The sequence below is a fragment of the Salmo salar genome, chromosome ssa20 (genome assembly GCF_905237065.1).
Source record: "Salmo salar chromosome ssa20, Ssal_v3.1, whole genome shotgun sequence".
NCBI classification, from domain to species: Eukaryota; Metazoa; Chordata; class Actinopteri; order Salmoniformes; family Salmonidae; genus Salmo; species Salmo salar.
Window position 1 is genome coordinate 55,219,448 of NC_059461.1, and position 71,079 is coordinate 55,290,526.

Sequence of the window (71,079 nt, forward strand, 5' to 3'; positions counted from 1 at the left end):
TGATGTTTCTCTTAAGGGGTATGAGGTATTGGGGGGATCCCTTGTTGTTACATACCATAATCCAACATTCACTCCCCAACACAGACACATTTGCACTCTTCACACAGCTCTATGGTGCAAAGGGGCGTGCTCAACTAAAATCCAAAATAAACATGTCCGTCTAAAAACCAAAAAGATGTCAGGTATTCTGGTGGATCTGCCTGCTCTTGGTCTTGTGGTAAGTAAGTAACCCATGCATCTGGAAATTAAATCGAATTATGTGGTCTGTAATCTGAACCAAAATAAAACTGAATTTTCAGAAATGAATTGTTTTGAGACCTTATTCTTTAAAATTCTAGCATGGATTACAGTTGTTTGAGTGTGAAGACTTGGGTGCAATAGTGATTACGAAACCACGCTATCCCGTCTGATGATAACACGATCTGATTGGAGGAGTGTTAGGGTGAATAGCGATGAAGAGAAACTGACCAAAAATAACAAGAGACTAAAATCTAGGTCATGTTTATTAGAGAAAAAAAAAAACGTTACAAAACATGTTGCAACGCAAACCAAAAATGAATGTATAGGTTATTGGACAAGTCCAGGTAGGTGGTCCTTCCCTGTTTCAGTTAATTTTCTTCTGTTTGGTGCCTAATGAACATGGCCCTGGAATCACTGGATAGTGAAAGATTAAAGTTACATAAAAGTGGGATCCTTTGGTGAATTTCATAAAGTTTGGGATAGAAAAGGCATAAATAAAAAATGAAAACACCTCATCAAATTTCAATAAAGAAAATGTAAACCCTGCCAAACATTCACAGCCAGTCATTCACAACATAGGAATTTAACGGCTGCATAGGCCTATAAATTGGCAAAGGCTGAGGATGTGTGTTCAACAGGCAGACAAGTTTCAAACCATTTTAATGCATTCAAATCATGTTTGAGAAGGACTTGAGCGTTTTTGTGGCATACGGTGGTTACATTCAGATGTGAGTCCCTTTCCCCCCCACTGTCTCAAGTGTTAAAAGTTAATAACATTACATTTCATTACTGAAACCCCATGAATGCTGGTCTTAGCCACAGCTCATTAGTCCTGCTGTGGCTAGTCATCATCAGGATTGCGGTCCTCCCGAGCCAGTCTCAGTCGGGACAGGATGTGTTTCTTAGGGAACTTGAGGGTGGTACAGCCGAACTGGCTGACTCCCCCCGTGTCTCCGGGTAGTTTCTCCCGTCTCTGGACCCAGCTGCGCCAGCCAGGCTTCCAACAGTACACACTGTCATAGAAACGGGAGCCGTTCTCTCCGCCCAGCACGTATATCCTGCGTTTCCACCTGGCCACGCCCCCGGCAGCGATCCGCCTCGGCAGCCCCGGGAAAACCACCGGACTAGGGGCCCGGTCGCTCCCCCCACTCCTCTCTGCCACCACCGCCCCCGTCACCTCCCGCTCCACCCCTGAGCCCCGGCCCTCCCTGAAGAACAGCACTCGCCCCGTGGCGTCCAGAGGTTCCAGGTGGGTGTAGTTCCCATCTATAAACTTTGTGGCGTCCCTCATGTAGCCTCCGATGGCACAGACCCCTCCCCGCACCGCCACCCCTCCGGCCAGGCAGGTGGCGCCAGAGTCCAGTCCCACACGGGTCCATGAGTCAGTCAGGGTGTGGTAGATTAGCACGCCAGCGTGCACCACCGCCCGGTTCTGCTCCAGCGTGGTGCCGCCCAGAAGGTAAATGCGGCCGCGCAGGGCGGCACAGGCAAAGGAGCGCAGCGGCAGGGGCAGACGGGGCCCGGGGCCCCACTGGAGAGAGGCCAGGTCCAGGATCTCACAGGAGTCCAGCATGGCTCCTCTGTTGCAGCCCCCCCAGGGCGTAGAGTGACTCCCCACAGCCCAGCAGACCCAGCATGGCCCGGGGCTGCACCATGGGCGACCGCTCCTGCCAGCGATCCAACACAGAGTCATACTCATGGACCTCTGTGGACACCGTGCCCCCCCGCAGGATGCCCCCCGCTACGAACAGCCGCCCCCCCGATGGCTGTGCAACCTGGGCACAGCAGAGAGCCCAGGGCAGCCAGCTTCTCCCATTTCCCTGTACGCGGGTCGAAGCAGTCCACAGTGAAGTCCCTCTCGTTCAGCGACTCGTCCTCCCGCGGCTTCAGGTCCACACACACGATCTTCTTCTCGAACATGCCTTCCCGGGGCCTCAGCGGGCCCCCCAGGCCCTCCCCGGCCGCCGCAGGGCCCAGCTCCTGGCTCAGCCGCCGGCTCTCCTCCAGGGACAGCAGGCCAGGGCGGAGGTGGTGGAGCAGGGCCGGCATGTGGCTGTAACGGTCCAGGGGCTGGTGCTCGGCCCAGCGGCGTGCCGCGTCGTACACCTCTGCCTCAGAGTCTACGCCCAGGCGGTCGGAGCCCAGCAGGCTGCCCAGGGTGCCTGGGTCCAGCAGGAGAAAGTCCTTCTGGCGGGCCACGCGTGGGAAGTGCTGTGCCACCAGCCTCAGAGAGGCCCTCAGGAGCAGCTGGTCGTGGTGGGAGCGGGCCAGAGAGTACATTCCCAGGCAGTTGTCCACAGACAGGTGTTCAAACAGGAACCTACGGACACACACAGATGTTTGAGGATGGAAACCCAGACAATAAAAGATGGCTTTTAAAAATGCTATAAAAACTCTGTGGCAGTTACTGAACTGCACAGGCTTAAGAGTATCAGCAGCATTCTGGACCGGGGAAAAGACAACGTATCTGTGTCAGGCAGCACTGACTATATAGTTACCTGGAGCACAGGTCCTGCAGGGGCATCACTTGAAGCCGATTGGCCGCCACAAACAGGTCCTCGGCCGTGTCCAAGCAGAGCCCCGCCTCCCCAGTGTAGACGAACTGGATGACAGTCTCCATGACTGACGGCGTCACCTCCTCCAATCGGATCTCAGTGAGACGGGACTCCACCAACGGGCTAGTGAACATGGCACGGAAATACGGACTGACCGCTGCCAAGAGGACTCTGAAGAGAGGCAGAAGCACGACGTCATTCACATAAGGGTGAGATAGGGTGTGACTACAATGAACTGCAGGACACTGGAGCACTGAAACGGCAGTAGGCATCGGAGTATGTGTCACATAGTGCATGTTGCTACACACAAAGGAATGTCTGGATGTCTGTAGTACACTAGAATTAAGAGAAGATCATTGACCCTACCTGTGACACATAAACCTCTTCCCCTCCACTAACAGAGTGACGTCACACAGCTGCTGAGCATCCAGTAGCTGCTTCAACCCTGACGGAGAGAAGAAGTAAAGAGTGAGGAGATAGAAAGAGACTTATATGATATAGGCAGCACATGAGTGATGCATTCATTTGGATGTTCCCATTCCACCGGACCATGTGTGACGTAGTCTCCTAAAGGAGTGGTGCTGTCGTCGGGAAAGTCCTCTTCTTCGGAGTCGCTGTCCGAGAGGGGCTCCCCGCCCCCACCATCCCCGTCCTGCCAGGGCTGTGGCCGCCAGGTGATCGTTCCTCCACGGACTGCACTCATCTGAAGATAGTCAAGTGTTGACATAATATACCACAGGAATATCAGGAACCTTTAACAACAAAAAACATTATTTCTCTCTCAAGGAGCCAGATACACAAGATGATGGCCAGTTATAATTATGATTTGTTTGATGTAGATAGATCTTAGTAATCTATTTAATCTATTTAAGAGTAATTAGAGGGTCATGGTCAAGCTCAACTTCAAAGCCCTTTATGAATCGTATCCAACACTAAGCTACAGGCTGAATGAATGAATGTCTTGCAAAGCTCTCAAAGGCAGCATTCCCTAGTCCTCTCTCTTATTGAGAAAATGAACAGGGTACATTCAGGAATAATGACAACAATGTTGTTGACTTTACCTTGATCAAAGGGAGACTACCCTACTTGGTGGTCCTGTCCTGGGCTCTGATTGTGTGGATGTCACCAGGGGCCAGACAGTTAGTAGTTTCACCTTTAAGCCCGATTGTCTGTAGTCAGTCAAGAAGGGAAGCTGACAGTTGCCATCCGTGTGTCCCACCCTCCGATCAGCCTGTCCTGGTCTGAGTGAGTACGGCCTCCAGTGTGGGGTGCAGCACGACTCATGGTTCTCAGAACCACCATGCAGGCTATAACAACAGACCGCCCGGCGGCGGCTAGCTAACGTTAGTTAGCAACTGCTGAATGCAGCTCTCTAAAATAACATCCGCCAAAGCACCCTTTTCTGTCTTATCCGGGGAATCAGTAAATCATGACAAGAAATACAAACATCTCAAACGCATTACAGTTGTTAAAAATATGAAACACTGGTTGTATTGCCCCAAGACCTGCCTGACTATTGTCGGCCGCACGATTCACTTTTCCCCCTGTCCCAACTGTATTATCGCAATGCAATAGTTCCGCTAGTCTCATTGGCTAGCCTTTGAACCCGTGCACGGATGTGACGTTTGTTTTGGACTCGTTCGTGCGCCTTATTTTATAACTAAAGCAAATTTAAGCGATATTTTGTTTTATACTTTCTAAACATTACATTTGTTACAGATTTTGCTCATATAATTTTCAGGTCCCATCATTTCATTGGTTGTCTTATTTGGTTCCGCCTCTATTTACCAACCTACTTCCGCATTGAAACATGGCGACTTGCATTGGCATGGTTACCGGCTTTGCACATTGAACGTCTTAAAACCGGTTTCAAGACGCTTTACAAGGCAGGGAACGAAAGTATTTACCCCCAGCCGCTCCACCCATGAGATGCGAAGTAGTCTGTACGAACATGTCCGCGAGGAGACTGACAAAGTCATTGCCTATGTGAAGACTCGGAAGGAGATCTACGGGGAGCAGATGTCAGGGAGATTGTAAGCGTTTCTGTATATCCCATCTCACTATGTTGAATATTGTAGATGTAGCCTAGTTACATGCGCTTTGCATGCTCTCTTGACCATCAAGTCATTGAAGTGTCTTTGATGTCCTTTCATATGCTCTGTCTGTCATTTGCCTTGAAGTACATTCATATGAATACAGCCTCCCTGAATGTGGCAGTGTAGGCTACTGCATTTGTATCAAGCACATTGCCTGGTCTCTATAGGCCTACGTCAGTGGTGTGTTTCTGATGTAAGTGTGTGTTTGGCAGCAACTTAAGGTGGTGAGTGAGGAAATCTCACAGCTGGAGGAGCAGAAGAAAGTGATAAGAGAGTTCAGGGACAGAGTTCAGTAACAGAGTTCAGGTTCTTGTGGTCAGTTGATCTATTGACAATGATACCAATAACTGTGCTTCGAAACATTGTTTTCGTGTTATGATGAGATATTATTTTGTGGGATTATTGTGATAAACATTTTCCTTCTCTTCACAGGATCAGAATGACAAGAAAGCCCTAGCTAATGTACTGTATGTTCTGTCTTGCCTGCTGTGACCTTATGGTATTATCACTTAACATCAAGGCTGACTAGAAAGAATACCCTTGTGGTAAGTAAACCCTAATCTTCTTCAGATTCCTTAGTTCAAGGAGGCTACGAAGGACGGTCAGGAGATCCGCCACCGGCTGAGCCATCTTTACCCCCGAGAGCACTATGGATGAGCCCTGAGGCTGCCCAACACCACACACCCCAATGTGGTGAGAATACACACACACACACGCGTGTGAGGAAATATATATGATTAGAGAATCATTCTGAGAGAGACCTATGCGTATAGACCTTTAACTATAGGGAGACAAACACACACACACAACATACCCCCTCTCTCTGTTTATTCTGATCAGATGGCGTAGCAGGTGAGGCCATGAGTTAGGCTGTGATGGGGAGGTTGTGGGGTAAGGTCACCTGTGTGGGTGGGAATGGACAGGCCATGGAGAAACCAGAATGACTAGTAGTGATATACTAGTGTGCAGTTGTCGCTGTATCAACAAAGTTTCCTTTTCTCTTCTAGGTTATTTTATGGACCATGCTGTTAACTGGAAGGACCTTCCTGTCAGGTGAGGCACTTTCTATGTAATAGGTTTGATTTGCTGACAACCCAGTGTAACATACAAGTGTATATGTGTTTTTATTAGAGATGAATGGTCCGATTTTTCCATTGTAGGTCTGTGTGCAGTAGCACATGTTACAGGGCTGAGACGGACACAGGCAGAGAGACTTGGGGCCTTTACAGAGTACATCACTTCAACAAGGTAATGGGAAACAAAGCCAAATCTTTTAGAATCAACCAAGGACCAAGTCGTCTGCCATATTTGATGCGTGGTGTTAAAGTATCCTTGTGTTCTCATCCTCTGCTTGTGTGCCTGTCCAGGTGGAGATGTTTGGTGTGACTGCGGATGAGACTGGGGAGGAGAGCTCTCAGATGCTGGAGGAGTTCCTGTCCCTGCAGAAGGAGATCTCCTCCCTGGAGCTCCACTATAGGTCAGTGCTCCTCTCTGGCTCTCTGCATACACTCAATGTTGCTGGATAGATGCATAGCTAATGCTTTGAGTTGCACTGTACAGTGTATTTTGACATTTGTACACACCATAGCCATATATTTACATATACACTACTGTTCAAAAGTTTGGAGCTAGGTCGCCCAGCACACAGGAAGTACGACATTGAGGCGTGGATGCCAGGGAGGGACAGCTATGGCGAGGTGGGCATGATGGTACTACTATGATTGGTTAATCATATCCTGGATGGATGTTGTTTTTGTTTGAAAATCATTTCCCATTTTTGCTCTCAAAGCACTCGTGTCAGTTTTGTTGTCCATTCTTGACATTTTTGTTTCTTCATTGGCTTGCCTTTGATTTCCAGCAGGTCTAACTGTACAGACTACCAAAGCAGATGCCTAAATATCCTATATAAGGGGAAGGATGGTAGCCTACACTGCGCTCATACAGTGAGACCAGGAAGGGGCCAGTACATTCTTTATGTTATGAGATTCAGTGTTTCTGTAATAGATTGCACAAGAAGAGATGAACCATTTTCTAAGCGTTTGAAGGTTATAATAACCACCATTATTTGCGTCCTACTCCAGGTGAATGCCACAGCGTGTGCTATTCCTCGTACTATCATTGCTATACTGGAGACTCATCAGACCAAGGTAAGAGAGAACACCTACTGTATTCCCAATACTTTTGTGAATACATTCACCCATCATGAAAAGAAGTGTCTCTGATAACATGGAATGTATCTTTGTTACTCTCTATATCTCACTCACATGTCCATTTTCAGGAAGGGACAGTGTGTGTGCCTCGTGCCTCGCAGCCCTACCTGGGGATGGAGGTGAATGAAAAGCCAAAATGCACTCCTTTTGAAATACATCGGACCGAACCAGCCCAATCGCATGCCCCACCCTGTCCCAAAGCCCAGATGACATCATGCACCAACACAGTTACATCAAGAGAACAACTGAAGCCTTTCCATCTACAGTTGAAGTTGGAAGTTTACATACACCATAGCCAAATACATTTAAACTCAGTTTTTCACAATTCCTGACATTTAATCCTAGTAAAGATTCCCTGTTTTAGGTCAGTTAGGACCACCACTTTATTTTAAGAATGTGAAATGTCAGAATAATAGCAGAGAGTGATTTATTTCAGCTTTTATTTCTTTCATCACATTCCCAGTGGGTCAGAGGTTTACATACACTTAATTAGTATTTGGTAGCATTGCCTTTAAATTGTTTAACTTGGGTCAAATTTTTCGGATTGCCTTCCATAAGCTTCCTACAATAAGTTGGGTGAATTTTGGCCCATTTCCTCCTGACAGAGCTGGCGTAACTGAGTCAGGTTTGTAGGCCTCCTTGTTCGCACATGCTTTTTCAGTTCTGCCCACAGATTTTCTATAGCATTGAGGTCAGGGTTTTGTGATGGCCACTCCAATACCTTGACTTTGTTGTCCTTAAGCCATTTTGCCACAACTTTGGAAGTGTGCTTGGGGTCATTGTCCATTTGGAAGACCCATTTGCGACCAAGCTTTAACTTCCTGACTGATGTCTTGAGATGATGCTTCAATATATCCACATAAATTTCTTTCCTCATGATGCCATCTATTTCGTGAAGGGCACCAGTCCCTCCTGCACCCCCACAACATGATGCTGCCACCCCCATGCTTCACGGTTGGGATGGTGTTCTTCGGCTTGCAAGCCTCCCCCTTTTTCCTCCAAACATAACGATGGTCATTATGGCCAAACAGTTCTATTTTCGTTTCATCAGACCAGAGGACATTTCTCCAAAAAGTACGATCTTTGGCCCCATGTGCAGTTGCAAACTGTAGTCTGGCTTTTTTTATGGCGGTTTTGGAGCAGTGGCTTCTTCCTTGCTGAGCGGCCTTTCAGGTTATGTCGATATAGGACTCGTTTTACTGTGGATATAGATACTTTTGTACCGGTTTCCTCCAGCATCTTCACAAGGTTCTTTGCTCTTGTTTTGGAATTGATTTGCACTTTTCGCACCAAAGTACGTTCATCTCTAGGAGACAGAACATGTCTCCTTCCTGAGCGGTATGACGGCTCCACGGGCTCCACGGCTCCACGGGTCCCATGGTGTTTATACTTGCGTACTATTGTTTGTACAGATGAACGTGGTAACTTCAGGCGTTTGGAAATTGCTCCCAAGGATGAACCAGATTTGTGCAGGTCTACAATTTTTTTTCTGAGGTCTTGGCTGATATCTTTTGATTTTCCCATGGTGTCAAGCAAAGAGGCACTGAGTTTGAAGGTAGGCCTTGAAATACATCCACAGGTCCACCTCCAATTGACTCAGGCTAATTGAAATCATTTATCAGAAGCTTCTAAAGCCATGAAATTATTTTCCAAGCTGTTTAAAGGCACAGTCAACTTAGTGTATGTAAACTTCTGACCCACTGGAATTGTGATTAAGTGAAATAATCTGTCTGTAAACAATTGTTGGAAAAATTACTTGTCCTAACTGACTTACCAAAACTATAGTTTGCTAACAAGACATTTGTGGAGTGGTTGAAAAACGAGTTTTAATGACTCCAACTTAAGTGTATGTAAACTTCCGACTTCAACTGTACATCAAGAGAACAACTGAAGCATTTGCATCTACAAGTTTACTTATTCTGTGTAGCTCTGCCTCTGCCATGTAAATATATTAATGTCATTCTGTTTGTGAATGTGTGTCACGATGACACTATCATAAACTGTCCTGTTTTGGTCTGCAAAAGATTAAAACTGCATTATAATAAAGAATTCCAGATCTGCAACCACACAGTAGGCTACCTTCAGAGAACTCAGTTCCGCTCTAACAAATCTAGACATATTATATACTCAGAAACAACATATTACGGCAAATAAGTATTTCAGATGTAGTGGTTTTATTCATTGGGCCCCTGTTTATGCCCCACATAGGTGCAGTGCTGAGCCTGTGGCTGAACAGATTGCTCTGTCAGAGGCTCATCACTCAGGAGTGAGATCACAGGGTCCTTCACGCCCGCTGCCTCGAAGTACTAGCACACTGGAATTACTGGGTGAAGAGGCACCAAACAGCTGGAATGACTGTGTTCCTATCCTTAATGCTGGGAAATGGATTAGAATAGAATTGGTAATGAAGCCCAGATGTATAATGTGCCCCATCCAATAGCCAGAAAACACAGGCAAAGATGTGGACAAAATGCTGTGCCATTAGACTGGGCATTAATTGTCATCAACTCTAAATGTGTAATTAATTGTGCTAGACACTACTATAATATAATGGAAATGTACACTACTTGTCAAATAAAAAACATGTAATCTCCCTTCCCCCTCTTTACATAAAGCATGCATGCCTGCAGCATGGCGGGTTATGTGTTGTAATACAAACCTGCTGCTGAGACATGAGATTGAACAGCAGGGAATTGGCGTTACCTCCGGTCAGATGTGGTCAACTCAGCTTGGAGCGAGCAATCCTCTCGTTATCACTGCGTTAGTTGTTACGCGTTGACGGGGCATCATTCTCCCGACCTGTTCTCCTGCATTACCTGGCCCTTTGAGCCAAGCATACGCGCCTATCAGCTCTTTAGCGGGTCCTTGCACGCTCGACTTGAGAATAAGGTCGCGGCATTATTATTTCAAGGTTATTTCCTTCTCTTTAAGGCCTTTATATTCAGATCCTATGGGAGTTTTTATTTTCACGGCGTTGTTTTGGACCTTAAGTGGAGGTAAGGAAAATCAGGGTTTCATTTGTGAGGCTGCTGATCAGTCAATGTATGAGCGTATCCAGTGTTAGATAACCCTTACGTTAGCCGAATCCATAGCCTGCCTGTTCTAACAGCCTTTTTAGTTATAGCTTTGCTTGGGACATTAGCCAAAACGTGTGATTGCAGGCTATTGATTGCAGTTAAGCGGAATGTTTATGTTATTTAGAGAATGTTTCAATTTTTTATAATATAGCCTATAAATAAAACGGAGGGGATAATGGATTGTGCGACAATTAAACCAAGAGGAGAAAAGTATAAAAAGGTCAATTGGTAGAATATATCTTAGCTTTTAAGATTTAGGATAAAGATGGACTTGTTACATAATTTGTTTAGAGCGCACCTTATCCAGTCCGTCACAAAATCGGTCCGTTAGCTATACATTTTCAACCGGTATTGTGACTACATATTGATTGTTATTGAATACATGTGTATTGGAAATAGCCTTATGTAAGAATTACATCATAAATTAAGGGTATTTCTACATCACCCAACCTAAAAGGAAATGATGTTGTCGTGCAAGACGTGATGAAAGCAGGGCACGTACGCTCCTGTAACTGTTAAACCTATTAATAATGCGCGTTGTGTTACCACCATGTCCTGTTTGAATATGCAAACATTGACCCCATCACCATGGTTTGATGTGAGCAGTTTTGTATCGGTGTCAGGGCCTTTCAGGGAGTGTTTTGGGAGTAAAGATGTACCGATGTAATGTTGTGAGAAAGGGAGGGTAGGCTATACATGTATTATATAACAGTGTTGTATAAAAATATAACTGAGCTTAAGGGTAATGGTCTGTGTATAGTGAAATGGTTAGAGGCGTTACAATCACCAACGTGCATGTGTGTGTGTGTGAACATACAGACCCCAGTCTCCTTGCCAATTGCCTTGTGAATAAAGAGGGTGAAGGGAGGTCTGCCAAGCCAATCAACATGGGATTGCAGCTTTAAAGGACCTGTGTCCCAGTTTAGGAGGAAGCATAACACACTCTCTCCCACGCAACCTACAGCCCCTGTTGTTCGCACGTGCCTTTGAATTAAGGCCTACCATTCTCCATTATCAATAACCTTAATGTGATATGTCAGGGGATATGACTCAAAGTCGTTTAGCACTTGTGTAAAATTCATTGGATGCCATGTGAGGCTGTAAACTAATAACATGGACATTTCCACTTCCTTGTTGAGGGAAGATTATAAGATCCTGTCCTGCTAGCTGCTTGGCATGTGACTGTCTTGGCCTTAAAAATACACCCTGCTACTTTTAGGCCAAACAATTCAATTACTTTCCTTTTCTTTCCTGGCAGAGTTCAATCACCTCACTATGTATGTGTTTGTAATTTGATTTATTAGGATCCCCATTAGCCAACGCCAATGGCGACAGTTCGTCTTACTGGGGTCCGACACATAACGAAAAAGACATTACAGACATTACAATACTTTACAATTGACATACATTTAAAAACATGAACATGTAGTGTGTGTGTGCATCTATTAGTTCCACATACATGTCAGTACATACACACAACAAGTAGGTGACATGGGGGAGAGGCGTTGTGCGGGGAGGTGTTGCTTTAATAGTTTGTTGAAACCAGGTTTGCTGTCCACTTGCGCTTTGAGATGGAAGGGAGCTCCATGCACTCATGGCTCTGTATAATAAAAATCTAATCAAATCAAAGGTTTTTTGTCACATGCGCTGAATACAACAGGTGAACCTTACCGTGAAACGCTTACTTAACCAACAATGCAGTTTTAAGAAAAATAAGAGTTAAGAAAAATATTTACAAAATAAACTAAAGTAAAAAATAAAAGAGCAACAATAAATAACTATAAAGAGTCTATATACAGGGGGTACCGGTACCAAGTCAATGTGCGGGGGTACAGGTTAGTCAAGGTAATTTAGGTAATATGTACATGTAGGTAGGGGTAAAGTGACTATGCATAGATAATAGATAATACTGTTTTCTTGAATTTGTTCTGAAACCTGGGTACAGTGAAAAGACCCCTGGTGGCATGTCTGGTGGGGTACGTGTGTGTGTCAGTGCTGTGTGTAAGTTGACTATGCAAACAATATGGAATTTCCAACACATGAATGTTTCTTATAAAAAAAAGAAGCGATGCAGTCAGTCTCTCCTGAACTCTTAACCAAGAGAGACTGTCATGCATAGTATTAATATCAGCCCTCTGATTACAATGACGAGCAAGAAGTGCCGCTCTGTTCTGGACCAGCTGCTGCACATGACCATATGACTGGACAATAATAAAGATAAGATAAAACTAGAGCCTGCAGGACTTGCTTTGTGGGTGTGGTGTCCAAAGAAATCAGCACATTTCTTTATTACGGACAGATCTCTCCTCATCTTTACAACCATTTAATCTATATGTTTTGACCATGACAGTTTACAATCTAAGGTAATGCCAAGTAATTTAGTCTCCTCAACTTGTTCAAAAGCCACACCATTCATTACCAGATTCAGCTGAGGTCTAGAATTTAGGGAATGATTTGTACCAAATACAATGCTCTTTGTTTTAGAGATGTTCAGGACCAATTTATTACGGGCCACCAGGGGTCAAAGAAGATTACATTTCTTACGGTACGGGACACCCAAGTGCGCGCATGCCTTTTTTTAAATTCTACAAAAATGACAGGGCAGCCTACTCTGCTGACACTGACAAACAGATGTTGTCTGATCCATATAATCGTCCTACGAAAAGGGGAGACATAAATACAATATGACATCCATCTAACCTGGAGGAGGAAATTCTTCTCCAAAAACAAACAAAAGTGGCACTAAAACACAGATTGGAGTCTTTTCATTCTCATCTCTTTACAGCGGAAGCCATTTGCTTTCCAAACAGTTTTTCCGCGATTGTATTTTTCAATATTGCGATATGCCTGGCTGGGTCTCTCTGCTTTTCACTGACAGTCGCAACTCAACAATCATCTATTTGATATTTGCTGGGCGCGCTGCCCAAATTGCAGGACCTTCAGACTGTAGGCTATGCAATTTAAAACAATCCACAGCTTTCATTTAAGAATCTAATGATCCTCTGTGGCCAAATCATGTTTTCTGGTGTAGTAGCCTATTTTGAATGATTTTTAATTCTGCATTGCTGATTGGGATATATCATTTTGGCTATTTAATTCAATTTACTTCAGGGAAAGCTTCCCCTAGCCTTATGGACACGCCGCCTATGCGCTTTAATGTGGCATAAAATCAACCAGTCATGATTTTTTCATATGATTGTCAAACAATCACTTAACAAAGGCACTCCTGTAGGCTACCCGCGCACATTCAGCATCCAAACCCCAACAGTGCACTGTGTACCTGCAATTTGATGATGGAAAGAGACTGTTACAAAACACCTACATATAGTGTAATGAAATTCTGCGATTGTCATTAGGCCTATACTTGTAGCCTGAACTGATGCATCCACTGTCGTCCACATGCATCTCTGTCTCGGCTACTCATCTCCGCCTTGAAAAATGTGTGTTCTCCTTAAACCCCAACCCAATTTGGAGCGAATACCACCCGGTTTCCAGTCAATTCACAAATTTTCTCATGCGGCTGACATGCAGTAATGTTAAATAATGGTGTAATAGCCTATCTTTTTTGGGGGCATGTTGTATTAATTGTGATAGGCTCACGTTTTACCAGTAGGCATACCCCCACTACCATGCCGGACCGCACCGCCTTACTTTTACCCCTGCTGGCCACCCATTCCAAATCTGACTTCAAGCCTTTAATGGTTTCAGTGACTTCATTAGCTGTGGTTGCTGACATGTATATGGTTGAATCATCAGCCTACATGGACACACATGCTTTGTTTAATGCCATTGGCAGGTCATTGGTAAAAATAGAAAAGAGTTGAGGGCCTACAGTGCTGCCCTGCGGTACACCATACATTACATGTTTGACATTAGAGAAGTGTCCATTAAAGAAAACCCTTTGAGTTCTATTAGATAGATAGCTGAATCCACAGTATGGCAGAGGTGGAATAGCCATAACACATACATGTTTTCAACAACAGGTTATCGTCAATAATACAATATATATACAAAGTATGTGGACACCCCTTCAAATGAGTGGATTCAGCTATTTCAGCCACGCCTGTTGCTGACAGGTGTTTAAAATCGAGCACACAGCCATGCAATATCCATAGACAAATATTGTCAGTAGAATGGCCTTACTGAAGAATTCAGTGACGTTCGACGTGGCACCGTCATAGGATGCCACCTTTCCAACAATTCAGTTAGTCAGATTTATGCCGTGCTAGAGCTGCCCCGGTCAACTGTAAGTGCTGTTATTGTGAAGTGGGAATGTCTAGGAGCCACAACGGCACAAGCGTGAAGTGGTAAGCCACACAAGCTCACAGAATGGGACCGCCGAGTGCAGAAGCGCGCAGCCCGTAAAATTGTCTGTCCTCGATTGCAACACTCACTACTGAGTTCCAAACTGCCCCAATGCATAGTGCCAACTGTAAAGTTTGGTGGAGGAGGAATAATGGAATATTTCATGGTTCAGGCTAGGCCCCTTAGTTCCAGTGAAGGGAAATCTTAACACTACAGCATACAATGACATTCTAGACGATTCTGTGATTCCAACCTTGTGGCAACAGTTTGGGGAAAGCCCTTTCCTGTTTCAGCATGACAATGCCCCAGTGCACAAAGCGAGGTCCAACAGAAATGCTTTGTCGAGATCGGTATGGAAGAACTTGATTGGCCTGCACAGAGCCCTGATCTCAACGCCATCGAACAACTTTGGGATGAATTGGAACACCGACTGCTAGCCAGGCCTAATTGCCCAACATCAGTGCCCAACCTCACTAATGCTCTTGTGGCTGAATGGAAGCAAGTGCTCGCAGCAATGTTCCAACATCTAGTGGAAAGCCTTCCCAGAAGAGTGGAGGCGGTTATAGCAACAAAGGGGGTACCAACTCCATATTAATGCCCATGATTTTGTAATGTGCTGTTCGACGAGCAGGTGTCCACATACTCAAAGGCTTCACTGAAATCTAACATTACGCCTCCCACAAGCTTGTTATTATCAGTTTCTTTCAACCAATCATCAGTCATTTGTGTTAGTGCAGTACATGTTTGGTGCCCTTTCTAAGAATTCTGAAAGTCTGTTGTTAATTTCTTTACAGAGAAATAGCATTGTGTTTGGCCAAGCACAATTTCTTCCAACAGTTTGCTAAGAGCTGGCAGCACAACCTGGTCTCAGAGCATTTCGTATTATTCTGTATGTAAATCAGTGACACTCCATTTAGTATGATATGTTACATTTCGTATGCTATGTATTAACTTGTGTATGTCCATCTCCCATTTCGTATGATATGTTATGAATTACAATTTGTATTATATGTTACGAATTCACAAAACGTACAATATGTTATGAATTATCAAAACTAACAATATGTTACAACTTTGCAAAACATATGATATGTTACGAATTCTAGCTAGGTGGCTAACATTATCTAGCTGGCTAATGTTAGCTAGGTTAGGGTTCCGGTTAGGGTTAAGTTTAAGAGTTAGGTTAAAGGGTTAGGGGAAGGGTTAGGGAAAGGGTTAGCTAAAAGGGTTAAGATTAGTGCTAGGGTTAGGGGAAGGGTTAGCTAAAATGCTAAGTAGTTGCAAAGTAGCTAAAAAGTGGTAGAGTATTTGCTAATTAGCTAAATTGCTAAAGTTGTAGATGATGAGATTTGAACTCAAAACCAACCAACCTTATTTATTTTTAATGATTCATTTTTTTGAACGTTTTACCCCATTTTCTCCCCAACTGGTAGTTATAGCCTTCACTGCAACTCCTGTATTGACTCGGGAGAGGCAAAGGTCGAGAGCCATGCGTCCCCCGAGACACAACCCTGCCAAGCCGCACTGCTTCTTGACACACTGCTCACTTAACATGGAAGCCAGCCGCACCAATGTGTCAGAGGAAACACCGTACAACTGGCGACCGTGTCAGTGGGCGCTGGTCCAATTGTGCGGCGCCTCATGGGTTTCCTGGTCGCGGCCAGCTGTGACACAGCCCGGAATTGAACCTGGATCTGTAGTGACGCCTCAAGCACTGCAATGCAGTGCCTTAGAACGCTGCGCCCCTTGGGAGGCCTCATGAACCTTATTTCTAAGGCTACATATATTAATATGGGCTAATATCAGCCCTTTCCTGGGTAGCTTATCAGAGATAAACATAATATGTAAAAGAGCAAACAAAGCAAGAGAAAAAAACTAACATTCAGCAGACACAATATACAATTATTTGGAAAGACTGCATTTGTATCTCCCTCTCTACTCTCTCTCTCTCTCTCTCTAGTGGGATGCCTGCCTCTATCCTCCTCTCTACAGGTTGGAAAGGTCAGAGACAAAACATTTGTGTTATCTCTATGATGTTTATTTTGAGTGTATTATAACACTGCTAAAATATTGTGTGTAATTGATATTGACATCGTAATTGTTAATTTGTGTGTGTGTGTGTGTGTGTGTGTGTGTGTGTGTGTGTGTGTGTGTGTGTGTGTGTGTGTGTGTGTGTGTGCCCTCAGGTTGCTGACTGTATTCAGGACTCCCTGAATAGTAATGGCGGTGTGCCACATCCTGGCTGTGACAAACAGAAAACTGGTGACAACTCCTATCTTATCTCTTATCTGACATAACCTCCTTCAGCTGCACAAATTCACTAGACCACACAGTGCACTTATTCTATATTCCCTATGTAATTGTAATGCGTCAAAATTGAGATTGAATTTATCATGACAATGGAATCATGCCACTGATTACTGTACGTGAGGAATACCCTTTATTTCATCTTTCCACATTTGACTATAATGCTGTTCATTATTTCATCAATATAATCAATCTTCCATTACAAATAGTCATGGCAACACCTGTAACTGAGGCAGATAGGTATGATTATGTCTAGTCTGATAAGATGGACATGGTCAGTGTTGAGCAACCAGTGTTGTGTTGTGTTGTGCAGATGATGCTGTCCACAGGCACCAGGGTCTCCTGAGGGAGCTGCAGGAGCTGGCCCAGGAGGGTAAGTCTGACTACAGTTATTAGCTAATACTTTACTACTGAAGTACCCAGGGACAGACTGGGATCAGAAATGAGTCTGGGTATTTCTAACACACCTGTCCATTTTTTTCTTTGAATTATAATTTGGCGCAAAACCCCCAAATTAGAAAGGCCCATTGGGCTTCAAATGGATCGGCACTTCTGGGCTACTTCCATCTCTGGAAGTAGACCTGCCAATGGTGTCATCATCACAGTAATATGGAATATCAAAACATACTGACTTATTGAGAGAAACAGTCTAATTGCTGCAATATCTTTGCTATGCTATGTTGGTTTCAGAGTCAGGTAATTATACATGGAAATCACATGGAAATCAAGATAAAAATCTTCCTAAACATGTTTTGTTGAACTTGCTGTAATATGCTTTAAATTGTACAGTAACTAACCACCTAAATGTATTTTATTCTTACAGAAAGGGAAAGAGAGAGAGAGTATGGGAGGGAGAAAGAGCGAAATGAGGAGAACCAGGCTGAGGGAGAGAGGGACAGAGAGAGGAGGGAGGAGGAGGAGCAGAATGATGACCAGAAGGAGACTGAGAAAGAAGAACTGAGAGAGAAAGAGATGAAGGCAGAAGGGGTAGAGGAGGAGGAGGAGAAGGTGGAGATTAAGGACAGAACGAATGGGGAGATGAGAGAAGAGCCCAGACTGGAGGAGAAAAGGGGGGATGAGGAAGAGAACGTGAAAGAGCTGGAGGAGCTCTTCTCAAAGGAGCAGAGGAAGATAGGAGAGGAGGAAAAAGAGGACAGGGAGCTCGAGGAGCTGCTCAAGGAGCTGAAGAAGAAAAGGTACGAGTCGGTGAAGGAGAAAGAGCTCCAGAGAGGGTCAGAAGCAGAGGAGGAGAGGAAGAAGGAGGAGGAGCCGAAAAAGGGAGAGAGAGAGCGGCTGGAAATTCTTGAGATTGAAGAGAGGAAACGCAGCAAGGAGAGGAACAACAACGAGGTGGAGCTGCTGGTGGAGAAAGAGAAGGTGGAGCGGGAGCTCAAGGAGCTGCTGGAGGAACAGGACAGCAAGAAGAACGTGGAGAAGGAGAAAGAGAGGGAGGAAAAACAGGAGGAACTAGCGGAGCTCCTCAAAAAGATGAAACGTGTGCAAGAGGAGGAGGAGGAGAGAGAAGAGGAGGAGAAAAGACAAACTGCCAGGGATGAGGCGAAGGTGGACAACGAGAGCGAGAAGGAGGGAGAGATTCGCAAGGAATTGGAGAAGGTGAAAGCGGGAGAGAGTGAGAAGGAGGTTAAGGATCCTCAGCAGAAGAGAGTGATGGAGAAAGCGAGTGATGAGTCGACCCGTCAGTTTGAAAAGGAGAGGAACAGGGACGATGACGATGATGAAGAAGCAGATGAGGTTGAAAACAATGAGGATTGGGAAGAGGAAGAGGAGGATGAGGACAAAAAGGAGGATGTTGAGCAGGATGAAGGAGAAGTAAGTGGGCGAGAGTCAACAGGATTTAGCACAGCTGAGTTTGCTAAAGCTGATACTGTAATTGCTAATTGACTATGTCTCTGTGTGTGTGTGTGTGTGTGTGTGTGTGTGTGTGTGTGTGTGTGTGTGTGTGTGTGTGTGTGTGTGTGTGTGTGTGTGTGTGTGTGTGTGTGTGTGTGTGTGTGTTGTGTGTGGACCTAACACACTGTCTGACCTGTTCTGTGTGCCTACAGGAGCTTCTGGAGATTGAGGCAGAGCTGAGAAAAGTGGCTGCAGAGCTTCGGGAGCTTCACAGGGGTCGTTAAGTTCTAAATCACACACACACACACACACAACACAAGACAGACAGACAGATAACGACACATTGCAGCACTCTCTCTCATGCTATCACACACAGAAACACACACAACTAACATACTTAGAAACATGGTATAATCATAATGCTTTTGATGGGATGTACTTCTGTAAGTAGTTGCATTTTAGTACAAACATACAAGTACACTTCTCCCCATCCCTGCATTCAGAGATTAAAAGCTCTTTAGATGTGTCTTTCTGTGTGCTGCCATTATCAAAGATTGTTTAGTAGGCAAGATGTACAACCTTGCTCATGTAAAGCTATCGTTAGTCTACATCTCATGATACAAGGTCTTTAAGTGGGAAAGACATCTCATTTACGGTATGTCTCGTGTATATATTTTGTGCAATAATTTAAAATCTATGTGTGAGATTTGTTATGGTCATTGAGACTGTTAATATAAGCAATGTATCACTGTTATTTATAATATTGACATATTGATTTCTGTGATTGATTTCCATGTGTATATCAACAAAATGTGAGGATTGTGCTATCTGGCTAATGCACTGTTAATATCAGACTGTTAATTAAGAACTGGGGTGACACTCAGGGACAATCTCCATTGCATACTCCTCGCGTACTCTCCTCACGTCCTTCTCAAAACCCATTGGAGGAGAAGGTCAGAGGGGCGGGACGTCTGTCTTTCTCATCCAATGGGTTTTGAGAAGGTGATGAGGACGTGAGGAGTATGCAATTGAGATTTTCCCTCAGAAAGAGACGGCGTGTGACCACGGAAACCTCTTTAGTATTGATGTACAGTGTGTCATAACACAACCTAATGTTCTATAAAAAGATGAGCATGATTGTTCCTGAAGTTTTTTATTTTTGCAGTTTGGGTCACCAAGCTGGTCAAGAGTCATAGAAATCGAATGAATGGGAATGTCGGTTCTAGTAATGATATTTCTTTGGTCAGGGTGGCACCCCAGCTCTTCTCCCAACTTTGCACTCCTATCTTAACCAGCCAAGGAAGACTAGAGAGGGGAGCGACATCACTAAGACATCTCTAGTATGTGGTCCTAATAAACAATGACAGTTCTAAAACTTTGTTTTTAAGTTGGTAAGATATTTAATATTCACCGTCATCCTTTTTCATAAGTTTGTGATCTCCACTGTTACGCAGCCATGTTTGAATAAGAAATATTAGGAAACAGTTCCCCACATGTTAAATCAATATAAGCTGCATGGTTAATAACATGTGGAGTAATAACAATAACTGCAATACAAGAAGAAGAGGAATATTAAGACAACTTATTAAAACCTATAAAGCTATAAAAATGTACATATTAAAGCCAAATATATGATGATGATTTTCTGTAAATGTACTTTATTATGTAATTAAAATGCATCATAAATTGACTTTTAAATATAAACACTCCTTTTCTATCGAACATTGATTTACAATTATATGTAAATCCTATGTGGTTCGAGCCCTGAATGCTGTTTGGCTGACAGCCGTGGTATATCAGACCGTATACCACGGGTATGACAAAACTTTTATTTTTACTGCTCAAATTACGTTGGTAACCAGTTTATAATAGCAATAAGGCACCTCGGGGGGTTGTGGTGTATGGCCAATATACTAAGGGCTGTATCCAGGCACTTTGGGTTGCATCGTGCATAAGAACAGCCCTTAGCCATGGTATAATGGCCATATACCACACCCCCTCTGGCCTTATTGCTTAATTATATAACACTGGTAACTGTTGGGACGCATATAAAACTAATATAAAACACATCAACACCATGTAAGGAATCAAACAGGCTACTCCCTACATGTTGTGAGATTTACTCAAGAATGTATACCATTTCAACATTAGAAATATATTTACCAAATGTATTTCATCAGAAAGAGGTTGTGGATTGTTAGTGGGATGTAAAGGACAAATTAATGGAGGTCAACATTTGTAATTGTACTGGCCCAATCAGAGTCCGGCATCTGTGCCTGCTGTGTCTTATATGCTAAATGTCAATCAATAAAATCACAGTGTATGATATTTTTCAATCATTGTTACTTCTATAAGAGTAGTGGTTGGTTGTCTTCATTGACTGATCACAGTCTCTTATCTATTCATACAAAATTCTGACACCTACTCATTCAAGCGTTTTTCTTTATTCTTACTATTCTCTACATTGTATAATAATAGTGAAGACATCAAAACTATGAAATAACACATATGGAATCATGTAGTAACCAAAAAAGTGTTATATTTTAGATTCTTCAAAGTTCACCTACTCTGCGTCTCACAAAGACACAGCGGTTAGAACCAAAAATCTCAAATTTGGACTCATCAGACCAAAAGACAAATTTCCACCAGTCTAATGTCCATTGCTCGTGTTTCTTGGCCCAAGCAAGTCTCTTCTTATTATTGGTGTCCTTTAGTATTGGTTTCTTTGCAGTAATTCGACCATGAAGGCCTAATTCACGCAGTCTCTTCTGAACATTTGATGTTGAGATGTCTCTTTTACTTGAACTCTGTGAAGAATTTATTTGGGCTGCAATTTCTGAGGCTGGTAACTCTAATGAACTTATCCTCTGCAGCAGAGGTAACTCTGGATCTTACTTTTCTGTGGCGGTCCTCATGAGAGCCAGTTTCATCATAGCGCTTGATGGTTATTGCAACTTCACTTGAAGAAACTTTCAAAGTTCTTGAAATTTCCGTATTGACTGACCGTCATGTCTTAAAGTAATGATGGACTGTCATTTTCTATTTGCTTATTTGAGCTGTTCTTGCCATAATATGGACTTGGTCTTTTACCACATAGGGCCATCTTCTGTGTGTAACAGTGTAGGTTCCGTCCCTCTCTTCGCCCCAACCTGGGCTCGAACCAGGGACCCTTGCACACATCAACAACTGACACCCACGAAGCATCGTTACCCATCGCGCCACAAAAGCTGCGGCCCTTGCAACGCAAGGGGAACAACCACTTCAGGTCTCAGAGTGAGTGACGTCACCGATTGAAACGCTATTAGCGCGCACCACCGCTAACTAACTAGCCATTTCACATCGGTTACATGTGTACCACCCGTACCTTGTCACAACACAACTGATTGGCTCAAACGCATTAAGAAGGAAAGAAATTCCACAAATATACTTTTGACAAGGCACACCTGTTAATTGAAATGCATTCCAGGTGACTACCTCATGAAGCTAGTTGAGAGAATGCCAAGAGCGTGCAAAGCTGTCATCAAGGCAAAGGGTGGCTACTTTGAAGAATCTCAAATATAAAATATATTTTGATTTGTTTAACACTTTTTTGATTACTACATGATTCCATATGTGTTATTTCATAGTTTTGATGTCTTCACTAAAAAAGAAAGAACGAAAAACCCTTGAATGAGTAGGTGTGTCCAAACTTTTGACTGGTACTGTATGTGTCTGCAAGGAGAGGAGACTCAGACCCATATTATGAGATTTATTTAAAGGCAACCGTCATCAATTAGGTCTCCTACTTCCAGGGGCTTTCTGTATGTATCAGAAAAGATGAGCCGGGTCAGGGTCAAGAGTCAACGGTGAACCCAGGTCAGAGTTCAGAGGTCAGTCTGGGGTGCAGAGGGAGCAGGAGGACATGTTGCCTGGGGGACTTCCAGTTCCTGGTGGTCCAATACTGACTCAATGTGACTGAGGAGGGAGGAGAAGAACTGAGGCACTCCCTCATAGCCTGGAAGAGAGGGACGGAAATATGTGGTTGATGAGGGAGAGAGCTAGAAAGAGAACATGAAATTGAGTAAGAGTGAAAGTGTAACATGGAAGCAAATATAGCAGAATAAAGTGACTTTGATGACTGTAAGTCGTTCTGGATAAGAGTGTCTGTTAATGACAAATGGAAATGAAGGATGGCCCAGTGACCTGGGAAGATGTTAATGTCGATGATAGTGAGGGTGTGTGTGTTGATGTTGACGATGACGTCCACCCCGAACAGAGCCATGCCCAGCTCTGCCCTCAGCTCTCTTACTAGGGCCACCATGGCCTCACCACTGGGGGGAGGCAGCCTCGGCACCTTCTCATCCAGCTGAGACACAACACCACAGGACAGATGATCAGTTCATCTGTTCAGGGTCCCTTTTCACAATGTGTATCAGAGTAGGAGTGCTGATCTAGGATCAGGTCCCCCTGTTTATGTGATCTTATTCACTATGATCTTTAAAAAAAAAAGATCTTAGCTCAGTACTACTACTTTGAGACATATCATGAATACGGGCCCTGGATAGGACAAGACCTATTGCAGACAGTGGGTCAAGTAGAACAGGGAAAAATAGATTGAATTCAATTGTACAGGAATCAGTGCCAGTGAATCAAATTGAACAGAGTTGATTGTCAGAGTGGAGGTCGTACTAACTGCAGTGAGGTGGGAGCAGGACTCTGGCTTGGACACCTGGTGACTGTTGAAGAAGATCGTCTTCCTCTCTGGAGTCACAAAACACACCACAGACATTAGGAAGAAGTTTTATTGCAACAGATGATTAAAAACAGTATAAGCCTGAGAATGAGAAAGATCGAGAGAGGGAGAAGAAGAGGGAGAAAGAGGTGAGGGTGTGTCCACACTAACCATAGGGTCCAGGGGGGAAGTTCTTCAGCGAGGGCCTCTCCACAGTGAAGTGGTCCTCTCCCACCACAAACACCTTGTGCAGCACGGCACCGTGGTTGACGAAGCTCTGCAGCACACAGGGAGGGTGGGCCTCTGACAGACCAGCCATACTGAAGATCAGAGACATCTATGGTATGGAGAGAGAACAGGGACACTAAAGACTGAAGAACTAGAGGGAGAGCCATGGGCCACTAAACACCAATACACATCTATAGAGAGAGATCACAGTGTCAACAAAGCAGCAACATACTGAGCCACACAAAAAGGCAGATTTAAAAAAAAAAAATGATATATGGAATGTATGGGAAAATATGCAAAAAGACAATAGAAAGACAGACAGTCTCTTACGTCATGGGAACAGGATCCATGAGCCACCCTGGTTTTACAGACTAAGAAGAAGAGGAATAGTGAGGTGTGAGGAGACACAATACAACACGCGATCCTATGGGACAGTTTCACGGTCACAGGTTAAGCCTAGTCCTAGAATAAAAGTCACTTTCAACGGACAATCTTCATTGAACATGCTTCTTATTCCAAGACTAGGCTGAATCTGTGTCCGGGGAATCGGCCGTAAATGTCTTATAAATTAGATAAAAGGAGTTTGCCAAAAACTGAATCACCATTGCCTGGTGTGAAGCCTCTGTATACAATAAGATTAATTAGGCGTATGTTTATGTGTTTAGTTGTAGACAGTCCCTCACTGACTCAGAGGGAAGCTGAGGCCCTTGCTCTCCACGTCCTGCTGGATGACTGACAGGTCACTGGTGCTGATCTCCAGGTAGGGAGGGCTGCTGATTCGCCAGTCTACAGGGGGGCGGGATCAGGAAGAGCATAAGGAGAGAGAGCGCTTGGCTTGATAGATGTCTAGAGGAAGGACAGTGAGGCCACTGTACTGTACCTCTCAGGGAGTTCTGGAGCTGGCTCATAATCCGATAGGAGGCAAAGCGATCCAGTAGCTGGCTCATTGCTGGAAGGGGGTCCAGGAGAACAGTATGGGGATGGGTGGACACATAACCCTAAAACAAAAACATATACTTTAGTATGATAAAATATGATGTTGTTATCGCTGTTGTATCTAATTAAATGTGCCATTTTACCATACCTGGAAGTTGTCAAGGAGCTGTTGCGATTGGCTGTCGTACTCGGCCTTGACAATGACATCAGAGAGCTTGTGTACAATGACCGCAAAAGGTCCTTGAGACTCCAATGGCTGACTGAGATCTATCTGTATCCGAAGAGAAAAGGAAGTGTGAATGAAATATCCTCTGCCTCAGGCACAACTTGATGTGTAGACATTCAAATGTAATGCTATGACATGCACTTGTGAGGCAAAAGCTATAGTTCCCCTCTGTTTGAGAGGAGCTCCAAGCAGGTGACTGCAGGTGGCAGTGACAGAAATGACTGGCATGTCAGACATCTGAAACTGACAAGACAGAGTCAGAAACAGACAGGGAGAGAAGGAGGGGTAAGTGAGTGTGTTAGAAAGAGAGCGAGAGAGAGAGAGAGAGAGAGAGAAAGAGAGAGAGAGAGAGAGAGAGAAAGAGAGGGGTGGTAGGGTGAGAGAGAGAGAGGGGGGTGAGAGAGAGAGGGGGTAGGGTGAGAGAGAGAGAGAGAGAGAGAGAGAGAGAGAGAGAGAGAGAGAGAGAGAGAGAGAGAGGAGGGGGGGTAGGGTGAGAGAGATGATGATGGGAATTGGAGATATAGTTGGAATAATAAAAGTGCAAACAAGAAATGACAGAAGGAACTTAGACAAACAAAGGAATGACAGAAGGAACTTAGACAAACCAATACACTTTATTTGATGTATAAATGTGTGTGTCTATGTAACACAAATTAACATATAAACAAAACCAGAAATTGTTCAACTGGCATAACTTGTTACCCAGCTACACTATAAAGTAATTACTAATGTATTACTCACATGCCTACAGATTGTATTTTTACAACCTTATAATGACACTATTCTCATGTCTTCCATCACAAACCTGAGAACATAATGCAATGTAATGGAAATTGACTTACCTCAACCACCTCAACACTGTGGCTCCTGACCAGCGGGGATTCAATGTTGAATGAAAATGTTAGGTGACAATTTATGACAGTTACACGGAGGAGAACGCATATGAGTAAGGCTGCAGGAGAAGCTCCATTTTAGCCTACAGTAGTATTATGTTTGCAATATCATAAATTAAAAGTTTAAACTTACGCACAAAGCTCAGCAAAAGCAACCAGATTAATTTGTCTCCGTTTCTTATCACTCAGACAGAAACCTACCCTGCGCCTAGACATTTGGGCAGAGGAGCAATGCCTCTGCTGGTTGTGCAAAGGGTAGGCAATACTGATGACTTGGGGGCGTGTGAGAGAGAGAGAGAGAGAGAGAGAGAGAGAGAGAGAGAGAGAGAGAGAGAGAGACCTCTTCTTTACGAAATGGGAGTAGGCACAGGTTTTCATATACTGTAGGGCAGTGGTTCCCAAACTTTTTAGGAACTCAGTCAGCCTTCAATTTACTCTTGAAAGTTGTAATAGTAGAATCCACAAGGTGCAATTTCTAAATTAGGTTGTGCATCATCAGTTTTCCTCTTGTCATGTCAGTCATCGCAGACCTTAGAGCTATTTATAACTTGTAAGTAATGTCCAGATCAACTAGCCCATGTCAGCTAACGTTTTTTAGCCCATATATTTTGCTGTAATGTTTGAGTCACATGAATACACATTACACATGGCAAAATATATAGAATTGCAAGAAAATCTGCTTTAAAACTTCAAAATGTTCTCTGCACCCCATGACAAAACATGTAGAATGGCAAGAAATAAGCTTTAAACTTTTAAGCAAAAGAAACAAGAGGGGTGTGAACAGTTTGTGTCATGAACAGTGCTTGTGCACATATCAATAGACCTGGCGAACGCGCGCGCACGTGGAGGGGGGGGTTCCCCAATGCTGGAAGGGGGACCTAATATACATATTTTCTTATGATTTATTTTGCCAGTAGGCCTATATCCTTCCACAGACAACTTCCTTATTGCGATCAAATTATAACCAGCCTTACATTACCGTGAGCAACAATAGTACAATCGGTGGTTGGCCTTCAAAATAAAAGTTCCCAAATGAACCATGCAAACGGGTACAAATTGTGGAATCATGCCACAACTGGACTAGATAATGCTAAACAAAGTTGAAAAGTTATTATAGAAATTCAACAAAAGATAATAATTAGTTAATTTGTTGAAATCTGTTGAAATCGCAATATGGATGTAATAGACTTCAGAATTGCATTGGGGGCATACATACATTGCAATGTACAGCCTTACCTAAGGATCTTGGGCCCATGAAATGGGGTGTCAGCCTACTCAGTGACACTCACAGAACACAACTATGTAGAGTATACACAAATATTAGCATCATAGCTCTTATTGAATGAATTTAAAGGAAAATCCACCAAAAACCTATATTTTGGTATTTGTTTCATTGGTCTATTGTTGATATAGTCCCAAACTGTTTTCCATGTCAGCAATCAAGTTTTTAAGATATATCACTTTCAAAATTCAGAAACACAGCCGGTATGATGCATTGTGCATCTTATGATTCTGCGTTTTGCATCATATTGACTAGCATAGCTGTTCTGTGAGTGCCACTGAGTAGGCTGATGCCCCATTTCATGGACATAAGATCCATAGGTTAGGCTGTACATTGGAATGGAAGTATGACCCCAATGCAATTCTGAAGTCTAATATACCCACAGTGCGATTTCAACCAAATGTTACATTTTTGTCAAATTAACTCATTATTAACTTTTGTTGAATTTGTATAGCAACATTCCAACCTTGTTTAGCATTATAGTCCAATTGTGGCATGATTCTGCAATTGTTATCCGTTTGTTTTAGTTTCAATTCGGGACTTTTATTTTGAAGGCAACCCGCCGAGTCCACTATTGTTGCTCACGCTAATGTTGTTCACAACACACATGTGCCAACCTTCTCATGATTCATTGAAAAAAGAAAGAGAAAGTAAAACTCTGGGAAGCTCCACAAACATCTTTATCATCGTCTGCTCTCTATTGTAGAGTGATCTTCTTTTTTTTACCGCAACAGAAAAAAAACGGTGAATATCGTCCTATAAGGTTATTAGGCTACTGCAGAAACGGTAACAGGTATCTCGCCGAAAGTACACTTCTGGTGACCATCATTTGAAGCAAAGCAATGTCCCGTGGTTCGAATGCTGGATTTGACCGACACATCACGATTTTTTCACCTGAGGGCCGCCTCTATCAAGTCGGTGAGATATTTTGCTTCATTCGTCCAGTTTTGTTTCATGCAGCGGATGACCTAGGCTCGTCTAGCCTCTGTATAGCTGTCGTTCTGTAGCGTCTAAAATGTAATCCGACGATGAGCACCTCCATAGGCCATACGAGTAGTATGTTGTGATTATAAACATATAGTGGTTGTGTATTTCACATAGAATATGTCGGGGGTAAAAAGGAATGTTTTAAATGGGCTGTTCTTCTCTGTGGTAATAATATGTTCGTCAATAAAGCAATCTACCAATGTTTGAGACTTTCCCAAGAGCACCTTTAGACCTATAGTATTCCAAATCCCCTGTTTACCCCATGCAGCTTTTAAAAGTTAGCCTATATTTAAGAAGTATAATCTCATGTTCTCAGAGTATGCCTTCAAAGCCATCGCCCAGGGTGGGTTGACATCACTGGGCGTGCGGGGGACAGACTGTGCTGTGGTGGTCACACAGAAGAAAGTGCCGGTAAGATATTAGTTACATCTCCATGGTACCAGGAGCTTCTTTCTTAGTTGTCTTTGTCTTCATCCAAAGTAGAAAAAGAACGCCGATATCTGTCTTGAGACAAAGAGTCAGTCATGAACAGTGAAGCATGACAGAGTGGTGTCTCGAGTGTTCCTGCTGACAGGGCACACGCCATGCTTTTGTTAAGCTTGTCCAAGGAAAGCTGATATTGTGGAACCAACCCAATATTCCTAACAGCAATGAGGTGTCATCTACTATATGTATGTATATATGTGACCCTGTCATTATAACACAGGACAAGCTGCTGGATTCTGCCACTCTGACCAACATGTACCCACTTACCCCACGCATTGGATGTGTGATGACAGGACACAATGGTGTGTATAATGGCACAGATGACATCTCACATCACACACTCACACACACACACACACACACACACACACACACACACACACACACACACACACACACACACACACACACACATCCTTTTACCCTCTCTTCGTCTCCCCTTCAGCGGACAGTCGATCCCAGGTCCACAGGGCACGAGTGGAGGCCGCCGAGTGGAAGTACAAGTTTGGCTATGACATCACAGCAGACATGTTGTGTCGGAGAATGGCGGACATCTCCCAGGTCTACACACAGAACGCTGAGATGAGACCTCTGGGATGCTGTGAGTGGTGTAGTTTTGTCCTCCTGTCACTCTGTCTCTCTTTCCTCTTCTTCTCCATTGATTCACTACACTAGAATTCCAAATGGTAGCACATAGAGTGACTCTTTCCAAGTTGTTCTATGAAGGCACACTGGCTGATGGAGAGTGATGACGTAGTATTTACAGCTACATCATATATGATATGAGTTTTACCTTATGTCAAATTGATACATTTATATAAAAAAAATATAGAATTCTACAGTGTTCAGCAGTTATCAAACTATATACATTAACTAGGCACTACATATTAGTTCAGTAGTTATCCGTTTTGAGCAGTTTTATTAAGTAGTAGTTAATTGTATTATTAACAAATGACAAGAAAATCATATCAAAAGTAAAGTGAATATTGCATTTTAAAACGCAGATACTTATACTGAACAAAAATATAAACGCAACATGCAACAATTTTTACTATTTTACTGAGTTACAGTTCATATAAGGAAATCAGTCAATTTAAATAAATTCATTAGGCCCTAATCTATGGATTTCAGCAAGTCAATTGCACACTCCTTCAAAACTTGAGACATCTGTGGCATTGTGTTGTGTGACAAAACTGCACATTTTAGAGTGGCCTTTTATTGTCCCCAGCACAAGGTACACCTATGTAATGATCATACTGTTTAATTAGCTTCTTGATATGCCACATCTGTCAGGTGGATGGATTATCTTGGCAAATGAGAAATGCTCACTAACAGGGATGTAAACAAATTTGTGCACAACATTTTAGAGAAAAAAGCTTTTTGGAACATTTCTGGGATCTTTTGTTTCAGCTCATGAAACATGGGACCAACACTTTACATGTTGCGTTTATATTTTTGTTCGGTAGATCGAATATGTATCCAAATTGAATGAGTGATTTAGTGCAGTGAACAAAACAATGTGAATTTGTTTGCTGCACTCAGTTAACTGAAAATGTGCTTAGATTTTTGAAACATGAGCCATTTTGATGATCAGTTTAGATTTTTGTGCCTAGAGTTGTGAAAATGGCACCAAAGTGATTGAAAAAATGGTAAGTGCAGTAGGTGAGTCGTAACTCCCACACAGAGGACACCATAACCATCTCCTCCCCATGTCTCCAGGTATGATCTTTGTGGCCATAGACCCCCAGCTGGGTCCCGTGCTGTATAAGTGTGACCCGGCAGGCTACTTCTGTGGCTTCAGGGCCACTAGCGTAGGGGCCAAGCAGACAGAGGCTAACAGCTACCTGGAGAAGAAACTGAAGAAGAGGCCGGAGCTGTCATATGAGATGACTGTGGAGGTAGGGGGGTGGATGTACCTGGATACTCATGGAAACATCTGGCGAAAAGTGAAAGTCTGTACACTATTCAGTCTCTCTCTCTCTCTGTTGCTTTCCCTCTCCTGTAGTTGGCCATCTCCTGTCTCTCTTCTATTCTGTCCATGGACTTCAAGCCCAGTGAAATTGAAGTGGGTGTGGTGACTAAGGAAAGCCCCAAGTTCAGGTCCTATACTATCACAGTAACTGCATTTCGTCATCACTGTGTTTTTACATGCTCATATGGTAATGATCAAGGTTTTAGACGAGGGAACAACAGCCAAGTGATCAATATGCAATTCATCTATCCTTCTCTCTTTCTCTCTCCCCAAGCCTGTTTCTAACATCCACTCTCATCTTCTCGTCTTCCCCCTCACAGGACACTCTCTGAGACAGAGATCGACACCCACCTGGTGGCCATTGCTGAGCGGGAGTAGAGGTGCAGCCATCCACATACAGTAGATCAGGCTGACTAGCTAACAGACTAACCTAGTGGTTCAGTAATAGGACATTAATACTACTGCAGTAGATCTACTTCAGACTGCTGTTGCAGAAGGGCCCATCTTAAACAATACTAGGATATTTTTCTACTTTCCACCTATTTACATCTGCACAGGTTGATTTTCACCTTCAGTCTGCATATCTAAGCTCCTAGGACATACAGCCAGGCCGTAACTAGACTTCGGTTGTTGTTGGAATGGTTTGATCATGTGGATCGTTTCATCCATCCTATTTATTTTCTGTATCTCATTGAACCTCATTGTTTATGACCACTAAATGGGTTTTTGCTACCTGTGTCCAGAGCATTACTCATGTCATCTATCACCTGCTACAGAAACACTGTCTAACAGAATAAAACACATCAAGTAAAACAAAAGAACACTATTATCCCTTTTTTATTCTGATATGCTTAGATGTTTTCTGTAGAATCACAAAAGACACAGTAGTGCTTAACTTTTTGTATTTATTTGATTCGATACATGTAACTGGAGTCCTGGGTCCATATTCTCAACATGTCTTAGAGTAGGGGTGCTGGGGCCGTATCCACAAAGCGTCTCAGTAAAGGTCCTAGGAATGCTGTTAAACCGTGTTTTAACACAAAAAAACTCCCAGCTCAGAGTAGGTTTTAGGATGATGTTATTAAGACACTGCTCAGACAATCTCTGAGCCAGGACGACAATCTCTGAGCCAGGAGTAAAATCCGTTCATAAAAGTTTATCTCAGCTGGTAATCGCAACAGTTTGAGGTAGAGGTCGACCGATTAATCGGAATGGGCGATTAATTAGGGCCGATTTCAAGTTTTCATAACAATCGGAAATCGGTATTTTTGGACGCCGATTTGTTTAGTTTTTTAAGTTTTTTTTACAACTTTATTTAACTAGGCAAGTCAGTTCAGAACACATTCTTATTTTAAATGACGGCCTAGAAACGGTGGGTTAACTGCCTTGTTCAGGGGCAGAACGACAGATTTTTACCTTGTCAGCTCGGGGATTCAATCTTGCAACCTTACGGTTAACTAGTCCAACGCTCTAACCACCTGCTTTACATTGCACTCCACAAGGAGCACGCCTGTTACGCGAATGCAGTAAGAAGCCAAGGTAAGTTGCTAGCTAGCATTAAACTTATCTTATAAAAAACAATCAATCAATCATAATCACTAGTTAACTACACATGGTTGATGATATTACTAGTTTATCTAGCCTGTCCTGCGTTGCATATAATCACTTAGGTACACGTTGCTCCAACCATAAACATCAATGCCTTTCTTAAAATCAATACACAAGTATATATTTTTAAACCTGCATATTTAGTTAATATTGCCTGCTAACATGAATTTCTTTTAACTAGGGAAAATGTGTCACTTCTCTTGCAACAGAGTCAGGGTATATACAGCAGTTTGGGCCGCCTGGCTCGTTGCGAACTGTGAAGCCTATTTCTTCCTAACAAAGACAGCCGACTTTGCGCAAACGGGGGATGATTTAACAAAAGCGCATTTGCGAAAAAAGCACAATCGTTGCACGACTGTACCTAACCATAAACATCAATGCCTTTCTTAAAATCAATACACAGAAGTATATATTTTTAAACCTGCATATTTAGCTAAAAGAAATCCAGGTTAGCAGGCAATATTAACCAGGTGAATTTGTGTCACTTCTCTTGCGTTCATTGCACACAGAGTCAGGGTATATGAAACAGTTTGGGCCGCCTGGCTCGTTGCGAACTAATTTTCCAGAATTTTATGTAATTATGACATAACATTGAAGGTTGTGCAATGTAACAGGAATATTTAGACTTAGGGATGCCACCCGTTAGATAAAATACGGAACGGTTCTGTATTTCACGGAAAGGAAAAACGTTTTGTTTTCGAGATGATAGTTTCCGGATTCGACCATATTAATGACCTAAGGCTCGTATTTCTGTGTGGTTATTATAATATAATTAAGTCTATGATTTGATAGAGCAGTCTGACTGAGCGGTGGTAGGCAGCAGCAGGCTCGTAAGCATTCATTCAAACAGCACTTTCGTGCGTTTTGCCAGCAGCTCTTCGCTGTGCTTCAAGCATTGCGCTGTTTATGACTTCAAGCCTATCAACTCCCAAGATTAGGCTGGTGTAACCGATGTGAAATGGCTAGCTAGTTAGCGGGGTGCGCGCTAATAGCGTTTCAAACGTCACTCGCTCTGAGACTTGGAGTAGTTGTTCCCCTTGCTCTACATGGGTAACACTGCTTCGAGGGTGGCTGTTGTCGATGTGTTCCTGGTTCGAGCCCAGGTAGGAGCGAGGAGAGGGACGGAAGCTATACTGTTACACTGGCAATACTAAAGTGCCTATAAGGACATTCAATAGTCAAAGGTATATGAAATACAAATCGTATAGAGAGAAATAGTCCTATAATTCCTATAATAACTACAACCTAAAATTTCTTACGTGGGAATATTGAAGACTCATGTTAAAAGGAACCACCAGCTTTCATATGTTCTCATGTTCTGAGCAAGGAACTTAAACGTTAGCTTTCTTACATGGCACATATTGCACTTTTACTTTCTTCTCCAACACTTTGTTTTTGCATTATTTAAACCAAATTGAACATGTTTCATTATTTATTTGAGGCTAAATAGATTTTATTGATATATTATATTAAGTTAAAATAAGTGTTCATTCAGTATTGTTGTAATTGTCATTATTACAAATAAATGTAAAAAAATCGGCCGATTAAACGGTATCGGCTTTTTTTGGTCCTCCAATAATCGGTATCGGTATCGGTATCAGCGTTGAAAAATCATAATCGGTCGACCTCTAGTTTGAGGTACCACAAAGGAAAGATAGTGATGACGCTCATTGACATTGTTGCATATGATGGGGAATAACCATTGGTGATGAGGCATTGCCAGCTGTGAACTCTATAGCATGTTTCAGACAACCATCAAATGTTGCAATGGTAGAACGATATAATTTTCGCCTGATGCGATCACTTTGCCTACTCTTAATTCTTGCCTAATAGCATCCATCATTTTTATTTTTTTTTACAAATTCTGATGGTTGTAAAAGTGGAATTTTGACAATATTACCATTATATCAACACACTCGTCACTCCTGTTTAACAACTCCTAATCGCTGTGGCACAGAAGGCATCAAGTCACTTGCCGATAATATTGCATAAAAGTTTTGAAAGGTCTTTCATTTTCATCGAACACAATCAAAGTTAACGTAGGCCCTAGATGGCTTCAGTGGCCCAACTTATAGTCATGCCCAATTTAGGCATATTTTTAAACAATGTGATATTGCTCTTCAAAGGGATAACTTGATATAACATGATGTAGGTTAATTAAATAATCAAAAGAAAAACTTGATTATTGATTAGCCTAGTGGTTATAAGTATTTAGGCAATAGGCATATCATGTGAAATAGTCCTCATGTGAAGTCATTGTCAAAAGTGCAAGCGATACAGTTGCGTTTATCCGTAGGTCTAGATTATTTATAGATTGATTATATAGAAATATCAAAACATTCTAACTACTCCAAAGCAATTGCATGTGGCGCCGGAAGAACTGACTCACTGCATTTTTCTATTATCAAGAAACCTGCTGGTAACTTTTAACTGGTATCATGAGGTGTCCTAAATATCTGTCGACTAGGAGGGACTCTTATGACGAAAGAGGCTTCATGCATAGCTTATATTTTTACCCATAAGAGTAGGTGTAAAATGTCTCTATTCTCAGCACTTCCGACCAATTATCTACTTGGAGACGCTTTGAGGATACGTCCTGATCTAGGATCGGTTTGGCCTTTTCAATCGTAATGAAAAAGAGGGGGGATCTGATCCCAAATCAGCACTCCTACTCTGGGACACTTTGTGAATATTGGCCCAGACATCAAATAATAATCCATGCACAAATTTGTGACACACACGTTCTATTCCAATTCTCCCACTGACCATGACCACACTTCCCTTTTCCACACGCTTTCCCTCTGAATCCCACTGTAGGAGGCTACAGTTCAGTACTGGGCCAGTAGATGGTACTATTAATCAGAGTTTCAGCAGGTATCAGTGAAAGAGGAATCCAGTTCACGTACACCAGATAACCAGTGGACAGCGATGTTGCTTAACTTGTGATATCCTCCCCCTTGCGGCCTTGCTGCCACTTCAGCACAAGGCATGCACATGTGCCTCGTTGGTACTTCATACAGCCATGTTGATGTTTTTTTTGCCTGTTGATAATGCCATGGTACATTTATGTGTACTTTATAATTTAGGTTGATTAATGGTAGAATATGATTCCCTATGTAGTGCACTACTTTTGACTAGAGCCCTATAGGATCTGGTCAAAAGTAGTGCACCATATAGATAGATATGGGTAGCATTTCAGACTTAGACCCTGTCTGATAAAAATGATTATTCCGTACAATATAGCACTGCGATATTCTGATAGACCCAAACGTCATCACCAATCTCCCCACTCTGACAGTGCAAATGCCATCCTCCATTGTAGATGAGTAAAACCCTGGGATAAAGCCAGCCTCGGCCATATTCATTACAGTGAAACATACAGACACAAACAAACATCGAATCAAAGACAATTCAAATCCTGTTGTCTTGAATGGGCCTCACCGCCACAACACTGTCACAACACGTGACACAACACTGGGCGCGTTCGTAAATTCACTTTGGCCATCTACTCCGGTTTCAGAGCACTCTCGCCTGAGTCTACCAGAGCGCAGAATGACAGATAATAACAGAATTTATGAACGCTCAACGCCTGTTGAATATGGTCAACACCCGTTGAATGTGGCCGGGTATCAGTAAACGTCGGCAAAAAAGCGTAATTAAATTGTTGCCAGAAGCACAGTTACAGTCACCAACGCTCTGGATAACATGAACACAGCCTAAACAGCTCTGCTAGGGCGAGTAAAATGGTCAGAGTGAGGTGCTCTCTCATTTGTGAATTGAAGTAGCTCGCAAGCTAGCCAACGTTAGCCAGTTAGCTTGGGTGCTTGACTGCTGATGTTAGGTCAGAACGCTCAGATCAACCCTACTCACAGGCCAGAGCGTCCAGTGTGCGCTCTAAACGCTCTGAGAGCAAAACGCTCTGAATTTACGAAGGACAATCTGACAACAGCTCTGAATTTACAAACGCTCAGAGCACACTCAATAGCGCCCTCAGGCACTCCAGATTTAATTGATGAAAACACACACTGTCAAAACTAAAGGGGAAGAGTGCAATGACTCAGTCAACCTAGTATCCAGGGTCAATTCCATTTAAATCCAGGCAATTCAGTAAGTAAACTTAATTTTTATAGAGCACATAAAAATTGGAATTGGAATTTCAGTTTACTTCCTGAATTAACTGAATTTAAATGAAAGTAAAGGCCTGTACAGTCTGAAGCAATTGTACCATGCAAACTGGCTGGACTGTATTGGATTGTTGTGCTAAAAAGGACATGGGATGGTCTTTATTACGTTTTGTGGGCATTTAAGGCTGCAGGGTGCCACTGTTTATATTAGGCTACTGTAATCCAAAGGGAAAATGCAACAGGTTATGGGGCTGTTCTGTGAAAATAGGTTTTGGATTCATTGGGAAAAAGAATGCATTCAAACAAAATGTGGCTTCCGCATTTAACCCAACCCCTCTGAATCAGAGAGGTGCAGGGGCTGTCTTAATCGACAACCTGGGGAGCAGTGCCTTGCTCAAAGGCAGAACAGCACATTTCCCTACCTTTCCTGTTTGGGGATTTGAACCAGCAACCCTTCTGTTACAACACTCTTAACCTCTAGGCCATGTGTTGCACTGAATTTATCTGGGCATGTCCAGACAGACAGGTAGTAACTGCAGCCAGCTGTAGTACAGTAGATTACATCTACACAGATCATCATGCCTAACTCACTTGAGCACCCTCACATCAAAACCCAGATCATTTACACTACAGTACATCTAAGGCCTTTACTCAGCTTACTACAGTAACAGTACACCGACACACTACAGCCTATGTCTAAAGTAGAGTACATGTAGTATTCCATTCATTAAAACACTTGTGTGAAACTTTGTACGTGGCAGATTACAGTAAACTTGTAATATTCACTCGATTTTATTCTTACAGAAGAAAAGCAAACTTCATAATAACTTAGTTATGAAGTCAAGCTGGAGGATTAGGGACTGTATCTTTTTTTCTTTTTACTAATTTATCTTATCCAGAGTAATTAGTGTTAAGTGCTTTGCTCTAGGGCACCTCGGCAGGATTTAACCTCGTCGGCTCATGGATTCGAACCAGTGACCGCTCATCTACTGGCCCAACGCTCTTAACCGCTAGGCTACCTGCCACCCACTACCTGTGGAGGTTTGTTACAGGATGTAGGCCTGGTCATAGTTCCTGTAAGTAACCATAGCATGTTTTCTTGATATTCCAGAGAGGTTGGTAACAGCATGTCTCCTGTACATCTGGATGGCACTGGGACAAACAGAGTTCACCAGTATCCGCAGCAGGTGTGTGCACACTGTGTGTGTGAGTGTGTGTGTGTGTGGGTGTGTCTGGTAGTAGTGTGTTGGTCTCTGTCGACCTAGTGGATCTGAAACAGGACGCGGCGTGTGTGTGTTTGTGTTCACCTTCCCCAAGGTCTGCATAGTGCCGCTCCATCTGTGCCACTCTGGGGATTACAGCCCCATCCGTCTGTCTGCCTCTCAAAGTGCTGACGGACAGACCCCAGATTAGCAGAGCACTGCCTCCACCAGCAGCAGAACGGGTTGGGGGGAGTGGGGGACCAGGGAGCGAGAGGAGGGGAGGAGATACAGCGAGATTATCAGAGCAGTGCCAGAGACTGTGGGGGCAGGGAGGGGGGCAGATTAGAGCAGCACAGGGAGGCATGGAGAGATTAGTACGGCGTAGTGCACAAAGAGATGAGGGGGGTAGAGGGGGAGGGGGGCCAGGAGATTAACCTTGTTCAGCCATGAGCAACAGCACAACCTGGCCCCACAACAACCATGGTCGTGTCCAAACGGCACCCTATTCCCTATATAGTGTACTACTTTTGAGCAGTGTCCATAGGGCTCTGGTCAAAAGTAGTTCACTATACAGGGAATAGGGTGCCATTTGGGACGCATCCTGATTCTGGAGTCTACATTATACTGCATATATTATTAACTCATCATACTTTATGACTGGCCTTAGTCTTACCTAGAGTCAATGATAGTATAGTTCAGAGAGTATTGACATAAACACTAAAATGTCACACACTCAAGTATACTGAAATGCTACTGGTAAGGTTATACTGAAATGTAACGGGTTGAGGCTAAAGAGAAATTATCATTCAATGTATTCTGAGATTTTAGGATTCTACTGCGTGCTATGATATAGACTGCAGTAAACTGAAACACAACAGTTCAGTTTATAGGAAACATGCTGACACAACAACCCTATTGGAAGTATGTGTAATTGTCTTGTGTTAGACACCTTAGACTAATACTACTACAACTACAACTACAACTCTTACTACTACTACTTATATTACAACTACTACTACTACTACAACTAGTACTACTACTACTACTACTACAACTACAACTCTTACTACTACTACTTATATTACAACTACTACTACTACGACTACTAATATCACTACTACTACTACTACTACTTCTATTACAACTACTACTACTATCACTACTACTACTACTACTACTTCTATTACAACTACTACTACAACAACAACTACTACTATTACTACTACTACTATCACTACTATTACTACTACTACTATCACTACTATTACTACTACTACAACAACAACTACTACTATTATTACTACTACTATCACTACTATTACTACTACTACTATCACTACTATTACTACTACTACAACAACAACTACTACTATTACTACTACTACTATCACTACTATTACTACTACAACTACTACTACTACTACTATTACTACTCCTACTACTACTACTGCTACTACTATTTCTATTGCAACTACTACTACTACTACTACTACTACTACTACTATTACAACTACTACTACTACTACTACAACTACTATTACTACTACTACTACTAATACAACTACAACTACTACTACTATTCCTACTACTAGAACTACTACTACTACTTCTATTACAACTACTACAACTACTACTGCTGCTACTACTATTACTACTACTACTATTACTACTACTACTACCACTACTACTACTACTACTACTACTATAACTACTACTACTACTACTATTACTACTATTACAACTACTACTACTACTACTATTACAACTGCTACTACTACAACTACTACTACTATTCCTACTACTACTACTACTATCACTACTATTACTACTACTACAACAACAACTACTACTATTACTACTACTACTATCACTACTATTACTACTACTACAACTACTACTACTACTACTATTACTACTCCTACTACTACTACTACTGCTACTACTATTTCTATTGCAACTACTACTACTACTACTACTACTACTATTACAACTACTACTACTACTACTACTAGTACTATTTATTTTGCAACTACTACTACTACTACTACTACTATTACTACTATTACAACTACTACTACTACTTCTAATACTACTATTACTACTACTACCTCTACTACGACTCCTACTACAACTATTATTACTACTACCCCCGTGATATGCAACTTTTTAGGGAAGTTAGGAACCAATATACACAGGCAGTTAGGAAAGCTAAGGCTAGCTTTTTCAAACAGAAATTTGCATCCTGTAGTACAAACTCAAAAAAGTTCTGGGACACTGTAAAGTCCATGGAGAATAAGAGCACCTCCTCCCAGCTGCCCACTGCACTGAGGCTAGGAAACACTGTCACTACCGATAAATCCACAATCATTGAACATTTCAATAAGCATTTTTCTATGGCTGGCCATGCTTTCCACCTGGCTACCCCAACCCTGGTCAACAGCCCTGTGCTCCCCACAGCAACTCGCCCAAACCTCCCCCACTTCTCCTTCACCCAAATCCAGATAGCTGATGTTCTGAAAGAGCTTCAAAATCTGGACCCCTACAAATCAGCCCGGGATAGACAATCTGGACCCTCTCTTTCTAAAATTATCTGCAGAAATGATTGCAACCCCTATTACTAGCCTGTTCAACCTCTCATTCGTATCGTCTGAGATTCCCATAGATTGGAAAGCTGGCGCGGTCATCAGCCTCTTCAAAGGGGGAGACACTCTAGACCCAAACTGCTACAGACCTATATCTATTCTACCCTGCCTTTCTAAGGTCTTTGAAAGCCAAGTTAACAAACAGATTACCTACCATTTTGAATCTCACCGTACCTTCTCCGCTATGCAATCTGGTTTCAGAGCTGGTCATGGGTGCACCTCAGCCACGCTCAAGGTCCTAAACGATATCATAACCGCCATCGATAAGAGACAGTACTGTGCAGCCGTATTCATCAACCTGGCTAAGGCTTTCGACTCTGTCAATCACAACATTCTTATTGGCAGACTCAACAGCCTTGGTTTCTCAAATGATTGCCTCGCTTGGTTCACCAACTACTTCTTTGATAGAGTTCAGTATGTCAAATCGGAGGGCCTGTTGTCCGGACCTCTGACAGTCTCTATGGGGGTGCCACAGGGTTCAATTCTCGGGCCGACTCTCTTCTCTGTATACATCAATGATGTCGCTCTTGCTGCTGGTGATTCTTTGATCCACCTCTACGCAGACGACACCATTCTGTATACCTCTGGCCCTTCGTTGGACACTGTGTTAACTAACCTCCAGATGAGCTTCAATGCCAAACAACTCTCCTTCCGTGGCCTCCAACTGCTCTTAAATGCAAGTAAAACTAAATGCATGCTCTTCAACCGATCGCTGCCCGCACCTGCCCGCCTGTCCAGCATCACTACTCTGGACGGTTCTGACTTAGAATATGTGGACAACTACAAATACCTAGGTGTCTGGTTAGACTGTAAACTCTCCTTCCAGACTCACATTAAACATCTCCAATCCAAAATTAAATCTAGAAATGGCTTCTTATTTCGCAACAAAGCATCCTTCACTCATGCTGCCAAACATACCCTCGTAAAACTGACTATCCTACCGATCCTCGACTTCGGCGATGTCATTTACAAAATAGCCTTCAACACTCTACTCAACAAATTGGATGCAGTCTATCACAGTGCCAACCGTTTTGTCACCAAAGCTCCATATACTACCCACCACTGCGACCTGTATGATTTCGTTGGCTGGCCCTCGCTTCATACTCGTCACCAAATCCACTGGCACCAGGTCATCTACAAGTCTCTGCTAGGTAAAGCCCCGCCTTATCGCAGCTCACTGGTCACCATAGCAGCACCCACCCGTAGCACGTGCTCCAGCAGGTATATCTCACTGCTCACCCCCAAAAGCCAATTCTTCCTTTGGTCGTCTTTCCTTCCAGCTCTCTGCTGCCGATGACTGTAACGAACTGCAAAAATCTCTGAAGCTGGAGACTCATATCTCATTCACTAGCTTTAAGCACCAGCTGTCAGAGCAGCTCACTGTCATGACTTCTACCGAAGTCGATGCCTCTTCTTGTTCGATGTCACCGGTCTTCTAGCTATCACTGATCCATTTTTCATTATCCATTGGTTTTGTCTTGTTTCTTTTCACACCTGGTTCCAATCCCATTCATTACCTGTTGTGTATTTAACCCTCTGTTTCCCCTCTTGTCCTTGTCCGAGATTGTTTTGTGTTATTGTGTTCGTGTTGTGTAACGCCTGTCGTTAGAATTAGACCAAGGTGCAGCGGAGGATGTGTATTCATTATTAAAGAGTTTAATGAACATAAACACTCTATACAAAACACGAAAAGAAACGACAGCAAACAGTCCTGTCAGGTCCCAAAATGAACACCACAGAAAACAATTACCCACAAAACCCAAAGGAAAAACATGCTCCTTATGTGTGACTCCCAATCAGCAAAAACGAGCTTCAGCTGTGCCTGATTGGGAGCCACATACGGCCAAAAACAAAGAAATACACAAAACCTAGAAAAAGAACATAGAACGCCCACCCAATGTAACACCCTGGCCTAACCAAAATAAAGAACAAAAAAACCCTCTCTATGGCCAGGGCGTTACATGTTGGTTATTTTAGGTGTGCGACGGGTATGTGTACCCATTTTGATTGTTATGTATTTCTATTGTTGGAGTTTGTTATAAAGTTATTAAACTACTCCGTGTATATGACGTTTGTTTCTCTGACTTCCCTGCCACCTACACACACAACATTGACACTCACAGATCACTGCACCTGTACATAGCTCATCTGTAAATAGCCCATCCAATCGACCTCCTCCCCATACTGTATTTATTTATTTATCTTGCTCCTTTGCACCCCAGTATCTCAACTTGCACATTCATCTTCTGCACATCCTACCATTCCAGTGTTTATTTGCTATATTGTAATTACTTTGCCACCATGGCCTATTTATTGCCTTACCTCTCTTATCCTACCTCATTTGCACATGCGGTATATAGATTTTTCTACTGTATTATTGATTGTATGTTTGTTTATTCCATGTGTAACTCTGTGTTGTTGTATGTGTTGAACTGCTTTGCTTTATCTTGGCCAGGTCGCAGTTGCAAATAAGAACTTGTTCTCAACTAGCCTACCTGGTTAAATAAAGGTGAAATAAATAAATACTACTACTACTACTACTACTACTACTACTACTACTACCAATCAGGTAGGCTCCCCTCACAATTTCCAATTTAAAAATAGATGTGTGTGTATGTGCGCGTGTGTGTTAGTGCGTGTGTGTGTGCGCACAAATACACTGTCAACATTGTTATTGCGGGTTTGATTGAATATGGTCATCAGACGCACTGAAATATGACTACAGTAACGGAGTTATTGTTCAGGACTCTCACACTGGCCCTCACACTGGCTCCCAGACCATGTGTTCCTCAGGTCTCACTGTTCCAGTAGTAGGCCAGGCCAGAGGGGAGGGAGTGGGTTGGACACGTGCCAGAGGTTTCAGCTGGCGCCACCTTACTGTGTCCTTGACTTCTCTGCTCTAGGCCTCCCCCAACTGACTGCTGTTGTTATAGCACCCAAATACCACATGGCCCTCATCGGTCTAATAGTAATGACAGCCCATTGTTTGTGACTAGTTTTATAACATGAGAATGTGTTTGAGGTGCAAACACCACTGTAGCCTGAATTTGCTCTATCCAATTATATTGCCTCGGCAACTGTTTTTCTCTTTTATAATGGCTTGACTAGTCAGTCATCTCATGCCATTCAAAGTGCCAATTGACCAGTAAGTCATTATTGAGCATTTCTCCATTTGTGATCGTGTGTGTGGTAAAAACGTATCAAAAGCCCTATACAGGACAAGCTTAGTATAGTTGGAAACTATCTTTGTGTATTCTGCCAACATTTTCCTATAGTTGAAATTAACCCAAAAAAGGACCGGCAAACTGGTATTGGTAGGGTTATGCTTAATGAAGAGTCTGTCATGTAAAGTATTATTTTTGTTGTTCTAGTGCTGTATAAATGGAGAACACTGGTTCTGAATACCGTGTCTGTACTTGTTTGTCTAACCCTGACAGTTGTCTTTGTTATCGAAAATCAACAGACACAGACACAGTGAGTCTCATGGAATCATTGGAGTCATCATGAATAAACATGTTGACTGGAAGTTCCAAAAGGTCCTCTCTGATATTTTGAAACTTAAGGGAAATACACTCCCCCCCTCTACCCCCCACACGCCTCCCCATCTGTGATTGGTCACCGCGTCCCGGCAGCACAGATTAAGACATGTTTCCCCACTTTACCTCCCCTGTTCCCCACGCCAGCGTCACATGACCCATTACATCACTGGATTGAGGTCAGCGCTGGATTAGGATGCTGGGAGAGTGGTGGAATTACTGAAAGTGATGGAGAAGTGGAGGGAGGAGGGGGGTTCAGAGGGTAGAGAGAGAGATGGGCATTAAGAAGAAAGAGGGGCATCGGGAAGAGAAACAAGAGTCCAGAAAATGTACAGTAGAGAGCTTAGCGTAAAACGGGAGATTGTACAAAGCAAGCAACTTAAATTCCATTTCCATACTTTTGCTGAAGTGCAGTTTGTGTGTGGCCATGCAGTTGACCTCTGTTAGAGTTCTAACAATAATTCAATATCAGCGGATAGATAATGACTGAGATAATGATGTTCTAATGGCGACATAAGTGAGGAGGAAGGATACGTAACCCACAGGAATGGGGTCACAGTCAAAGGATTTGTTGACTGTTGTGGAGATCACTCCACTGTGTCTCTACTTGTCTATTCTGTTCCTCTGTTAACCACTCTCATGTATTCATTGTATAACTTTGTTTTTGTTTATCAAACCATATGGGCAATCACCTCCGCCTGTTTGTTGAACTGTTCTCTCCCCTCCCTCTCCATTCCACCCTCCATCTCTCAGGAGATTATGTCTGGAGACTTGTTATTGATGGTCAATGATGATAACAGTCAGTGATAGCAGCTTCCTAACACCTCCTCCCAGCTGCCCACTGCACTGAGACTAGGAAACACTGTCACCACTGATAAATCCACGATAATCGAGAATTTCAATAAACATTTCTCTATGGCTGCCCATGCTTTCCACCTGGCTACCCCAAACCCGGCCAACAGCTCTGCACACCCCGCAGCAACTGGCCCAAGCCCCCCCCCCGCTTCTCCTTCACCCAAATCCAGACAGCTGATGTTCTGAAAGAGCTGCAAAATCTGGATCCCTATAAATCAGCTGGGGTAAACAATCTGCACCCTCTCTTCCTAAAATTATCTGCCGCCATTGTTGCAACCCCTATTACTATTCTGTTCAACCTCTCTTTTGTATCGTCTGAGATTCCTAAAGATTGGAAAGCGGCCGCGATCATCCACCTCTCCAAAGGGGGAGACACTCTAGACCCAAACTGTTATAGACCTATATCCATCCTGCCCTGCCTTTCTAAAGTCTTCGAAAGCCAAGTGAACAAACAGATCACCAACCATTTCGAATCCCACCGTACCTTCTCCACTATGCAATCTGGTTTCCGAGCTGGTCACGGTTGCACCTCAGCCACGCTCAAGGTCCTAAATGATATCATAACCACCATCGATAAAAGACAATACTGTGCAGCCATCTTCATCGACCTGGCCAAGGCTTTTGACTCTGTCAATCACCGTATTCTTATTGGCAGACTCAACAGCCTTGGTTTCTCAAATGACTGCCTCGCCTGGTTTACCAACTACTTCAATGATAGAGTTCAGTGTGTCAAATCGGAGGGCCTGTTGACCTCTGGCAGTCTCTATGGGGGTGCCACAGGGTTCAATTCTAGGGCTGACTCTTTTCTCTGTATATATCAATGATGTCGCTCTTGCTGCGGGTGATTCTTCGATCCACCTCTATGCAGACGACACCATTCTGTATACTTCTGGCCCTTCTTTGGACACTGTGTTAACAAACCTACAAACGAGCTTCAACGCCATACAACACTCCTTCCGTGGCCTCCAACTGCTTTTAAATGCTAGTAAAACTAAATGCATGCTCTTTAACCGATCACTGCCCGCACCCGCCCGCCCGACTAGCATCACTACTCTGGACGGTTCTGACTTAGAATATGTGGACAACTATAAATACCTAGGTGTCTGGCTAGACTGTAAACTTTTCTTCCAGACTCACATTAAGCATCTCCAATCCAAAATGAAATCTAGAATCAGCTTCCTATTTCGCAACAAAGCCTCCTTCACTCATGCTGCCAAACATACCCTCGTAAAACTGACTATCCTACCGATCCTTGACTTCGACGATGTCATTTACAAAATAGCCTTCAACACTCTACTCAGCAAATTGGATGCAGTCTATCACAGTGCCATCCGTTTTGTCACCAAAGCCCCATATACTTCCCACCACTGCGAACTGCATGCTCTCGTTGGCTGGTCCTCGCTACATATTCGTCACCAAACCCACTGGCTCCTACCTACCTCATCCCCATATTTGTTTTTGTTTTTCTGCTCTTTTGCACACCAGTATTTCTAATTGCACATCCTCATCTGCACATATATCACTCCAGTGTAAATTGCTAAATTGTAAGTACTTCGCCACTATTGGCCTGTTTATTGCCTTACCTCCTTACTTCATTTGCACACACTGTATACACATTTTTCTATTGTGTTATTGACTGTACGTTTGTTTATCCCACGTGTAACTGTGTTGTTTTTGTCGCACTGCTTTGCTTTATCTTGGCCAGGTCGCAGTTGTAAATGAGAACTTGTTCTCAGCTGGCCTACCTGGATAAATAAAGGTGAAATATGTATTTTGAAATTCTCTAGTACATACAGTACCATATCAACACACATTGGGAGATAACACCTAGACACATGTTCATACCAGCAGTGTATAACAACTGGACACATGTTCATACCAGCAGTCTATAACAAATAGACACATGTTCATACCAGCAGTCTATAACAACTAGACACATGTTCATACCAGCAGTCTATAACAACTAGACACATGTTCATACCAGCAGTCTATAACAACTGGACACATGTTCATACCAGCAGTCTATAACAACTGGACACATGTTCATACCAGCAGTCTATAACAACTAGACACATGTTCATACCAGCAGTCTATAACAACTGGACACATGTTCATACCAGCAGTCTAACTGGACACATGTTCATACCAGCAGTCTATAACAACTGGACACATGTTCATACCAGCAGTCTATAACAAATAGACACATGTTCATACCAGCAGTCTATAACAACTAGACACATGTTCATACCAGCAGTCTATAACAACTGGACACATGTTCATACCAGCAGTCTATAACAACTGGACACATGTTCATACCAGCAGTCTATAACAACTGGACACATGTTCATACCAGCAGTCTATAACAACTAGACACATGTTCATACCAGCAGTCTATAACAACTGGACACATGTTCATACCAGCAGTCTATAACAACTGGACACATGTTCATACCAGCAGTCTATAACAACTGGACACATGTTCATACCAGCAGTCTAAACAACTGGACACATGTTCATACCAGCAGTCTAACTGGACACATGTTCATACCAGCAGTCTATAACAACTGGACACATGTTCATACCAGCAGTCTATAACAACTGGACACATGTTCATACCAGCAGTCTATAACAACTGGACACATGTTCATACCAGCAGTCTAACTGGACACATGTTCATACCAGCAGTCTATAACAACTGGACACATGTTCATACCAGCAGTCTATAACAACTGGACACATGTTCATACCAGCAGTCTATAACAACTAGACACATGTTCATACCAGCAGTCTATAACAACTGGACACATGTTCATACCAGCAGTCTATAACAACTAGACACATGTTCATACCAGCAGTCTATAACAACTAGACACATGTTCATACCAGCAGTCTAAATCTATAACAAAGACAGGTTCATACCAGCAGTCTAAATGTATAACAAAGACAGGTCCATACCAGCAGTCTAAATGTATAACAAAGACAGGTTCATACCAGCAGTCTAAATGTATAACAAAGACAGGTTCATACCAGCAGTCTAAATCTATAACAAAGACAGGTTCATACCAGCAGTCTAAATGTATAACAAAGACAGGTTCATACCAGCAGTCTAAATGTATAACAAAGACAGGTTCATACCAGCAGTCTAAATGTATAACAAAGACAGGTTCATACCAGCAGTCTAAATGTATAACAAAGACAGGTTCATACCAGCAGTCTAAATGTATAACAAAGACAGGTTCATACCAGCAGTCTAAATGTATAACAAAGACAGGTTCATACCAGCAGTCTAAATGTATAACAAAGACAGGTTCATACCAGCAGTCTAAATGTATAACAAAGACAGGTTCATACCAGCAGTCTAAATGTATAACAAAGACAGGTTCATACCAGCAGTCTAAATGTATAACAAAGACAGGTTCATACCAGCAGTCTAAATGTATAACAAAGACAGGTTCATACCAGAAGTCTAAATCTTTAACAAATACAGGTTCATAACAGAAGTCTGAATCTATAATAGGACAGGTTCATAACAGAAGTCTGAATCTATAACAATGACAGGTTCATAACAGAAGTCTGAATATATAACAATGACAGGTTCATAACAGAAGTCTGAATCTATAATAAAGACAGGTTCATAACAGAAGTCTGAATCTATAACAATGACAGGTTCATAACAGAAGTCTGAATCTATAACAATGACAGGTTCATAACAGAAGTCTGAATCTATAATAGGACAGGTTCATAACAGAAGTCTGAATCTATAACAATGACAGGTTCATAACAGAAGTCTGAATCTATAACAATGACAGGTTCATAACAGAAGTCTGAATCTATAACAAATACAGGTTCATAACAGAAGTCTGAATCTATAACAAATACAGGTTCATAACAGAAGTCTGAATCTATAATAAAGACAGGTCATAACAGAAGCCACTAATTGCGGTATGTTGTTAGACGTACCATTTAGGTGAGGTATAAATTCTAAATGGACTAGGACTAGTTACTATATGAAAACATATAGTAACTAGTGAATTCCTCTGAGGCAGACTCTCCAGATTAGTCTTTGAGAGACTTTCACAGCAGGGCCTGGCAGGACTGGGGCCGGCTACTGGAAGAAGTCACACTCCAAATACTGCCAGCATTGCCATGAAGACCCAGAAAACACTATACTGTATGAAAACATGATAGGGATGGAAAGTATTTTACTGTAATTTTCAGGTGTTCTGTCTAGTTTTCTTAATGTTTTTTTTTCGAATAGATTTTTTGTCCACTCTTGTTCCTGTCTGTATGTAGGCCTCGTTCTCGTTCCTCATTTATGTACTACAGGTCAAAGTTTAATTACAGATCCTTTTTCCCAGGATGCACTGGGCTTCGAGGGCAGCTGTCATGGGTAATGGTGGAACCAATTTGTCATCTGGAGAGAGAAGGACAGTAATCCTGCCAGGAGAGAGAAAGATGTCAAGAGAATAATGCACAAGGAGATGGAGAAGAAAGGCTGGAGAGACAGTGACACCATAGAGAAGAGAGAAAGAGATAGGAGGAGGAAGAGAGAGAGAGAGACTGTAATCCTGTCTAATTCACTTAGTGAAGCACTGAAGGGGCAAGACACTAAGAGGATTGGGACATTCTCTAAATTAGATCAGTAAAAATAACTAAGTGCAAGGAGAGGTGAAAACAAGTGTGGACATGTGGGCACATGGCACAGGACAGGGGAACAGGACAGGACAGGATGGAGACAGGACAGGATGGGGACAGGACAGAACAGGGGGACATGAAAGGACATGGGAACAGGATGGGAGAGGGGGACTAAGGATGATAATGGACATCTTTACTGACAGACATCAGAGAAGGTTGACCTAGTGCTCCTGTATGAGACTTCTCTCCAAGTCAGAGAAGGAACCAGAATCCCCTATTTAGTTCTACTTCAATTTAACCCTAATTCTAAGGCTGACCTACCCCCTTTCCCTCGCTCCTCCAACCCTGACTACACCCAAATCAGACTTCTCTCATAAACAAATCTAATCCTGACAATAATCTCAGTCCAAGACATGGGCAATAATCTTGGATCCAAACACTGACTATTACTCTCGATAATAACTAGGTGTTAAACTTTAAGCCCCAGTATTGACTTAGTAAAATGATATAACATGATTGTCAGTCAAGTGTTGATCCAGTGATAGACCTAACCATAGTACTGATCTTATTACGACACTAAATTCAATGGAGAATACTGTACTTACCCTTAAAACGAATTACGGAGTGAGTCATTCCTGTTACAATTCTATTTGAGAAAAAATCATGACAATAATAATAACAGAACATTTTCATAAAAACAAGAATAACAACAACTTTATTTGTATAGCACTACTTAATACAAGTAACAAAGTGCTTCACGTCATAAAACAAAAGTACTAACAAAGAAACAAAAACAAGAGGAAGGAGAAATGAAAAAAGAAGATGGCTAATTAAAATCGTACTGTACATTGAAATCAAACGTTAAAAGCATCTTTATGAAAGTTTATCTTCACAGTGTAAAAAGAGGATGGAATGAACAGTATTCTCAGTGATAATGATAGAATATGATTACATTCATACTGTAGTTCTATTACTACTAAGATGTTTTCAGCCTTGTCATATCAAACAACCAATATCAGAATTAGACACCATTTAAAGATTCAAATGGACATCCATAACCTCATTTGGTTGATTGAAGAGTAGTACAGTGAATAGCATATAGAGCTTGACAGGGATAGACATAAGCTATTTGTTAAGGTTGGTAATATTTAGATGTAAGTTTACAACCAATAGCATATTAAGATTAGGCTTTATGTCATAGAGAATACAGGCTTTTGGGGATTGTAAATGATCACAAATGGTATTTAAAACAAAGGCAGCCAAATTGTCTCCATCTTCTCTATCTACAAAATAAACTTTCACTCTCAGCTTCTGTCTTCTTCCTCTTAAATCTTATTTTGAACTTTATTGTGTAAAACAACTATTAAAACGTCACTTTCATGAGATGAACAAATTCAATGGTTTTTCCTCCTTTCAGTAAATTAATTTTGCACCCATAGAATTGGAATTGACTTTTAATCAGCTTGATTCACAAACAAAACATGTGGTATCCAGTATCCTTTGATTGGCTCCTTTCTGTTCACATAACCTCTCAGTTGTCTCACCCAACAATACACCATCTTCTAGTTCCATCCAACCTATCCCAGAGAGCAGTCTAGAACCCAGCCTAGAACCCAGTCTTGAACCAAGAGATCCCAAGCATGCCACCGCGTTCTCACAAACAATGGTACCCCCACCCAACACTTACGTGACACCAATTCATCTCTGTGAAACTAGGCTTCTGACAGAACAGAGCATAATTGGGAAATGCTATTTTAATTTCCCTTCGCTCCCCACACACACCTTCTAGTTCCGCCCAACCTATCCCAGAGAGCAGTCTAGAACCCAGAGCCAGAGAACCCAAGCGTCCTACATGCCATCATGTTCTCACAAACAATGGTACACCCCAAGTAAACTCTTACGTGACGCCAATTAATCTCTGTGAAACTATGCCTCGGAAAGAACAGAATTGGGAAATGTGATTTCTTTTTAATTTAGTTTTATTCCTCACAAACACCCCACCCCCTCGTGCAGAATGTCGGGGGGGGTGTTGGGTTGTTGGGATTAAGAATCGATTACAAAGAAATTGGACTGTAGGGCTGGCTACGTCTCGCAGGGGCGCTGGCCTGGCCGCAGGATGATTACAGTATTTACAGAACAGCCCGGTGGCCAGCTTGTTTGCCAGGGATTAGAGGCAAAGAAATGAATCATATTTTTAAGTCCTAAGTGTATCTGTCTCCTGCTCTGTCCCACTCTGTCTCTGTGCTTTACTAGTCCATATGCTGCTCCCAGGGATTACCATGGGGGAGGTTCTGGTCTTCTCGTCTGTTTCCTCCATCGCTCTACTCCTCTTTCTCATCTCTTATCCATCTCCTTACTTTATATCTCTTTTTCCTCTCCTGCCTCGTTTCTCATTTCTCATATCCCTCTATTCCTCCCTCTCCTATTTTTTTTAATCATCTCTCTGCTCCCTGACTATAGACGTGTAAATTAATACAGGGGCGGCAGGTACCCTAGCGGTGAAGAGTGTTGGGCCAGTAACCAAAAGGTCACTGGTTTGAATCCCCAAGCTGCTAACATAGAAAATCTTCCGTTCTGCCCTTGGGGAAGGCAATTAACTCCCAACAACAACTGCGCCGATGATGTTGACTAAGGCAGCCACACGCACCTCTCTGATTCAGAGGATGCACTCAGTTGTGCAACTGACTAGATATCTCCTTCCCTAATCTGCACTATCTTTGGGGTATCGTTACCATCTATGTCAGGGGTTCCCACATTTCTTTCACTCAGGCCCCCCTTCCAGCATTGGGTAACATCCCACACCCTCCTCCTGCGTGCACGCGTCACGTCTATTTCTATGGGAACAAGCACTGTTCATGACACAAACTGTTCACACCCCTCTTGTTGGTGGAGAGAACATTTTGCATGTTTAAAGCTTATTTCCTGCAATTCTACACATTTTGTCATGGAGTGTAGTGAAAATGTTGCCATTTTAAAACATATGTTCTGCTATTCTACACATATTGTCATGGCTAATGTGTGTTCATGTGATAGTTGAGTGACTCAAACATTACAACAAAATCTATGGGCTAAAAAACCTAGTTAAAAAACGTTAGCTGACATGGGCTAGTTGATCTGGACATTACTTACAAGTTATAAATAGCTCTAAGGTCTGCGATGACTGACATGACAAGAGGAAAACTGATGATGCACAACCTAATTTAGAAATTGCACCTTGTGGATTCTACTATTACAACTTTCAAGAGTAAATTGAAGGCTGACTGAGTTCCTTAAAAAACTTGATAATAATATAATAATATATATATATATATATATATATATATATATACCAGTTTAGACACACCTACTCATTCAAGGGTTTTTCTTTATTTTTACTATTTTCCACATTGTAGAATAATAGTGAAGACATCAAAACTATGAAATAACACATGGAATCATCTAGTAACCAAAAAAGTGTTAAACAAATCAAAATATATTTTATATTTGAGATTATTCAAAGTAGCCATCCTTTGCCTTGATGACAGCTTTGCACACTCTTGGCACTCTGGCCCAAGCAAGTATCTTCTTCTTATTGGTGTCCTTTAGTAGTGGTTTCTTTGCAGCAATTCGACCATGAAGGCCTGATTCACGCTGTCTCCTCTGAACAGTTGATGTTGAGATGTGTCTCTTACTTGAACTTTGTGAAGCATTTATTTGGGCTGCAATCTGAGGTGTAGATAACTCTAATGAATTAATCCTCTGCAGCAGAGGGAACTCTGGGACTTCCTTTCCTGTGGCGGTCCTCATGAGAGCCAGTTTCATCATAGCGCTTGATGGTTTTTGCGACTGCACTTGAAGAAAATGTCAAAGTTCTTGAAAATTTCCAGATTGACTGAACTTCATGTCTTAAAGTAATGATGGACTGTCGTTTCTCTTTGCTTATTTGAGCTGTTCTTGCCATAGTAATGAACTTGGTCTTTTACCAGATAGGGCTATCTTCTGTATATCACCCCTACCTTGTCACAACACAACTGAATGGCTCAAATGCATTAAGAAGGAAAGAAATTCCACAAATTAACTTTTAACGAGGCACACCTGTTAATTGAAATGCATTCCAGGTGACTACCTCATGAAGCTTGTTGAGAGAATGCCTAGCATGTGCAAAGCTGTAATCAAGGCAAAGGGTGGCTATTTGTATATATAATCTATGTAACTCTGTGGACATCGTGTTGAAACGCGAAGATCTACTGAGCAAGAATATTATTCACCGATGAGATTTTCATCTAAACAGAGATGCGGTGCCATTACAGTCCTAAAACAAACTTTGACCCAAAAATGTCAATGCCAAATTCAGTTGATAGTGTGGAAGAATGTTTTTATACAAATCAACAAATATCACAATGAACTCATATAACAGGTACAGAATTAGTCTTCTAGATGGTTCTATAAAGTTTTATTTAGGCTCAATAACCAGGGCTCATATTCAGATAGAGTCTGAGTAACAAAGCTGATCAAAGATTGGTTTGGACTTTTAGATAATAATGAATAAGATTATATGGACAGGAAGGACCCTGATCCTAGATCAGCACTCCTACTCTGAGACTCTTTGTGAATACAGTCCCAGATATTTGTTTAACCTCCATTGGTCTTTTTACAACCTATTGTTCAGTGCACTTTTCATAACACAGGTCTAGCTGACCTTACTGACAAAACACATGGAAATATATGTTAGCCATCCAAATCCCTACCTCTCTCATGTCTCTATTTTGGGAGGTTCATCAATTGGCCACCACAATCTTAGGCCTACTTCTAATTTGTTTCTACTCTGTTCTTTCTCCTCTCAACATCTCCCCTCTCAACCTGGATTAGAGTCGTGTCCCTGGACATCAAATGTCTATCCCACTCTGTGTATGTACGACAGATACTTTACCTCCTGCTCTCTTTGCAGGGACACAACAGGATAACACATGTAAGAGTGGGAAAGTGATCTAGGAGAGGCCTGCAATCTTAATAGTTGCTTCATGCTTATTGGTTGGATGATTAAGTCCCGCTAAAGTGTACAATGTAGTTGGAATGCTGCTGTTCATTGCACACTGATAGGATTGTGTTATTACTTTGTTTGGGCACATTTTTAGACACGTGGTTATTATGCGAGCATTTATGTACCAGTTTTAAAAGAGGAACGTTGCATATTTTTATTTGTGTGTCAACAGAGTGAATTCCTTTTTTCAGCATATGAACTGGATGCAATCAGTGTGTAGGGATAATCTTTGATTGCACTGGAGTCTTTGATTAAATGTTATTTTCTTAGCTGAAAGCAATTTTTCTCTTAGACAATGAAGTTATGCTACCCCTAGTAGCAGTACTGTATCCATCCATCTTTTAGCCTGTTGTGAAGCTCAATGTATTGGAATATGACCATAAAACACAAAGACCCCACAGACTTTCTTCAGTTGTTTAATGTCTTAAAACTAAATATCTGTCCCGTGTGGAGTTGGGGAAACACACAAGAGATATGTCTGATATACTAATACTAAAGAGGGAGACTCATTCGTATCAGGAAACAAAAAGCATAGATTAGAATGCAAATAATGAAAGTAGACAATCAAGAACTATACACAGTATTATATCCTATCACCACTAACTTTATTGGATAAAGCCCTGAGTTTGAAAAACCTTGTTCAGAAAAGAAGAAACCAGAAAACAGAATTTAAAAAAATATATTGCCGGTCTTGTAGAAATTAGGAGTGACGTTGCGTGGTGTGTCTGTGTAACACATTGTTGGTACCAGACATGATTGCATTTTCAAGTAAAGTTTAATATTTACAAAAAGAACAAAATAAACAGAATAATAGCAATATTCATAAGAGCTGTGGAATTAATAATAATTATAATTATATTAATAATGATAATATTAACGTCAAACAAATTACCACAATTGTACTTCAAAGGACGCACAAATTTAAAGAAACATAATATGTTATAGTCTAATACAAAAAAGATTAAACAAAACATCAACACAAAATGGTACCCCTCGCTCCTTTACAGGTAACAACTGAGAGAAGCTCCGTGCTTTCTGTGCAAGGGTAGCGCAGTCATGGCCAAACCCTTCCCTTTCTACTGTTGAGTCATCTCTCCTGCAAATATCTCATTGTAACAGTATATTCGGCAACAGGGTTTGTTAAGTCATTAAGGGAAAATGTTGTATTTAAGTGACGTAATCATCAAAGTCGTCCACCCTCCCCCAACAAACACAGAGTTGGATAGAAACGCAAAGGCTACACATTGGTCATCCTTGCAGATCCCAGAATGCCTTGTGCCCAGATGTGATTCATTCCATGATGGGTGCTCAAAGACAAGAGGTCTGTTACTAACCCTATAGCCCTAACCCTGCCCCTCTTTCTTACCCCCTTACCCCCCTTCACTCTAACACACTGTCTGCCGAGGGTCCCTTCCCTTTAAAGCTACTGGGGAAAAGGATACAACAATAGCCTACAGTCTCTACTTGGCAGTACCAAAGGTTATCCTTGCTTTACCCATCCCCTCTTGCTTATTAAGAAACCCATGCACGTCTGTGTGTCTGTCTATGTGTCTGTCTGTGTGTCTGTCTGTGTGTCTGTCTATGTGTCTGTGTGTCTGTCTATGTGTCTGTCTGTGTGTCTGTCTGTGTGTCTGTGTGTCTGCCTGTGTGTCTGTCTGTGTGTCTGTGTGTCTGCCTGTGTGTCTGTGTGTCTGTCTATGTGTCTGTCTGTGTGTCTGTCTGTGTGTCTGTGTGTCTGCCTGTGTGTCTGTCTGTGTGTCTGTGTGTCTGCCTGTGTGTCTGTGTGTCTGTCTGTGTGTCTGTGTGTCTGTCTGTGTGTCTGTGTGTCTGTCTGTGTGTCTGTGTGTCTGTCTGTGTGTCTGCCTGTGTGTCTGTGTGTCTGTCTGTGTGTCTGTCTGTGTGTCTGTGTGTGTGTCTGTGTGTCTGTGTGTCTGTCTGTGTGTCTGTGTGTCTGTGTGTCTGCCTGTGTGTCTGTGTGTCTGTCTGTGTGTCTGTCTGTGTGTCTGTGTGTCTGTCTGTGTGTCTGTGTGTCTGTCTGTGTGTCTGTGTGTCTGTGTGTCTGTCTGTGTGTCTGTGTGTCTGTGTGTCTGTCTGTGTGTCTGCCTGTGTGTCTGCCTGTGTGTCTGTGTGTCTGTCTGTGTGTCTGTGTGTCTGCCTGTGTGTCTGTCTGTGTGTCTGTGTGTCTGTCTGTGTGTCTGTGTGTCTGTCTGTGTGTCTGTCTGTGTGTCTGTCTGTGTGTCTGTCTGTGTGTCTGTTTGGCTCCAGGATCTCTCAGTTCACCAAATACGAAAAGCAGCTTCATAACAAAAATAAACCATAAAACAAATGACTGAGGGAAAAAGAAAACAACATTGTCCCGTTTGGAGTCAGTCTTCACCTATGGCTGGAACTCCCTATGTTTGTTCAAAATCAAATTCAAGGCAGAGTCATTTTCTTCATTACAATGTACACAACTTTCAATTGTTCTGAAGTAATGACAAAAATAACCACTGGATCAAATTTGGTCAAAAGTCAAGGCCAGCCCACCAGCCATCTTGGGGATGGAATTCCACTTTTCCTTTCTAGTTTTCAGTTACCATTAAGCACAACAAGACCACTAAAGGAGTGACAGATCTTGTTCAGAAATCAACTTGGGGTTGACTATCAGCTACCTGAACGATGGGATCCATTGCAACCAATATTTGAATCTCCTTTTCTTCTCTTTTCTTCTCTTTTTAAATCAATTGTTCATTCTCTCCATCAAATTGATACTCCATTCATCCTTCAAATTGCAATCTCTGTTCATTTGGTCCACAAAACCCTGATTATGGAAGACAAGAATGGACCTTTGTCAGTGATGAAGTTTTTTTCTAAATGTAATCATCAAATTATAAATGTATTCAATTTCATTCTACAGGTATTGCTTTCAATAGTGTGGTATGTATTCCTTTTTAATAAAATCGGTTTTCAATTTTAGTATCCCAATTATCTTTTTACATGTTGATTTGTTTGTCATTACTTCTATACGACAAACGTTATTACTTCAATGTCCCATTGATTGTGCATCCTCACATTGATAATGCTGTACTGATTGGATATAATCGATTTGACAATATTGATGTGATCAGTGATTTCTTGTCACCTTCCCAACAATCACAAAGTCCAACATCATTGGATCTGCTTCCACATTGCTTTCCATAACACAAAAAAGAATGACATATTACTCAGTCAATGAGTTCATGGACTGAAATGATTAGTTGACCATCTATGTGTCCAAGTCTTTAACACTGAATGGAATGGGAGCTTCTCCTGGCTGGTCCCTTCCTTACCTCCTCCCCCCTACAAGACCTGGAACTTCCAGGAGTTCTGGTCTTTGTAGTCCAGGCAGTCAGCTGCGTTGAAGTTGAGCTTCCAGGAGGCAGCTTGGTCCTTGTAGTCCAGGCAGTCGACGGCCCCGAAGCCCAGCGAGGCGGCTGTGTAGCCCTGTGAGGACAGAGAGGGGGACTGGCTTAGGTGCCCGCCCATAGAGGTGATGGGGCTGAGGGCACCCCCTGTGGCGGAGAGCTGTGAGTGCATGGGGGACAGGTAGGAGCTGCAGTCCAGGCCAGTGAAGTAAGAGGATGAGCCTGCGTAGCTCTGGGTGTAGGCCGGGGCCTGGGTGTAGGTCATGGGGTAGGCAGAGGAGCGCTGCATGCAGGGCGTGGTGGAGACTGACAGTGGATCTGGCAGCGGGGAGATGGAGGCAGGGCTCCAAATGGACACGGTCGCGTTGGCACTGCTGGAGCTGGGGGTGATGGCGGTGCCAAGGGGAAGTGGTGCTGGACTGTAGGACCCGTTGGTGTTGGCACTGGCCTCAGAGTTGGCCTCCCGGGCTGGAGAGGCCTTCTTCTTGGGTGGACGAGGTTTAGACTGGCCCGTGCTCTGCTGCGCCTGCTGGCGGCATTTAGCACGGCGGTTCTTAAACCATACCTGTGGAGGAGCACATGGTGAGTTCTCAGACAACTCAGCTCCCATTCTGGCCAAACAATCACTGACGTTTTGTAAATAGACAATTGAACCACACTTTCATTTTTGCCAGATCATTTAACCAATTCTAGTGGGCATTTATGCATGAGAGTATATATCATGTTTATTACCTGTACACGAGACTCTGGTAGGTTGATCTTAAGGGCCACTTCTTCTCTCATGAAGATGTCGGGGTAGCGCGTCTTGGAAAACAGTGCCTCCAGGATGTCCAACTGCGCGCGCGTAAACGTGGTCCTTTCCCGACGCTGCTTTCTGGGGATGTCTAAAATACACACACACACACACACACACACACAAATATTATTTGTCTTATATTTCGTTTCATCATATATTTGTTTTTGTGAACCTTTCCCCCCTTGGCCAACATGCTTTCAAATGGAACACGAGAAAGAGAGAACGGCAAAATGAACTGTAAATCACTTGTTTGGTGTTTGGTCAAATTGCCAAGTTAAATAATAGTCTAAATTAAATTAGTCTAATTTAGAATTTAATTCGTGTATATTCGTGTAATATAATTGTACTAGTAAGTATTTATACTGAGGCATAAATTATGTTCTCTACGAAAATATATATTGTATATTCAGGGGTGCTTTGTTTCCAATGTTATAGAAAATAAACATATGGCTCTGGCCTTCACATGTAATATCGTTGATCATTCAGCCAAAAGCGTTTCGTTTGTTACAGTTCCAAATCTAGTTGTTTTAACATTGGTAAAAAATATATCGTTCCCTTTATGTAAAAGAAAATGTGTTATTTAATGTTCGAGTGTTTTATTAACTTTAATTTGAATATTTAACATTATCCATTGATTCAGATATACATTGTGGCTTTATAAAACATAAACAAACACTAAATAAAATACGTTTGATAAAGGGAACGAAATGTATCTTGATAAAACATGTATCATTTCACAGGAAGGTAGAGATCTATAAACCTTGATTTCACAACTGATAGGAACATAAAATATCTAGAATTACAGGTCTTAGTGAATTAGACTGGTGATCATAACGCATAGCCCTGGATCAATCCTTGAACAAAAAAAACCACAATTTTTCATACAAATAGTTGTTAGGCCTACCACTTACACATCAAGTAAATAGGTCATCTCATTTTAAATATGTCATTTTAGTCCTAGGCCCTTCAAACAAGTTACTATGGACGTTACCCATATCTTTAAAAGGATAAACAAACATGGAGTTTTTTTGCATAAGGCATTTCCATTTGAAACAATGATGACCGTCGAAATTTGGCATCAGGTAAGAATAAGATATGGTGTCCGTAGTATGAAGATATATTATGCACAATTCTCTGTCATAAGTCTAACAATAAGAACGAAAACAACATAATGGGTGTTCCGATCCTTTTACGCACTCGTTGCGCATGGATGGGTTAGCAGTACCGCTTGGAATTCAGGCTGGATTCTGCCCGTTTTTCCACAATATAAAGTGCAATTGTTGAGACAAACATTTGTAAAACATGAAAAAGTTTAAAATATGACTTACTTGGGTATCCGACGGCAGAGTGTAGTAGATCCATGCCCGGGCCAGACAGAGTTAACCCGTTCACGGCGTAATGAGGCTGCTTAATGTAGGACATCATGCCTGTGCCGGCTTTAAAACGCTCCCTCACCCTCTCTCTCTCTTACACTCAGGCCGGGGGCCGGGTCTTCTGCTATTCTCCAGGGGGTGCTCTCTCTCTCTCTCTCTCTCTCTCACTCTATGTCCCTCCCTCTCTCCCTTTCTATCAGTCACTTGTTTTTCTTTATATCTGTCGATCTGATTTTTGTTTTGTTTTCCTCTTTTGTTGGTGACCCTGTCGCAGTATGTTGCCAACTTTTGAGGCTACAGTAGAACCTGTGCTCGCCGGTGAAGAGTGCAGGTGCCGGGCGCCGGTACTCCTTGTTCTGCTGCCTTCACACCTATTGATCAAGCTGTTTCAAAGCACAGCTATTCAATAGGTATTGTGGTGCCGGTGTATTTTTTCAGTTTCACTTACAAAGTAACCTGAAAGCAATAATTAAACACACTAACCAATGGTATGATCACAGTTTTAAGTGTGATAAACCTTTCAATCCACGCGCGCTTTCGAAGTGCTCATCGGCGTCAAGAAGTGACTGTATGCTTCCTTATTCTTCCCTTGTCAGATCTAGCGTTCCCTGGACTGAGGTCGAGCCGGTTGAAGTCTGTTGAAGCAAAGAGGATCAAGTCGTGCCTCTGGTGAGTGGCGATAAGCTTGGGTGAGAACGCGGAACTGAGCGAACCAAGAAAGAAGTTGGCTAATTAGAGTGAAGTTCTTGCGCGGAGTAGACTCTGACCCCTCCCTCTCTCTTCTCTCTCTCTCTCTCTCTCTCTCTCTCTCTCTCTCTCTCTCTCTCTCTCTCTCTCTCTCCCTCTCTCTCCCTGTCCTGACACACACAGGCTTTGCACTTTGTTGGATTTGATTCTGTCTTTCTTTTCTCCGCACACCATGCACATTCATCCAGTCAAATAAAACAACAGCTTGATATGTGTAGGCTCAAGAACAACAGCTGGACACAAAGCAAATTGAACACTGGCGAGACAAATTGATTTACACTGTTATTTTTCGAATCTCCTTTGTCCCCATTCGAGTTAAAAGAGGAAACATTTGTAAAACAATTTTGAATAAAAACGTACAGTAACTGCATAGCCTACCAATCCACTTAACCAAAACATAGAATGTTACACTCATTCATGAAAGTTAAATTGTACAATTAAATAGATGTGCCACTCATAATTTCTGAGTAGCCAATGCGTTTTGTGTGTTATGAGAGTCCGTTTTGAATTGTTAAAGCCAAAAGGACAAGCTAGCAACTCTGTCCAAGTCATTTTCCTGGAGACGAAGAGGGCTTTTAGAAGTTGAATAGCAGTGCTGCACTGTCAGGGAAAGCTTGATAGCCATCAAAGAGTACATCTGTATCGAATCTCTTGTCTTGTTTGGAGAGAGCAGATTTAATACATTTTACACCGCTTTTAAAATACAGAAATAATTGGGCGATGTAGTCTGAGTGAGGAAGTTCAAGGGATAGAAGGGAATGGGGGTGGGGTGGGTGTACAAGCAGGATTAAAACTGCACAAAGACCGCGTTGTTCTCTACTAAAACCCCTACTGATCCCCAACATACTCCCTCTTCTATATTCATCTTTCTGTAGTAGTAATAATAATAATAATAATAATAATAATAATAATAATAATAATAGTTCGAATTATGATCATAATAATAATAATAATAATGGTGATGTTATTTGTTATAATATTATAATTAACAGGGATAACAGTGCATCTTATTATTGTCTATCAAAATAGTAACATGATAACAATATTATGGTCATCATTGTAAGTTAAAGCTATTATTTTTTATAGTCTCTTGGGGCATTTCATTCCAAATAAGTGGATGAGTTATTATAGACAACCTTTGCAGAAGTCTATTTAAATTGTACTCGTTAGCCCATGTCCCTCTGCGCTTTTAATTATAAATACATGGTTTGATAGATCGTATCGTCTGTTATGGTGTTAAACAATGTTAGGGGCAGCATTAAGATTGGCTAAAACATTATAATAAAGCGGAATGCCACGTGTTGTTTATTTGGGACTGAGAACATTGCGTTGCTGTAGGTTACTATGTCCAGTGTTTTTATTCGTTGCAGAAATCTACCCAGGAGATCCAAATGACCTGTCGAAAGTTTTGCTGGTGCATTTCTTTAAATGCGACGAGTTGTTGTCCATCCTGCGATTGTTGGCCTGTGCCTCATCCTATCCCTGTGGCCAGACAATTTCACAGTGTCCAAAGCCGATTCTCTGCTCTTGTTAATTGAATCGGATTTCTTATAGTTTAAAATCCACACAGACCCATGTACTGCCCAAACTGTATAAGGGGTTTATCTGAATCTGTAAAGCCACGGCGGAGATATAAAGAGAGAGAGACTATACCCGCATGTTGAACATTTTAAATCTCAAATAAACGTCTTTACCTGCGGCATCTGCCGGTGCGCACAACGTGAGTATGTGTGTTGTTTTAACCGTCCAATTTTGGAATATTTGTTTCAAGAGGCCACATCACCTGCTCAACTAGGCTATCAGGTATGGTTTTGGTCTTTCATTTTTATATAGATAAGGTCGAAAGCTGGCGATCGAAATAGTCTGTTATTTGTAAATATGACAAGAAGCGCAACAGTCGATGGTTCAAGACTTCAAAACTACGTCACATAATTTCTGAGAAGCAAAACCAAGAGCGCGTGTCAGAGTAGGCCTACACGCGCACTCTTACATGCACCTGTTCGTTTGCCTGTCTTGTTCTCGCTCTCTTATCGTTCCTTCAGTACAATTTTAGTAGACCTATATTTATTTTATTTTATTTTTATTTCACCTTTATTTAACCAGGTAGGCTAGTTGAGAACAAGTTCTCATTTACAACTGCGACCTGGCCAAGATAAAGCATAGCAATTTGACACATACAACAACACATAGTTACACATGGAATAAACAAAACATACAGTCAATAATACAGTAGAACAAAATAAACCAAAAAGTATATTTACAGTGAGTGCAAATGAGTTAAGTTAAGGCAATAAATAGGCCATGGTGGCGAAGTAATTACAATATAGCAATTAAACACTGGAATGGTAGATGTGCAGAAGATGAATGTGCACGTAGAGATACTGGGGTGCAAAGGAGCAAGATAAATAAATAAATACAGTATGGGGATGAGTTAGGTAAATAGATGGGCTGTTTACAGATGGGCTATGTACAGGTGCAGTGATCTGTGAGCTGCTCTGACAGCTGGTGCTTAAACCTAGTGAGGGAGATATGAGTCTCCAGCTTCAGAGATTTTTGCAGTTTGTTCCAGTCATTGGCAGCAGAGAACTGGAAGGAAAGACGACCAAAGGAGGAATTGGCTTTGGGGGTGACCAGTGAGATATACCTGCTGGAGCGGGTGCTATGAGTGGGTGCTGCTATGGTGACCAGTTAGCTGAGATAAGGCGGGGCTTTACCTAGCAGAGACGCTTTTATGCGTTGGGAGAAACAATTAACACTTACAAAACCTTTTAAAATATAGCATTTCATATAAAATATGTACGTTTTTCCACGCATTTCCTGATTGTATATTCTTTAACCATGATCAAACCATTAGCCCATCCAAAGACAACCAAATTATATCCATAAAAATGATTGACTTTTGGTTAGGTATATTTCCACGCCCAACATTGAAAATTGCAAACTTTAACAACATATTCATATACACAGAACGCTAAGGTTCCTGTTTTCAGAATGATTATTTTTTGGTTTATGGTTTTGTTGCATAAAATTCAAAATGTACCCAATTGATTTATCGAATTTATTCGATAAAACGGAAAGACACACGCTCGTTAATGGTGTTTGTGTTTGACCTACACTAGCCTACTTCTTCATTCTTTTTTATACTAAATGTGTGTTTAAAACGGAGGACATTCTAAATACCAAACAAATATAGCCTACAAATTGTGCATAACGAACCACTGCATTTTCAGACATTTGGTAGTAGTAAACCAGTAACAATTTCATTTCTGAAAGTATTGCTGATAAATAACTTATTATTGCTGTTGTTCTTTTGTGCTGTTAATAACAACCATAATAATTGTTGTGGATGGATGTTTAAATAGGTGTTTGTCTTGGAAATTTACTGGGCAGTGCAATTACTATTACTATGGCTGCACTAGGACCCAGGGCAGATACAAATTCAGGACACAACCATCACATAAGAGGCTTACCATATCTAATCTATACACACACACACACACACACACACACACACACACACACACACACACACACACACACACACACACACACACACACACACACACACACACACACACACACACACACACACACACACACACACACACACACACACACACACACCACTTAGAAACATCATATTTTTTAAATGGGCACGCAATTGGTCTCAGAGGCATGCATAACAACTGCGGTATTTTGATTTAATGTTCATCTTCTCCAAACTATTTTATTCCCCATTTGACCCCGACTTCTCTCCAGCTTTGTCAGAAGACTGCAGCCATATGTTGCATGATTGCTCTTGTCCAATTTCATTACCAAAGATGCACGCTCTTTCACTGTACAGTTTGTCCAAAACATGCACTCTGTTTGCTGTCTGACTACAAAGACAAGGGGTGAAATGCAAACATGTTACTTTCCAAAACAATACACATTACAGTAAACAATATGTGAAGAAAAAAATGATTTGCACCAGACAGGTAGTAATGCACCAGACACGTAGTAATGCACCAGACACGTAGTAATGCACCAGACACTTAGTAATGCACCAGACACTTAGTAATGCACCAGACACTTAGTAATGCACCAGACACGTAGTAATGCACCAGACACGTAGTAATGCACCAGACACGTAGTAATGCACCAGACACTTAGTAATGCACCAGACACTTAGTAATGCACCAGACACTTAGTAATGCACCAGACACGTAGTAATGCACCAGACACTTAGTAATGCACCAGACACTTAGTAATGCACCAGACACTTAGTAATGCACCAGACACTTAGTAATGCACCAGACACTTAGTAATGCACCAGACACTTAGTAATGCACCAGACACGTAGTAATGCACCAGACACTTAGTAATGCACCAGACACGTAGTAATGCACCAGACACTTAGTAATGCACCAGACACGTAGTAATGCACCAGACACTTAGTAATGCACCAGACACTTAGTAATGCACCAGACACGTAGTAATGCACCAGACACTTAGTAATGCACCAGACACTTAGTAATGCACCAGACACGTAGTAATGCACCAGACACTTAGTAATGCACCAGACACGTAGTAATCGGCCTATACGTGTATTGATGTATTTACTGGGGTCAAACATTAGTTTGTGGAGCCAGTCTCCCCTCCTGGTGTCTTCTGTTGTAAAACAAGCAGAGGCCTGTAGATATTCAGGGACCCACTGAAAAAACTGTCATGAATGTAAGGATGTGATTTATTAGTGAGGGATATTCATGTCTATTTAACATCAAGGCCATGTTAAGACAATGTAACCTTGGTTGGTTGCGTACACAATTTGAGTGTACTTATGGGAGCGTGTGATACCTTGGATGGACAGGGCCTATGGTCATGGCTGACAGTGCTATGGCTCTTAGGGAACGTATGTATGTGTGTGTGTGTGTGTGTGTGTGTGTGTGTGTGTGTGTGTGTGTGTGTGTGTGTGTGTGTGTGTGTGTGTGTGTGTGTGTGTGTGTGTGTGTGTGTGTGTGTGTGTGTGAGAGAGAGAGATAGAGAGATTGTGTAAGCACAGAAAAGAGGAGATTACACACTGATCACCACAGAGTTTAAGAGGTCACCGATATAGAGCGTTGGTGTTGGGTTGCATCAAGCATGGGCCAAAAAAGACAAACCAAAACACAACAACCCCCTCCTCCAAAACCCCTGAAACCCCACCAGTGTTACTGTGCAGCTGCTAGAGCCCTGACATCATGGAATTTGTTCGATACACACAGTGTGACACCAACATGCTCACACACGCACAGAGTTCAGCCGATTTATCATAATATGCTTTATCTGAAAAGTAAGTATCTTACCTCGGGATAAAGGGAGGATAGTGGGGCTTGTAGTCAGATTGGCAGAGGAAGGGAGAGGATGGAGGGAGCGAGTCGGCTGGTCCAAAGGGAGGACATGAAGGACCTGTTTGGAACGGATTATGACTGATAAGATACAGGGGCCCGTACGCCGACACAATGGGGAAGTGTGGTACCCAGGAACCTAGGTCTCTACGGCACTGGGAGATATGATCAACAGATGGACCTGGAGGGACCACCATCGTACATAGATGAAGGGATTGATGGATGGATGAACAGGTAACCCACGAGGAGGAGGGTAGGGTGTTTGGACCCCACTGGGGGCCTTTTCTATAGTTGGAAGGGAAAAGAATGGTGGGATTGCTGATGAAGGACTGTAGAGAACGAAAGCAAGTAGAGCGAGAGGAAGGGAGGAGCATAGTGGGAGGGGCGTGGGGTAGGACCTGTCCACAGAGACATTATAAGGGGCATAGCTAAAGGCTTTTTACAGGTGTGTGTTTGGCCAAGAAAGACGTTTAGAGTGGTTTCAACCCTTTTGTTGTGCTATGTTTTACATTTGGATTCAAATAGGTTTCTGTATGTGTCTTGCGGGATAGTTTTTTTTGTATGTGATTGTCCTTATGTGTAAATCTCGAAAGTACTGGCATTTCCATTGAATTGTAAAGGGTTAATAGTGAAGGGTTAACATCCATGTCAGTGGTTGTCGTGGTATCAAGGTCAGGCTGTGTTAATACTTAAATTAAACCGATGTAAGGATTACGCTGTGTAACTAAGCCAGGCAGTGACAGTGGTGGGTTTTTGTGCACAGATACACTTGACTGTACGATACATTAGGAACGCCTTCCTAATATTGAGTTGCACCCCTTTTGCCCTCAGAACAGCATCAATTTGTCAAGGTGTCGAATACTGGCCCATGTTAGACTCTGATGCTTCCCACAGTTGTGTCAAGTTGTCTGGATGTCCTTTGGGTGGTGAACCATTCTAGATACACACAGGAAACTGTTGAGAGTGGAAAACCCAGCAGCGTTGAATCTTTTGTCTTGCTCATTCACCTGAATGGCACATACACGATCCATGTCTCAATTGTCTCTAGGCTTATTAAAAATCTTTCTTTAACCTGTTTCCTCCCCTTCACCTACACTGACTGAAGTGGATTTAACAGGAGACATCAATAAGGGATCATAGCTTTCATCTGGATTCACCTGGTCAGTCTATGTCATGGAAAGAGCAGGTGTTCTTAATATTTTGTACACTCAGTATATGTCATCACTTTATATTTACATTAGTAGTTCCTGCTTTATGTTACATACATTGTTTTATGTTTGTTTTCTGTAAATGAGCGTTAATGTATCCTATGATATGGTAGCATAGCACTTCTCATTATGAACCTGTGTTAAAGGAGTAATCTGGGATTCAAACAACAAAGCAAAAAATGGATGTACCAATCCCAGATTGCCCCTTGTAATCACAAGCCATTCAGTCTGGGTACTTTTGTTAGGATAGGGTTCCTACTACAGTATATGCGCATGTGGCAGGTTAAATACTTACAATGTAGTACACCTTGTGTAGGGTTTCTTATAGGACGGATGGGTATGGTATGTAAAGCATAAATAGCCTAGGCCCAGACACCTTTGAATTGCTATCTCGATAAACTATTGCTTCTTTGTGAAAATATTGGGCCTTCTCATTATACAGTACAGGTCTGGTGCTGCTCATCACGATATTTACTATTCTAAATCTGGCCTTTGGTTATGCTTCTAATCAGTCCTGCAAAACTCTGAGAATGTCTGCTATGCTGTATATCAATACGACATATGCTGGAAAAAGGTAATGAAATTATGCTTTCAAGGTTTTCATGTTTGCATGCATTCATGGCTAGATTATGTTCTCTTTATATTTTTGCAAGTGTTTTGTTGTTGATTGTATTATCAGTATTCCTGGCTTATTAAAGTTAGTATTGTAGAGATAATGGACATTGAAGAAGACACACACTGAATGCAATAAGTCATATAGTGTTGCAGTGTTAATACACAGTCCTCAGCCAGGATTTGTGGCTCAGTCAATGTCTATTGAATCTCAGTGTGTGTGCAACAATACTCACAGTCTGGGTCCTGTCTTAATAATTAATGACACTACTCTGTAAAACACACACACACTCACGACGTGTGCTGCTGACTGCGTCTGACGGCGTACGGGGAGATTCCTAATCCTGTGCAGACGGCAGCAGGTGGGGTCTGGGACTCGGTGTGTCAGCAGGGCAGGCATCAGTTTAACTGTGCTAATGGCCGGCGTTTAGAGGAGACACCCTGTCTTGCCCTGGACCACACTGTCCTGTCGGGGGATTACACAGGTTAACACCTGATATGCTGCTTATTCCTTCAACGTACACAGGGCCTTCACTCCGGCATATAGTCCCTGTTTCAAATGACCTTTTCAATTATCTTTTGATAAAATCCACTACATTTCAACCTATGCTGCTGTCACATAGCATAGGTGTACTTAGTAGTATCAATACATTTATCATATATGCATAATCTGTCAAATTACTTTGTGACATCCCCCTTGAATTTCTAATAATTTGCACCAGTTTTTTTCCCCTTTCAAGAAATAAGAGCTGCAAAGTTTACCAAGTCTGTCTCCCATTTCATCCCTCCTTGGAGTAGGGGCAATATGTATTTGTATTTGTACTGTACATCTATTTAGAGAGGGCATTATGTGGTGGACAGTGCTAGAGTTAACATCTCTGCAGTAAGACAGGCATAATATAAGAGAAGCATGACACAAACACCTGAAACAGCTTTTTTCCTGCAATCTAGAGCCATAATCATGATTTTTAATTAGCTATCTGTATCCTCCTGACTTGTGCTTTTTTTTTTTAAGAAACGAACTATGCTTCTCTGCATCTCTGCTAAAATCTGGGTAAAATATTCAGTACATTTAGTTATTGCTTGCTTTTCTAAAGTCTACCAACCTTGCCAGTAGGCCTGCCAGCTACGCTAGTTAGACAAGCTAGCGACTATTTATTGCCTGAAATGGCTTCTTGGTAGCTAGTTATGAGGTTGGAAGATTGGGAACCTATCTGTGCTAGCTAAACCCAACTTGATAAAAAATGCTAGGTGGCTAGCTAGCAGTATTACAGAGAAACATTAACTAAAATAAAGCAAAAAATATATATCTACACTACTGGTCAAAAGTTTTAGAACACCTACTCATTCAAGGGTTTTTCTTTATTTGTACTATTTTCTACATTGTAGAATAATAGTGAAGACATCAACATTATGAAATAACACATATGGAATCACGTAGTAACCAAAAAAGTGCCAAGAGTGTGCAAAGCTGTCATCAAGGCAAAGGGTGGCTATTTGAAGAATCTCAAATATAAAATATACTTTGATATGTTTACCACTTTTTTGATTACTACATGATTCCATATGTGTTATTTCATAGTTTTAACATCTTCACTATTATTCTACGATGTAGAAAATAGTAAAAATAAACAAAAACTCCTGAATGAGTAGGGGTTCTAAAAAGTTTGTACGGTAGTACATATATATTTTTTTACAGGACAAATCAGAGGGGGCACATGCCCCTTTGCCCCCGATGGGCATGACGCCTCTGAAGATAAGTTATGTTCCAACAGTGTCAGTGTGTTTGGAACTCTGGTTGGTAATCACAAAGTAAATGCAACTGGTTTGAGCTGGATGTATGAAGGTATACAGAGTGAAGTGAATACACAATACAATTGCAGATTCAGCAGGTGTCACAGTTACAAATGGGTTAAAGACATAGCATATAAAAGAAAGGAGAACAGCTGCACACTATTAAGACGCTCTAAGTTGAAGACACCAATGTTTACACCACCGTGGGTCTTTTTGGTCAAAATGTTGCCACATATAACTAAGAGCATCTAAACAGTGTGAGGATATTTTCCTTTCTTTTCACATTTCTAGAACACATCAGTCACTCATCTACTACACTAATTCGGTCAATACTACTGAAAATAAATTGATATTTATGTTATTCTTAGACAGACTCAATCTAAATTCATAGATTTAACCATTAATTCAAACTGCTCGTTAGAAAAAGAGCCTAAAGTCTGATTCATAGATGCCTGTGTAACCAGGCCGGCAGGGTTGTGCTACTGGTACAAGACACAGGGTAGGGTAGGGTAGGGTAGGTTAGGGTACGTTAAGGTAGGTTAGGATACGTTAAGGTAGGTTAGGGTAGGGTAGGGTAGGGTAGGGTAGGTTAGGTTAGGGTAGGGTAGGTTAGTTAGGGTGGGGTGGGGTAGGTTAGATTAGGTTAGGGCAGGGTCAGTTAGGGTAGGGTAGGGTATGGTAGGTTAGGTTAGGTTAGGTTAGGTTAGGTTATGTTAGGTTAGGTTAGGGTAGGTTAGGTTAGGTTAGGTTATGTTATGTTAGGTTAGGTTAGGTTAGGGTGGGTTAGGGTAGGGTATGGTAGGTTAGGATAAGGTAGGGTATGGTATGGTAGGTTTGGGTAGGGTGGGTTAGGGTAGTTTAGGGTAGGGTAGGTTAAGGTAGGACCACACTGGTCTCCATAAGGCATATGAAGCTACACATGAATGCACATGTCAGCTTTATTGTTTGTGCTGGGGCACATTGGCAGTGTATGTGTGTGTGGTGGTGTGCTGTGGGGGGGGGGGGGGTTGAGTGGGGTAAGGGGGGTGTACAGTGGCTTGGGGACCCTCCCCGGCCCATATGGCAGCAGACAGCAGTAGTAATCAAGGAAGTGGAGCAACAGGCCTGAGCCCTTATAATCCCTAGCCACACTCTGACACGTGCCATGCTAACGCATACACCACCCGCCACACAAACACACTTGGATGCACGCGCACGCACAGATGCATGCACACACACACACACGCACGCAAACATGCACATCATGTACACACATACATACAGTGCTTTCAGAAAGTATTCAGACCCCGTTACTGTTTCCACATTTTGTTACGTTCCAGCTTTTTCTAAAATGTATTAAATAGTTTTTTCCCCTCATCAATCTACACACAATACCACATAATGGCAAAGCAAATATATATATATATATATATATATATATATATATATATATATATATATATATATATCACATTTACATAAGTATTCAGACCCTTTACTCAGTACTTTGTTGAAGCACCTTTGGCAGCGATTACAGCATCGCGTCTTCTTGGGTATGACGCTACAAGCTTGGCAAACCTGTATTTGGGGAGTTTCTCCCATTATTCTCTGCAGATCCTCTCAAGCTCTGTCAGGTTGGATGGGGAGCGTCGCTGCACGGCTATTTTCAGGTCTCTCCAGAGATGTTTGATCGGGTTCAAGTCCGGGCTCTGGCTGGGCCACTCAAGGACATTCAGAGAATTGTCCCGAAGCCACTCCTGTGTTGTCTTGGCTGTGTGCTTAGGGTCGATGGCCTGTTGGAAGATGAACCTTCGCCCCCGTCTGAGGTCCTGAGAGC

The 71,079-nt window shown here is 42.2% G+C and overlaps 5 protein-coding genes and 1 pseudogene across 12 annotated transcripts; 3 read left to right on the forward strand and 3 right to left on the reverse strand.

Moving 5' to 3' along the window:
• Positions 1-485: 485 nt before the first annotated feature.
• LOC106580833 (kelch-like protein 12) lies at positions 486-4,361 on the reverse strand (annotated as a pseudogene). The gene is made up of 5 exons (XR_006760968.1): positions 3,857-4,361; positions 3,345-3,498; positions 3,162-3,240; positions 2,739-2,966; positions 486-2,560 (listed from the first exon to the last, which is right to left on the reverse strand). The product of XR_006760968.1 is annotated as a kelch-like protein 12 (transcript).
• Positions 4,362-4,579: 218 nt separating this feature from the next.
• On the forward strand, positions 4,580-7,596 carry LOC106580835 (serine--tRNA ligase, mitochondrial). 5 transcript variants are annotated; one of them, XR_006760970.1, is made up of 9 exons: positions 4,580-4,828; positions 5,462-5,584; positions 5,899-5,944; positions 6,052-6,139; positions 6,259-6,368; positions 6,513-6,588; positions 6,753-6,850; positions 6,973-7,038; positions 7,170-7,596. XR_006760970.1 is itself a non-coding variant. In XM_014162310.2 (8 exons), exons 2-8 carry the CDS (start codon positions 5,545-5,547, stop codon positions 7,431-7,433), a joined length of 690 nt encoding a protein of 229 aa, XP_014017785.1. In that variant the 5' UTR covers positions 4,581-4,828; positions 5,462-5,544; the 3' UTR covers positions 7,434-7,593. The 5 variants fall into 5 exon arrangements, 1 of the variants encoding a protein (XP_014017785.1); XR_006760969.1 differs by having other exon boundaries at positions 6,750-6,850; positions 7,170-7,595; XR_001322972.2 differs by having other exon boundaries at positions 6,753-7,038; positions 7,170-7,593.
• A 2,123-nt stretch (positions 7,597-9,719) lies between these two features.
• LOC106580836 (golgin subfamily A member 6-like protein 22) lies at positions 9,720-20,995 on the forward strand. Its single transcript, XM_014162312.2, has 6 exons — positions 9,720-10,097; positions 16,444-16,484; positions 16,670-16,745; positions 17,104-17,163; positions 17,614-18,620; positions 18,854-20,995. The coding sequence occupies exons 1-6, from the start codon at positions 10,052-10,054 to the stop codon at positions 18,923-18,925; spliced, it is 1,302 nt and encodes a 433-aa protein (XP_014017787.1). The 5' UTR covers positions 9,720-10,051; the 3' UTR covers positions 18,926-20,995.
• A 1,224-nt stretch (positions 20,996-22,219) lies between these two features.
• Positions 22,220-26,074, reverse strand: LOC106580902 (inositol-tetrakisphosphate 1-kinase). 2 transcript variants are annotated; one of them, XM_014162436.2, is made up of 10 exons: positions 25,769-26,050; positions 25,585-25,609; positions 24,665-24,787; positions 24,461-24,578; positions 24,268-24,366; positions 23,911-23,951; positions 23,524-23,689; positions 23,314-23,381; positions 22,824-22,986; positions 22,224-22,635 (listed from the first exon to the last, which is right to left on the reverse strand). In XM_014162436.2, exons 1-10 carry the CDS (start codon positions 26,011-26,013, stop codon positions 22,505-22,507), a joined length of 1,179 nt encoding a protein of 392 aa, XP_014017911.2. In that variant the 5' UTR covers positions 26,014-26,050; the 3' UTR covers positions 22,224-22,504. The 2 variants fall into 2 exon arrangements, with proteins under 2 accessions (XP_045559583.1, XP_014017911.2); XM_045703627.1 differs by having other exon boundaries at positions 22,220-22,986; positions 25,769-26,074.
• A 1,428-nt stretch (positions 26,075-27,502) lies between these two features.
• LOC106580837 (proteasome subunit alpha type-6) lies at positions 27,503-31,180 on the forward strand. Of its 2 annotated transcripts, none has more exons than XM_014162314.2 (7): positions 27,503-27,835; positions 28,221-28,315; positions 28,611-28,692; positions 28,836-28,991; positions 30,110-30,288; positions 30,396-30,506; positions 30,683-31,180. In XM_014162314.2, exons 1-7 carry the CDS (start codon positions 27,760-27,762, stop codon positions 30,692-30,694), a joined length of 711 nt encoding a protein of 236 aa, XP_014017789.1. In that variant the 5' UTR covers positions 27,503-27,759; the 3' UTR covers positions 30,695-31,180. The 2 variants fall into 2 exon arrangements, with proteins under 2 accessions (XP_014017789.1, XP_014017788.1); XM_014162313.2 differs by having other exon boundaries at positions 30,396-30,490.
• Positions 31,181-56,128: 24,948 nt separating this feature from the next.
• LOC106580838 (homeobox protein otx5-A) lies at positions 56,129-60,256 on the reverse strand. Its single transcript, XM_014162315.2, has 3 exons — positions 59,492-60,256; positions 58,100-58,251; positions 56,129-57,932 (listed from the first exon to the last, which is right to left on the reverse strand). Exons 1-3 carry the CDS (start codon positions 59,586-59,588, stop codon positions 57,303-57,305), a joined length of 879 nt encoding a protein of 292 aa, XP_014017790.1. The 5' UTR covers positions 59,589-60,256; the 3' UTR covers positions 56,129-57,302.
• Between the last annotated feature and the right edge of the window lie 10,823 nt (positions 60,257-71,079).

Excerpts from the sequence above, each read along its gene's own strand:
- LOC106580836 (XM_014162312.2), top strand. The coding sequence starts at position 10,052 with ATGGGAGTTTTTATTTTCACGGCGTTGTTTTGGACCTTAAGTGGAG. Across the intron at positions 17,164-17,613 it reads GCAGGAGCTGGCCCAGGAGG|AAAGGGAAAGAGAGAGAGAG; the intron begins GTAAGTCTGACT and ends TTATTCTTACAG. Across the intron at positions 18,621-18,853 it reads TTGAGCAGGATGAAGGAGAA|GAGCTTCTGGAGATTGAGGC; the intron begins GTAAGTGGGCGA and ends GTGTGCCTACAG.
- LOC106580835 (XM_014162310.2), top strand. The coding sequence starts at position 5,545 with ATGAGCCCTGAGGCTGCCCAACACCACACACCCCAATGTG. Across the intron at positions 6,140-6,258 it reads GAGTACATCACTTCAACAAG|GTGGAGATGTTTGGTGTGAC; the intron begins GTAATGGGAAAC and ends GTGCCTGTCCAG. Across the intron at positions 7,039-7,169 it reads TGGAGACTCATCAGACCAAG|GAAGGGACAGTGTGTGTGCC; the intron begins GTAAGAGAGAAC and ends GTCCATTTTCAG.
- LOC106580902 (XM_045703627.1), bottom strand. The coding sequence starts at position 26,013 with ATGAAAACCTGTGCCTACTCCCATTTCGTAAAGAAGAGGTCTCTCTCT. Across the intron at positions 24,367-24,460 it reads GCTCCAGAACTCCCTGAGAG|ACTGGCGAATCAGCAGCCCT; the intron begins GTACAGTACAGT and ends GCCCCCCTGTAG. Across the intron at positions 23,952-24,267 it reads GGGCCTCAGCTTCCCTCTGA|TCTGTAAAACCAGGGTGGCT; the intron begins GTCAGTGAGGGA and ends TCTTCTTCTTAG.
- LOC106580838 (XM_014162315.2), bottom strand. The coding sequence starts at position 59,588 with ATGATGTCCTACATTAAGCAGCCTCATTACGCCGTGAACGGGTTAACT. Across the intron at positions 58,252-59,491 it reads CTCTGCCGTCGGATACCCAA|ACATCCCCAGAAAGCAGCGT; the intron begins GTAAGTCATATT and ends TGTGTATTTTAG. Across the intron at positions 57,933-58,099 it reads TACCAGAGTCTCGTGTACAG|GTATGGTTTAAGAACCGCCG; the intron begins GTAATAAACATG and ends GCTCCTCCACAG.
- LOC106580837 (XM_014162313.2), top strand. The coding sequence starts at position 27,760 with ATGTCCCGTGGTTCGAATGCTGGATTTGACCGACACATCACGATTTTT. Across the intron at positions 28,693-28,835 it reads TGTGATGACAGGACACAATG|CGGACAGTCGATCCCAGGTC; the intron begins GTGTGTATAATG and ends TCTCCCCTTCAG. Across the intron at positions 30,289-30,395 it reads CATATGAGATGACTGTGGAG|TTGGCCATCTCCTGTCTCTC; the intron begins GTAGGGGGGTGG and ends CCTCTCCTGTAG.